Source organism: Chiloscyllium plagiosum, unplaced genomic scaffold (assembly GCF_037043375.1).
Source record: "Chiloscyllium plagiosum isolate Xiang-an unplaced genomic scaffold, Cpla_swu_hap1 HiC_scaffold_51, whole genome shotgun sequence".
NCBI classification, from domain to species: domain Eukaryota; kingdom Metazoa; phylum Chordata; class Chondrichthyes; order Orectolobiformes; family Hemiscylliidae; genus Chiloscyllium; species Chiloscyllium plagiosum.
This window is the reverse complement of record NW_028270189.1, coordinates 32,797,042-32,869,130: the sequence shown is the minus strand read 5'-3', so window position 1 is coordinate 32,869,130 and position 72,089 is coordinate 32,797,042.

The following is a 72,089-nucleotide window of genomic DNA, read 5'->3' as shown; positions in this document are numbered from 1 at the left end:
CCTCAGATAGTGCTCCCTCAATACCTCAGAAAGTGCTCCATCAATACCTCAGATAGTTCTCCCTCAGTACCTCAGAAAGTGCTTCCTCAATACCTCAGAAAGTGCTTCCTCAATGCCTCAGAAAGTGCTCCCTCAATACCTCAGATAATGCTCCCGCAATACCTCAGAAAATGCTTCCTCAATACCTCAGAAAGTGCTTCCTTATTTACCTCAGATAGTGCTCCCTCAATACCTCAGAAAGTGCTCCCACAATACTTCAGAAAGTGGTCCCTCAGTACGTCAGATAGTTCTCCCTCAATACCTCTGAAAGTGCTCCCTCAGTACCTCAGAGAGTGTTCCCTCAGTACCTCAGAAAGTGCTCCCTCAATACCTCAAAAAGTTCCCCATCAATACCTCAGATAGTTCTCCATCAGTACCTCTGATAGTGCTTCCTCAGTACGTCAGAGAGTGCTTCCTCAATACCTCAGAAAGTGCTTCCTCAATACCTCAGAAAGTGCTCACTCAGTACCTCAGATAGTACTCCCTCAATACCTCAGAAAGTGCTTCCTCAATACCTCAGAGAGTGTTCCCTCAGTACCACAGAAAGTGCTCCCTCAATACCTCAGAAAGTGCTCCATCAATACCTCAGAGAGTGCCCCCTCAATATCTCTGAACATGCTCCCGAAATACCTCAGATATTTTTCCCTCGATACCTCGGATAGTGCTCCCTCAACACCTCTGAGAGTGCTCCCTCAATACCTCAGATAGTTCTCCCTCAATGCCTCAGATAGTGCTCCCTCAATACCTCAGATAGTTCTCCCTCAATACCTCAGATAGTGCTCCCCCAAAACATCAGATAGCTCTCCCTCAATACCTCAGGTAGTGCTCCCTCAATACCTCAGATAGTTCTCCCTCAATACCTCTGAAAATGTTCCCGCCGTACATCAGAAAGTGCTCCCTCAATAACTCAGAAAGTGCTACCTCAGGACCTCAGAAAGTGCTCCCTCAGTACCTCAGATAGTACTCCCTCAATACCTCAGAATCTGTTCCCTCATTAACTCAGATAGTTCTCCCTCAATACCTCTGATAGATTTCCCTCAGTACCTCTGAAAGTGCTCCCTCAATACCTCTGATAGTTCTCCCTCAATACCTCTGAAAGTGCTCCCTTTATACCTCATAAAGTGTCCGCCCAGTACCTCAGAAAGTGCTCCCTCAATACGGCTGAAAGTGCTCCCTCATTACCTCAGAACGTGCTCACTCAGTACCTCAGAAAGTGCTCCATCTATACCTCAAAAAGTGCTGCCTCAGTACCTCAGCAAGTGCTTCCTCAATACCTCAGAAAGTGCTTCCACAAAACCTCAGAAAGTGCTTCCTCAATACCTCAGGAAGTGCTCACTCAGTACCTCAGATAGTACTCCCTCAATACCTCAGAAAGTGCTTCCTCAATACCTCAGAAAGTGCTTCCTCAATACCTCAGAAAGTGCTCACTCAGTACCTCAGACAGTGCTCCCTCAATACCTCCGAAAGTGCTCCCTCAATACCTCAGAAAGTGCTTCCTCAATATCTCAGATAGTGCTCCCACAATACCTCAGAAAGTGCTCCCTCAAAACCTCAGAAAGTGCTTCCTCAATACCTCAGATAGTGCTCTCTCAATACCTCAGAAAGTGCTCCTCCAAAACTTCAGAAAGTGGTCCCTCAGTACCTCAGATAGTTCTCGCTCAGTACCTCCGAAAGTGCTCCCTCAATACCTCAGAAAGTGCTTCCTCAATACCTCAGAAAGTGCTCCATCAATATCTCAGATAGTTCTCCCTCAGTACCTGAGGCGGCCTGGTGGCACAGTGGTTAGCACTGCTGCCTCACAGCGCCAGAGACCCGGGTTCAATTACTTCCTTGGGCGACTGAATGTGTGGAGTTTGCACATTCTCCCCGTGTCTGCGTGGGTTTGCTCCGGGTGCTCCGGTTTCCTCCCACAGTCCAAAAAATGTGCAGGTCAGGTGAATTGGCCACGCTAAATTGCCCTCGTGTTAGGTGCAGGGGTAAATGTAGGGGAATGGGTCTGGGTGGGTTGCGCTTCAGCGGGTCGGTGTGGACTTGTTGGGCCGAAGGGCCTGTTTCCACACTGTAAGTAATCTAACCTCAGAGAGTGCTCACTCAATACCTCAGAAATTGCTCCCTCAATAACTCAGAAAGTGCTCGCTCAATACCTCAGATAGTTCTCCCTCAGTACCACAGACAGTGCTTCTTCAACACTTCAGAAAGTGCTCCCTCAATTCCTCAGATATTTCTCCCTCAGTACCTCAGAGTGTGTTCCCTGAATACATCAGAAAGTGTTCCCTCAGTACCTCAGATAGTTCTCCCTCAATACCTCAGAAAGTGCTCCCTCAGTATCTCAGATATTTCTGCCTCAGCACCACAGATAGTGCTCCCTCAGTACCTCAGATAGTCTCACTCAATACTTCAGAAAGTGGTCCCGCAGTACGTCAGATCGTTCTCGCTCAGTACCACAGATAGATTTCCCTCAGTACCACAGAAAGTGCTTCCTTAATACCTCAGAAAGTGCTCCCTCAGTACCTCAGATAGTGCTCCCTCAATACCACAGATATTGCTCCCTCAATACCTTAGATAACGCTCCCTCAATACCTCAGAAAGTGCTCACTCAATACCTCAGATAGTTCTCCCTCAGTACCTCAGAGAGTTTTTCCTCAGTACCTCAGAAAGTGCTCCCTCAATTCCTCAGATAGCTCTCCCTCAGTACCTCAGTGTGTGCTCCCTGAATACCTCAGAAAGTGCTCCCTCAGTACCTCAGATAGTTCTCCTTCAGTACCTCAGATAGTCCTCCCTCAATACCTCAGAAAGTGCTCCCTCAGTACCACAGATATTTCTCCCTGAGTACCTCAGATAGTGCTCCCTCTGTACATCAGATAGTGCTCCCTCAGTACCTCAGAAAGTGCTCCCTCAATACTTCAGAAAGTGGTCCCGCAGTACATCAGATACCACAGTACCACAGTACCACAGATAGATTTCCCTCAGTACCACAGAAAGCGCTTCCTCAATACCTCAGATAGTTCTCCCTCAGTACCTCAGTGAGTGCTTCCTCAATAGCTCAGAAAGTGCACCCTCAGTACCACAGATACATTTCCCTCAGTACCACAGAAAGTGATTCCTCAATACCTCAGATAGTTCTCCCTCAGTACCTCAGTGAGTGCTTCCTCAATACCTCAGAAAGTGCTCCCTCAGTACCTCAGATAGTGCTCCCTCAATCCCTCAGAAATTGCTCCCTCAGTCCCTTAGAAAGTGCTTCCTCAATACCTCAGAAGGTGCTTCCTCAATACCTCAGAAAGTGCTTCCTCAATACCTCAGAAAGTGCTCCCTCAATACCTCAGATAATGCTCCCTCAGTACCTCAGAAAGTGGTCGCTCAATACCTCACATAGTTCTCCCTCAGTACCTCAGAGAGTGCTTCCTCAATACCTCAGAAAGTGCTCCCTCAATTCCACAGATATTTCTCACTCAGTACCTCAGAGTGTGCTTCCTCAATACCTCAGAAAGTGCTCCCTCAGTACCACAGATATTTCTCCCTCAGAACCTAAGATAGTTCTCCCTCAGTACCTCAGAAATTGCTCCCTTAATAATCAGAAAGTGCTCCCTCAATACCACTGAAAGTGCACCCTAAGGACCTAAGATAGTTCTCCCTCAATACCTCAGATAGTTCTCCCTCAAATCCGCCGAAAGTGCTCCCTCAATACCTCAGATAGTTCTCCCTCAATACCTCAGATACTGCTCCCTCAATACCTCAGATAGTGCTCCCTCAATACCTCTGAAAGCGCTCCCGCAGTACCTCAGATAGTACTCCCTCAGAACCTCAGATAGTCCTTCCTCAGTACGTCAGAACGTGCTCCCTCAATACCTCAGAAAGAGCTCCCTCAGTACCTCAGATAGTTCTCCCTCAGTACCTCAGATAGTTCTCCCTAAGTACCTCAGAGTTGCTTCCTCAATACCTCAGAACTTGTTCCCTCAGTACCTCATTTAGTGCTCCCTCAATACCGTAGAAAGTGTTCCCACAGTACCACAGAAAGTGCTTCCTCAATACCTCAGAAAGTGCTCCATCAATACCTCAGATAGTTCTCCCTCAGTACCTCATAGACTGCGTCCTCAATACCTCAGAAAGTGCTCACTCAGTTCCTCAGACAGTGCTCCCACAATACTCCGAAAGTGCTCCCTCAATACCTCAGAAAGTGCTTCCTCAATATCTCAGATAGTGCTCCCTCAATACCTCAGAAAGTGCTTCCTCAATACCTCAGAAAGTGCTTCCGCAATACCTGAGAAAGTGCTCACTCAGTACCTCAGACTGAGCTTCCTCAATACCTCCGAAAGTGCTCACCCAAAACTTCAGAAAGTGGTCCCTCAGTACCTCTGATAGTTCTCCCTCAGTACCTCAGATAGTACTCCCTCAGAACCTCAGATAGTGCTTCCTCAGTACGTTAGAAAGTGCTCCCTCAATACCTCAGAAACTGCTAACTCAGTACCTCAGGTAGTTCTCCCTCAGTACCTCAGATAGTTCTCGCTCAGTACCTCAGAAAGTGCTCCCTCGGTACCTCAGATAGTGCTCCCTCAGTACCTCAGATAGTTTTCCCTCAGTACCTCAGATAGTGCTCCCTCAATACCTCAGAAATTGCTCCCTCAATACCTCAGAAAGTGCTCCCTCAATACCTCAGATAATGCTCCCTCAATACCTCAGAAAGTGCTTCCTCAATACCTCAGAAAGTGCTCTCTCAATACCTCAGATAACGCTCTCTCAATACCTCAGAAATTGCTCGTTCAATACCTCAGATAGTTCTCCCTTAGTACCTCAGAGAGTGCTTCCTCAATACCTCAGAAAGTGATCCCTCAATTCCTCAGATAGTTCTCCCTCAGTACCTCAGAGTGTGCTCCCTGAATACCTCAGAAAGTGCTCCCTCAGTACCTCAGATAGTTCTCCCTCAGTACCTCAGAGAGTGCTCCCTCAATACCTCTGAAAGTGCACCCTAAATACCTAAGATAGTTCTCCCTCAATACCTCTGAAAGTGCTCCCTCAATACCTCTGAAAGCGCTGCCGCAGTACCTCAGATAGTACTCCATCAGGACCTCAAAAAATTCTTCCTCATTACGTCAGAAATTGCTCCCTCAATATCTCAGAAACTGCTCCCTCAATACCTCAGATAGTGCTCCCTCAATACCTCTGAAAGCGCTCCCGCAGTACCTCAGATAGTACTCCCTCAGAACCTCAGATCGTCCTTCCTCAGTACGTCAGAACGTGCTCCCTCAATACCTCAGAAAGAGCTCCCTCAGTACCTCAGATAGTTCTCCCTAAGTACCTCAGAGAGTGCTTCCTCAATACCGCAGAACTTGTTCCCTCAGTACCTCAGATAGTGCTCCCTCAATACCTCAGAAAGTGCTCCCTCAGTACCACAGAAAGTGCTTCCTCAATACCTCAAATTGTACAATCAATACCTCAAATAGTTCTCCCTCAGTACCTCAGAGACTGCTTCCTCAATACCTCAGAAAGTGCTCACTCAGTACCTCAGATAGTACTCCCTCAATTCCTCAGAAAGTGCTCGCTAAATACCTCTGATAGTTCTCCCTCAGTACCACAGAGAGTGCTTCCTCAATACTTCAGGAAGTGCTCCCTCAATTCCTCAGATAGTTCTCCCTCAGAACCTCAGAGTGTGCTCACTGAATACCTCAGAAAGTGCTCCCTCAGTACCTCAGATAGTTCTCCCTCAATACCTCAGATAGTGCTCCCTCAATACCTCTGAAAGTGCTCCCTCAGTACCTCTGATAGTTCTCCCTCAGTACCTCAGATAGTTTTCCCTAAGTACCTCAGAAAGTGCTCACTCAGTACCTCAGACAGTGCTTCCTCAATACCTCCGAAAGTGCTCCCTCAATACCACAGAAAGTGTTTCCTCCATACCTCAGATAATGCTCCCTCAATACCTCAGATAGTTCTCCCTCAGTACCTCAGATAGGTACCTCAGTACCTCAGAAAGTACTCCCTCAGTACCTCAGAAAGTGCTCCATAAATACCTCAGATAGTGACCCCTCAATACCTCTGAATTTGCTCCATAAATACCTCAGATAGTTCTCCTTCAATAACTCAGATAGTGCTCCCTCAATACCTCTGAAAGTGCTCCCTCAATACCTCAGATAGTTCTCCCTCAATACCTCTGAACATGCTCCCGCAATACCTCAAAAAGTGCTCCCTCAATACCTCAGAAGGTGCTCCCTCAGTACCTCAGATAGAACTCCGCTCAGTACCTCAGAATTTGCTCCCTCAGTACCTCAGATAGTTCTCCCTCAGTACCTCAGAAAATGCTCCCTCAATACCTCAGAAAGTGCTCCCTCAGTACCTCAGATAAGTCTCCCTCAGTACCTCAGAAAGTGCTCCCTCAATACCTCAGAATGTGCTCCATCAAAACCTCAGATCGTTCTCCCTCAATACCTCAGAGAGTGCTTAATCAATTCCTCAGGTAGTTCTCCCTCAGTACCTCAGAAAGTGCTCCCTCAATACCTCAGAATGTGCTCCATCAAAACCTCAGATCGTTCTCCCTCAATACGTCAGAGAGTGCTCAATCAATTCCTCAGGTAGTTCTCCCTCAGTACCTCAGAAAGTGCTCCCTCAATACTTCAGAAAGTGGTCACTCAGTACCTCAAATATTTCTCCCTCAATACCTCAGGTAGTGCTCCCTCAATACCTCTGATAGTGCTTCCTCAGTACCTCAGAATGTGCTCCCTCAATACCTCAGCAAGAGCTCCATCAATACCTCTGATAGTTCTCCCTCAATACCTCTGAAAGTGCTCTCTTAATTCCTCAGAAAATGTGCCCTCAGTATCTCAGAAAGTGCTCCCCCAATATCTCAGAAAGTGCTCCATCAATACCTCTCAAAATGCTCCCTAAATACCTCAGATAGTTCTCCCTCAATGCCTCAGATAGTCCTCCCTCAATACCTCAGATAGTTCTCCCTCAATACCTCAGATCGTTCTCCCTCAATACCTCAGATAGTTCTCCCTCAATACCTCAGATAGTTCTCCCTCAATACCTCAGATAGTGCTCCCTCAATACCTCAGATAGTTCTCCCTCAATACCTCTGAAAGCGCTGCCGCAGTACCTCAGATAGTACTCCATCAGAACCTCGAAAAATTCTTCCTCATTACGTCAGAAATTGCTCCCTCAGTACCTCAGAAACTGCTCCCTCAGTACCTCAGATATTTCTCCCTCAGTGCCTCAGATATTACTCCCTCAATGCCTCAGATAGTGCTCCCTTAATACCTCAGAATGTGTTCCCTCAGTACCACAGATAGTTCTCCCTCAGTACCTCAGATAGTTCTCCCTAAGTACCTCAGAGAGTGCTTCCTCAATACCGCAGAACTTGTTCCCTCAGTACCTCAGATAGTGCTCCCTCAATACCTCAGAAAGTGCTCCCTCAGTACCACAGAAAGTGCTTCCTCAATACCTCAAATTGTACAATCAATACCTCAAATAGTTCTCCCTCAGTACCTCAGAGACTGCTTCCTCAATACCTCAGAAAGTGCTCACTCAGTACCTCAGATAGTACTCCCTCAATTCCTCAGAAAGTGCTCGCTAAATACCTCTGATAGTTCTCCCTCAGTACCACAGAGAGTGCTTCCTCAATACTTCAGGAAGTGCTCCCTCAATTCCTCAGATAGTTCTCCCTCAGAACCTCAGAGTGTGCTCCCTGAATACCTCAGAAAGTGCTCCCTCAGTACCTCCGATAGTTCTCCCTCAATACCTCAGATAGTGCTCCCTCAATACCTCTGAAAGTGCTCCTTCTGTACCTCAGATAGTTCTCCCTCAGTACCTCAGATAGTTCTCCCTAAGTACCTCAGAAAGTGCTCACTCAGTACCTCAGACAGTGCTCCCTCAATACCTCCGAAAGTGCTCCCTCAATACCTCAGATAGTTCTCCCTCAGTACCTCAGATAGTGCTCCCACAGTACCTCAGAAAGTGCTCTCTCAGTACGTAAGATAGTTCTCCCTCAGTACCTCAGAAAGTGCTCCCTCAATACTTCAGAAAGTGGTACCTCTGTACCTCAGATAGTTCTCCCTCAGTACCTCAGATAATGCTCCCTCAATACCTCAGAAAGTGTTCCCTCAATACCTCTGATAGTTCTCCCTCAATACCTCTGAACATGCTCCCGCAATACCTCAAAAGGTGCTCCCTCAATACCTCAGAAGGTGCTCCCTCAGTACCTCAGATAGAACTCCGCTCAGTACCTCAGAAATTGCTCCCTCAGTACCTCAGATAGTTCTCCCTCAGTACCTCAGGAAATGCTCCCTCAATACCTCAGAAAGTGCTCCCTCAGTACCTCAGATAAGTCTCCCTCAGTACCTCAGAAAGTGCTCCCTCAATACCTCAGAATGTGCTCCATCAAAACCTCAGATCGTTCTCCCTCAATACCTCAGAGAGTGCTTAATAAATTCCTCAGGTAGTTCTCCCTGAGTACCTCAGAAAGTTCTCCCTCAATACTTCAGAAAGTGGTCACTCAGTACCTCAAATATTTCTCCCTCAATACCTCAGGTAGTGCTCCCTCAATACCTCAGATAGTGCTTCCTCAGTACCTCAGAATGTGCTCGCTCAATACCTCAGCAAGAGCTCCATCAATACCTCTGATAGTTCTCCCTCAATACCTCTGAAAGTGCTCTCTTAATACCTCAGAAAATGTGCCCTCAGTATCTCAGAAAGTGCTCCCTCAATATCTCAGAAAGTGCTCCATCAATACCTCTCAAAATGCTCCCTAAATACCTAAGATAGTTCTCCCTCAATACCTCAGCAAGTGCTCCATTAACACCTCTGATAGTTTTCCCTCAATACCTCTGAAGGTGCTCTCTTAATACCTCAGAAAGGGTCCCCTCAGTATCTCAGAAAGTGCTCCCTCAATACCTCAGAGAGTGCTCCCTCAATACCTCTGAAAGTGATGCCTAAATACCTAAGATAATTCTCCCTCAATACCTCAGATAGGTCTCCCTCAAAACCTCTGAAGGTGCTCCCTCAATGCCTCAGATAGTTCTCCCTCAATGCCTCAGATAGTGCTCTCTCAATACCTCAGATAGTTCTCCCTCAATACCTCCGAAAGTGCTGCCTCAATACCTCAGATAGTTCTCCCTCAATACCTCAGAAAGTTCTCCCTCAATACGTCAGAGAGTGCTCCCTCAATACCTCAGATAGTTCTCCCTCAATACCTCTGAAAGCGTTCCCGCAGTACCTCAGATAGTACTCCCTCAGAACCTCAGATAGTGCTTCCTCAGTACGTCAGAAAGTGCTCCCTCAATACCTCAGAAAGTGCTCCCTCAGTACCTCAGATAGTTCTCCCTCAGTACCTCAGATAGTTCTCCCTCAGTACCTCAGAAAGTGCTCTCTCAATACCTCAGCAAGTGCACCCTCAGTACCTCAGATATTACTCCCTCAATGCCACAGATAGTGCTCCCTAAAGTCCTCAGAAAGTGTTCCCTCAGTTCCTCAGATAGTTCTCCCTCAGTACCTAAGATAGTTCTCCATAAGTACCTCAGAGTTTCTTCCTCAATACTTCAGAACTTGTTCCCTCAGTACTTCAGATAGTGCTCCCTCAATAGCTCAGAATGTGCTCCATCAATACCTCAGATATTTCTCCCTCAGTACCTCAGAGACTGCTTCCTCAATACTTCAGAAAGTGCTCCCTCAGTCCCTCAGATAGTGCTCCCTCAATACCTCAGATAGTTCTCCCTCAATACCTCTGAAAGCGCTCCCGCAGTACCTCAGAAAGTGCTCCCTCAGTACCTCAGATAGTACACCCTCAGAACCTCAGATAGTGCTTCCTCAGTACGTCAGAAAGTGCTCCATCAATACCTCAGAAAGTGCTCCTTTAATACCTCATAAAGTGCTTCCTCAATCCCTCAGATTGTGTTCCCTCAATACCTCAGAAAGTGCTTCCTCAATACCTCAGAAAGTGTTCCCTTAGTACCTCAGATAGTGCTCCCTCAAACCTCAGAAAGTGCTCCATCAATACCTCAGATAGTTCTCCCTCAGTACCTCAGAGTGTGCTTCCTTAATACCTCAGAACTTGCTCCCTCTATACTTCAGAAAGTGCTCCTCAGTACCTCAGAAAGTGCTTCCTCCACACCTCAGAAAATGCTTCCTCAATACTTCAGAAAGTGCTCCCTCAGTATCTCAGACAGTGCTCGCTCAAAACCTCAGAAAGTGCTCCCTCGATACCTCAGAAAGTGCTCCCCCAGTACCTCAGACAGTGCTCGCTCAAAACCTCAGAAAGTGCTCCCTCTGTACCTCAGATAGTTCTCCCTCAGTACCTCAGATAGTGATCCATCAGTACCTCAGATAGTGCTTCCTCAGTACCTCAGAAGGTGACCCCTCAATACCTCAGAAAGTGCTCCCTCAATACCTCAGATAGTTCTCACTCAATACCTCTGAAAGTGTTCCCTCAATACCTCTGATAGTTCTCCCTCAATACCTCTGAAAGTGTTCCCTCAGTACCTCAGAAAGTGCTCCCTCAATACCTCAGAAAGTGCTCCATCAATACCTCAGAAAGTGCTCCATTAATACCTCAGAGAGTGCTCCCTTAATACCTCTGAACGTGCTCCCTAAATACCTCAGATAGTTTTCCCTCAATACCTCGGATAGTGCTCCCTCAAAACATCTGAAAGTGCTCCCTCAATACCTCAGATAGGTCTCATTCAATGCCTCAGATAGTGCTCCCTCAATACCTCAGATAGTGCTCCCTCACTACCTCAGATAGTGCTCCCACAATACCTCTGATAGTTCTCCATCAATACCTCTGAAAGTGCTCCCGCAGTACCTCAGAAAGTGCTCCCTCAGTACCTCAGAAAGTGCTCCCTCAGTATCTTACATAGTTCTCCCTCAATACCTCAAAAACCGCTCCCTCAGTACCTCAGATAGTTCTCCCTCAGTACCTCAGAGAGTGCTCCCACAGTACCTCAGAAAGTGCTCTCTCAGTACGTAAGATAGTTCTCCCTCAATACCTCAGAAAGTGCTCCCTCAATACTTCAGAAAGTGGTACCTCTGTACCTCAGATAGTTCTCCTTCAGTACCTCAGATAATGCTCCCTCAATACCGCAGAAAGTGTTCCCTCAATACCTCTGATAGTTCTCCCTCAATACCTCTGAAAGTGCTCCCTTAATACCTCAGAACGTGTCCCCTCAGTACCTCAGAAAGTGCTCCCTCAATACCTCAGAAAGTGTTCCCTCAGTACCTCAGAACTTGCTCCCTCAGTACCTCAGATAGTGCTCCCTCAATACCTCAGAAGGTGCACGCTCAGTACCTCAGCAAGTGCATCCTCAATACCTCAGAAAGTGCTTCTTCAATACCTCAGATAGTGCTCCCTCAATACCTCAGAAAGTGCTTCCTCAATACCTCAGAAAGTGCTTCCTCAATACTTCAGAAAGTGCTCCCTCGGTACCTCAGATAGTGCTCCCTCAGTACCTCAGATAGTGCTCCCTCAATACCTCAGAAAGTGCTTCCTCAATACCTCAGAGTGTGCTTCCTCAATACCTCAGAAAGTGCTCGCTCAATACCTCAGATCGTTTTCCCTCAGTACCACAGAAAGTGCTTCCTCAATACCTCAGAAATTGCTCACTGAGTACATCAGAAAGTGCTCCCTCAATACCTCAGAAAGTGCTTCCTCAATTCCTCAGAAAGTGCTCCCTCAATTCCTCAGATAGTTCTTTCCCGGTACTTCAGAGGCTACCGCAATGCCTCAGATAGTGCTCCCTCAATACCTCAGAAAGTGCTTCGTCAATACCTCAGATAGTTCTCCCTCAGTTCCTCAGATAGTTTTCCCTCAGTACCACTGAAAGTGCTTCCTCAATACCTCAGAAAGTGCTCGCTCAAGACCTCAGATAGTTCCCCCTCAGTCCCTCAGAGAGTGCTTCCTCAATACTTCAGAAAGTGCTCCCTCAATTCCTCAGATAGTTCTCCCTCAGTACCTCAGAAAGTGCTTCCTCAGTACCTCAGATACTTCTCCCTCAGTACCTCAGAAAGTGCTTCCTCAATACCTCAGAATGTGCTTCCTCAATACCTCAGAAAGTGCCCCCTCAATACCTCAGATAATGCTCCCTCAATACCTCAGAAAGTGCTCGCTCAATACCTCAGATAGTTTTCCCTCACTACCTCAGAAAGTGCTTCCTCAATTCCACAGAAAGTGGTCCCTGAGTACCTCAGATAGTTCTCCCTCAGTACCTCAGATAGTTCTCCCTCAGTACCTCAGAAAGTGCTCCCTCAATACTTCAGAAAGTGGTCCCTCAGTACCTCAGAAAGTGCTCCCTCAATACCTCAGAAAGTGCTCCCTCAATACCTCAGATATTTGTCCCTCAATACCTCTAAAAGTGCTCCCTCAATACCTCAGAAAGTGCTCCCTCAGTGCCTCAGATACTGCTCCCTCAATGCCTCAGATAGTGCTCCCTCAATACCTCAGAAAGTGCTCCCTCATTACCTCAGACTGTTCTCCCTCAGTACCTCAGATATTTTTCCCTCAGTAACTCAGAACGTGCTCCCTCAATACCTCAGAATGTGCTCCATCAAAACCTCAGATCGTTCTCCCTCAATATCTCAGAGAGTGCATCCTCAATAAGTCAGAAAGTGCTACATCAATACCTCAGAAAGGGCTCCCTGAATACCTCAGAAAGTGCTCCCTCAATACTTCAGAAAGTGGTCCCTCAGTACCTCAGATAGTGATCCCTCAGGACCTCAGAAAGTGCTTCCTCAATACCTCAGAAAGTGCTTCGTCAATACCTCAGATAGTGCTCCCTCAATACCTCAGAAAGTGCTCCCTCAGTACCTCAGATAGTTCTCTCTCAGTACCTCAGAAAATGTTCCTCAATAACTCAGAAATTGCTCCCTCAGTACCTCAGATAGTTCTCCCTCAGTACCTCAGATAGTGCTCCCTCAATACCTCAGAAAGTGCTCCCAAAGAACGTCAGGTATTTCTCCCTCAGTACCTCAGATAGTGCTCCTTCAGTACTTCAGAAAGTGCTCCCTCAATACCTCAGAAAGTGTTCCCTCAGTACCTAAGATAGTTCTCCCTCAGTACCTCAGAAAGTGCTCCCTCAATACTTCAGAAAGTGGTCCCTGAGTACCTCAGATAGTTCTCCCTCAGTACCTCAGATAGTTCACCCTCAGTACCTCAGAAAGTGCTCCCTCAATACTTCAGAAAGTGCTCCCTCAGTACCTCAGAAAGTGCTCCCTCAATACCTCAGAAAGTGCTCCCTCAATACCTCAGATAGTTGTCCCTCAATACCTCCGAAATTGCTCCCTCAATACCTCAGAAAGTGATTCCTCAGTACCTCAGAAAGTGCTCCCTCAATACCTCAGAAAATGCTCCATCAATACCTCAGATAGTTCTCCCTCAGTACCTCAGATAGTGCTTCCTCAGTACTTCAGAAAGTGCTCCCTGAGTAGCTCAGATGGTGCTCCCTCAGTACCTCAGAAAGTGGTCCCCCAGTACCTCAGAAAGTGCTCCCTCAATACCTCAGATAGTTGTCCCTCAATACATCTGAAAGTGCTCCAAAAGAACGTCAGATATTTCTCCCTCAGTACCTCAGATAGTGCTCCCTCAGTACTTCAGAAAGTGCTCCCTCAATACCTCAGAAAGTGCTCGCTCAATACCTCAGATAGTTTTCCCTCACTACCTCAGAAAGTGCTTCCTCAATTCCTCAGAAAGTGGTCCCTGAGTACCTCAGATAGTTCTCCCTCAGTACCTCAGATAGTTCTCCCTCAGTACCTCAGAAAGTGCTCCCTCAATACTTCAGAAAGTGGTCCCTCAGTACCTCAGATAGTGCTCCCTCAGTACCTCAGAAAGTGCTCCCTCAATACCTCAGAAAGTGCTCCCTCAATACCTCAGATATTTGTCCCTCAATACCTCTAAAAGTGCTCCCTCAATACCTCAGAAAGTGCTCCCTCAGTGCCTCAGATACTGCTCCCTCAATGCCTCAGATAGTGCTCCCTCAATACCTCAGAAAGTGCTCCCTCATTACCTCAGACTGTTCTCCCTCAGTAACTCAGATATTTTTCCCTCAGTAACTCAGAACGTGCTCCCTCAATACCTCAGAATGTGCTCCATCAAAACCTCAGATCGTTCTCCCTCAATATCTCAGAGAGTGCATCCTCAATAAGTCAGAAAGTGCTACATCAATACCTCAGAAAGGGCTCCCTGAATACCTCAGAAAGTGCTCCCTCAATACTTCAGAAAGTGGTCCCTCAGTACCTCAGATAGTGATCCCTCAGGACCTCAGAAAGTGCTTCCTCAATACCTCAGAAAGTGCTTCGTCAATACCTCAGATAGTGCTCCCTCAATACCTCAGAAAGTGCTCCCTCAGTACCTCAGATAGTTCTCTCTCAGTACCTCAGAAAATGTTCCTCAATAACTCAGAAATTGCTCCCTCAGTACCTCAGATAGTTCTCCCTCAGTACCTCAGATAGTGCTCCCTCAATACCTCAGAAAGTGCTCCCAAAGAACGTCAGGTATTTCTCCCTCAGTACCTCAGATAGTGCTCCTTCAGTACTTCAGAAAGTGCTCCCTCAATACCTCAGAAGGTGCTCCCTCAATACTTCAGAAAGTGGTCCCTGAGTACCTCAGATAGTTCTCCCTCAGTACCTCAGATAGTTCACCCTCAGTACCTCAGAAAGTGCTCCCTCAATACTTCAGAAAGTGCTCCCTCAGTACCTCAGAAAGTGCTCCCTCAATACCTCAGAAAGTGCTCCCTCAATACCTCAGATAGTTGTCCCTCAATACCTCCGAAATTGCTCCCTCAATACCTCAGAAAGTGATTCCTCAGTACCTCAGAAAGTGCTCCCTCAATACCTCAGAAAATGCTCCATCAATACCTCAGATAGTTCTCCCTCAGTACCTCAGATAGTGCTTCCTCAGTACTTCAGAAAGTGCTCCCTGAGTAGCTCAGATGGTGCTCCCTCAGTACCTCAGAAAGTGGTCCCCCAGTACCTCAGAAAGTGCTCCCTCAATACCTCAGATAGTTGTCCCTCAATACCTCTGAAAGTGCTCCCAAAGAACGTCAGATATTTCTCCCTCAGTACCTCAGATAGTGCTCCCTCAGTACTTCAGAAAGTGCTCCCTCAATACCTCAGCAAGTGTTCCCTCAGTACCTCAGATAGTTCTCCCTCAGTACCTCAGAAAGTGCTCCCTCAATACTTCAGAAAGTGGTCCCTGAGTACCTCAGATAGTTCTCCCTCAGTACCTCAGATAGTTCTCCCTCAATACCTCAGAAAGTGCTCCCTCAATACATCAGATAGTTGTCCCTCAATACCTCAGAAAGTGATACCTCAGTACCTCAGAAAATGCTCCGTCAATACCTCAGAAAATGCTCCATCAATACCTCAGATAATTCTCCCTCAGTACCTCAGATAGTGCTTCCTCGGTACTTCAGAAAGTGCTCCCTCAGTACCGCAGATAGTGCTCCCTCAGTACCTCAGAAAGTGCTCCCTCAATACCTCAGAAAGTGCTCCCTCAATACCTCAGATAGTTGTCCCTCAATACCTCTGAAAGTGCTCCCAAAGAACGTCAGATATTTCTTCCTCAGTACCTCAGATAGTGCTCCCTCAGTACTTCAGAAAGTGCTCCCTCAATACCTCAGCAAGTGTTCCCTCAGTACCTAAGATAGTTCTCCCTCAGTACCTCAGAAAGTGCTCCCTCAATACTTCAGAATGTGGTCCCTCTGTACCTCAAATAGTGCTCCCTCAAGACCTCAGAAAGTGCTCCCTCAATACCTCAGAACGTGCTCCCTCAATACCTCAGAAAGTGATACCTCAGTACCTCAGAAAGTGCTCCCTCAATACCTCAGAAAGTGCTCCCTCAATACCTCAGATACTTGTCCCTCAATAACTCTGAAAGTGCTCCCTCAATACCTCAGAAAGTGATACCTCAGTACCTCAGAAAGTGCTCCCACAATACCTCAGAAAGTGTTCTCTCAGTACCTAAGATAGTTCTCCCTTAGTACCTCAGAAAGTTCTCCCTCAATACTTCAGATAGTGCTCCCTCAATACCTCTGAAAGTGCCCCCTAAATACCCCAGATAGTTCTCCCTTAATAACTCAGATAGTGCTCCCTCAATACCTCTGAAAGTGCTCCCTCAATACCTCAGATAGTTGTCCCTCAATACCTCTGAAAGTGCTCCCTCAATACCTCAGAAAGTGATACCTCAGTACCTCAGAAAATGCTCCCTCAATACCTTAGAAAATGCTCCATCAATACTTCAGATAGTTCTCCCTTAGTACCTCAGAAAGTTCTCCCTCAATACTTCAGATAGTGCTCCCTCAATACCTCTGAAAGTGCACCCTAAATACCCCAGATAGTTCTCCCTTAATAACTCAGATAGTGCTCCCTCAATACCTCTGGAAGTGCTCCCTCAATACCTCAGATAGTTGTCCCTCAATACCTCTGAAAGTGCTCCCTCAATACCTCAGAAAGTGATACCTCAGTACCTCAGAAAATGCTCCCTCAATACCTTAGAAAATGCTCCATCAATACTTCAGATAGTTCTCCCTCAGTACCTCAGATAGTGCTCCCTCAGTACCTCAGAAAGTGCTTCCTCGGTACTTCAGAAAGTGCTCCCTCAGTACCTCAGATAGTGCTCCCTCAATACCTCAGATAGTTGTCCCTCAATACCTCAGAATGTGCTCCCTCACTACCTCAGATATTTCTCCCTCAATACCTCAGTTCTCCCTTAATACCTCAGAAAGTGCTCCCTCAATACCTCAGATAGTGCTCCCTCAATACCTCAGAAAGTGCTCCCTCAGTACCTCAGAAAGTGCTCCCTCAGTACCTCAGATAGTTCTCCCTCAGTACCTGATAGTTCTCCCTCAATATCTCAGATAGTTTTCCCTCAGTACCTCAGAAGGTGCTCCCTCAGTACCTCAGATAGTTCTCCCTCAATACCTCAGTTCTCCCTCAGTACCTCAGAAAGTGCTCCCTCAATACCTCAGATTGTGCTCCCTCAATACTTCAGAAAGTGATCCCTCAATACTTCAGGTAGTGCTCCCTCAGTACCTAAGAAAGTGCTCCCTCAGTACCTCAGAAAGTGCTCCCTCAGTACCTCTGATAGTGCTCCCTCAATACCCCAGATAGTGCTCCCTCAATACCTCAGAAATTGCTCCCTCAATACTTCAGATAGTGCTCCCTCAGTACCTAAGAAAGTGCTCCCTCAGTACCTCAGAAAGTGCTCCCTCAGTACCTCAGAAAGTGCTCCCTCAATACTTCAGATAGTGCTCCCTCAATACCTCAAAAAGTGCTCCCTCAATACCTCAGAAAGTGCTCCCTCAATAACTCAGCAAGTGCTCCCTCAATGCCGAAGAATTAATCACTTTGTTGTGTTTAACCCCAAAAGTCCCTCAGACAGTAGCTCCCCAAAACATTCTCATCCTCAACACTTCAGGACTCAGGGCTCAGCGCAGCTCCCCCCTCAGACTGTGTTCAAACCCCTTCAGACTGTGAGGTCCCACATCCACCCCTGTCCAAGATTGGAGCCCAGGTCCCCAGAACGTTACTTGTCTCTCTGGATTAATTTTAGAATTCCTACAGTGTAGAAGCAAGCCATTCCGTCCTTTGGCTGCACACTGTTTGTCTGAACAGCATCCCACCCAGACTCACATCCTCGACTCTATCCCTTTCATGCTGCATTTCCCATGGCATCTTTGGGCGGTGGGATGAAACTGGATCACCCTGAGGGAACCCGCACAGATACAGAGAGAATGGGTAAATTCCACACAGACAGTCACCGGGAGTTAGAATCAAACCACTGAGGCACCGTGCTGTCCTCTCTCCTTGGATGCCATCTCATCTAACATTTTACTAAGCAGTCTCCCATGTGAAACCTTCTCATCTGTCTCCATGGTCATCCCTTCAAAAGCTCTATCAAGTTGGACACATCATTTCCACAAACAAAGCCAAGCTGACCATTCCTAATCAATTCTTGCTTTTCCAAATGCATGTAAGTTGTCTCTCAGAATGCCCTCCAACACCTTACCCACCACTGCCATCAGGCTCACAGCTCCATAGTTCAATGGCTGTTCCTTGCAGCCTTACTTCAATAATGGCCCATCATTAGTCACCCTCCAGTCTTCAGGCACCTCACCCGTTGTCACTGATCGGTCCATCTGACAAGGCCATCTCCATCCTTCTGTAACCTAAGGCTATCCTCCTCAGTATTTATCACCCAACCAATCTTCATATCATTCATGAACCCAATGATTAACTCTCCACCATTCAAATCTAAATCTTTTCTATCAACCACATCAGCAAGACCCCAACAGTGAGACATGAACAGACAGAGATTTCTAACTGGGCCATCACTGTCTGCTTCCTGCCACTCAGCATTCTGCGCCAAATTCCTTGGATCTTGAGTTTTTATGTTCACTATCAGTTTCCAGTATGGGTCCTGATAAAAGCCTTACTGACCTCCAAGCAGGCGACAGGAGTGTATTGCCCTTATTTACACACCTGGTCACCTCCTTAAAAAGTGCACTCCCATTGGTCAGACCTGACCTCCCCTTAACACAACCATTCTGACTGTTCTTCATGAACTCCAGTCCCTGTAAATGCTGATTAATTCTATCTCCCAAAATTGCTTCCAACAGACGTCCCACCCACGATATTAGCCTGACTGGCCTGTAGCTGCCTGGTATATCCCATGTTCCTACTTGAATAACAGAACCACATGGTCAGTCCGACGGCACCTCTCCTGTGGCCAGAGGGGATTTGAAAATGTTTGCAAGTGTCCCTGCTACTTCCTCCATCACCTCGTTCGGTAAACGGAGATACATTTCCACTGTCTTTGGAGATTTATTGGGCTGTAAGAAGGCCAGACCACTCAGAACCACCTCTCTCCCTATATATGCCAATACATTTAATTGTATCGCAGAGCATCTCCACGATTTCATACCGTCCCTGTCCCAATGAGCATTGACACAATGCATCCATTCACTGTAGCCTGTGGGTCCGTGCACACATTCTCACTGTGTTCCACAACCGACTCTTTCTCTCATTATCAATTCACCCTTAATGTCACTGTAAAGTCCTGTCAGATTTTTATTTTCTCTCTTAGCACTCCTCGCTCCCAGACAAATAGCCTGCAATACGATTTGGAGGAGTGTGGGATGTCATTCTGGATGTGGATTAGCATTGGGAAGCTCAGAAATAAGGAACACACGACTGTGCTGAGTATGGGGCAGTAGGATTCATTTGGGATGAGCACAAGGAAGCAGATCGGCTGCAAAGGGACTTGGATATGATGCAGAGCTGGGCTGAGGAGTGGCAGATGGAGTTCTATCCTGCCAAGTGTGAGGTTGTCCATTTTGGAAAGACAAATAAGAATGCGGAATACAGGGTTAACGGTAGGGTTCTTAGTAAGGTGGAGGAACAGAGGGATCTTGGGGTCTATGTTCATAGATCTTTGAAAGTTGCCACTCAGGTGGATAGAGCTTGTAAGAAGGCCTATGGTGTATTTGTGTTCATTAGCAGAGGGATTGAATTCAAGAGTCGTGAAGTGATGTTACAGCTGTGCAGGACTTTGGTTAGGCCACATTTGGAGTACTGTGTGCAGTTCTGGTCGCCTCACTTTAGGAAAGATGTGGAAGCTTTGGAGAGGGTGCAGAGAAGATTTACCAGGATGTTGCCTGGATTGGAGAATAGGTCGTACGAGGATACGTTGAGAGTGCTAGGCCTTTTCTAGTTGGAACGGCGAAGGATGAGGGGTGACTTGATAGAGGTTTATAAGATGATCAGAGGAATGGATAGAGTACACAGTCAGAAACTTTTTCCCCAGGTACAACAGAGTGTTACAAGGGGACATAAATTTAAGGTGAAGGGTGGAAGGTAAAGGGGAGATGTCAGGGGTGGGTTCTTTACCCAGAGTGTTGGGGGCATGGAATGCGCTGCCTGTGGGAGTGGTAGAGTCAGAATCTTTGGTGACCTTTAAGCGGCAATTGGATAGGTACATGGATGGGTGCTTAAGCTAGGACAAATGTTCGGCACAACATCGTGGGCCGAAGGGCCTGTTCTGTGCTGTATTGTTCTATGTTCTATGTTCTATATCCTCTGACAGTGCAACGCTCCCTCAGTACTGACCCTCTGACAGTGCAGCACTCCCTCAGTACTGACCCTCTGACAGTGCAGCGCTCCCTCAGTACTGACCCTCTGACAGTGCAGCAATCCCTCAGTACTGACCCTCTGACAGTGCAGCGCTCCCTCAGTACTGACCCTCTGACAGTGCAGCGCTCCCTCAGGACTGACCCTCTGACAATGCAGCTCTCCCTCAACACTGCTCCTTTGACCCTGCCGCACACTCTCAGAAATGACGCTCTGACACAACAGCTTTCCCTCAGTACTGACCCTCCAACTCTGCAGCACTCTCTTTGTCCTGACATTTCCACAGTGCAGCATTCCCTCAGTACTGACACACATACAGTGTGGCATCCCCTCAGTACTGACCCTCCGATAATGTGGCACTCCCTCAATACAGGTGCTCTTACAATGCAGCACTCCCTCGGTACTGACCCTCCGATAACGTGGCATTTTCTCAGTACCAACACTCCGGCAGAGCAGAACTCCCTCAGTACTGACAATCTGACAGTGCGGCACTGCCTCATTCCTGCACTTCTGATAGTCCAGCAATGCCTCAGTACTGACCCTTTGGCAGTGCAGCACTCCCTCAGTACTGACCCTTTGGCAGTGCAGCACTCCCTCAGTACTGACCATCTGACTGTGCAGCTCTCCCTCAGTACTGACCCTCTGACAGTACAGCTCTCCCTCAGTACTGACCCTCTGGCAGTGCAGCACTCCCTCAGTACTGACCCTCTGACAGTGCAGCACTCCCTCAGTACTGACCCTCTGAAACAACACTCCCTCAGAACTAACACACTGACCGTGTAGCTCTCCCTCAGTAATGACCCTTTGAGTGTGCATCACTCTCTCAGTACTGACCCTCTGGCAATGCAGCAATCACTCAGTACAGACTGTCCGACAGATAGCATGGAACTCCCTCAGTACTGACCCCTCACAGCGTGGTGATCCCTCACTACTCATCCCCTCAGAGTGCGTTGCTCCCTCAGTTCTAACCCTTTCACAGTGCAGCGCTCCCTCAGTAGTAACCCTCTCACAGTGCGACACTCTGACAGCATGGTGATCCATTAGTACTGACCCTCAGAGAGTGCGCACTTTATCATTACTGACCTTCTCCCTGCACAGCAATCCCTCCATCCTGACGTTCTGACAATGCAGCACTCCCCCCACACTGACCCTCTGACAATGCTGCACTCTCTCTATACTAATCCTCTGACAATGCTGCATTCCCTCCACACTGACCCTCTGACAATGCTGCACTCTCTCTATACTAAACCTCTGACAATGCTGCACTCCCTGCACACTGACCCTCTGACAATGCTGCACTCCCTCCACACTGATCCTCTGACAATGCTGCTCTCCCTCCACACTGACCCTCTGACAATGCTTCACTACCTCCACACTGACCATCTGATAATGCTGCACTCCCTCCACACTGACCCTCTGACAATGCTGCACTCTCTCCACACTGACCCTCTGACAATGCTGTACTCCCTCCACACTGACCCTCTGACAATGCTGCACTCCCTCCACTCTGACCCTCTGACAATGCTGCACACACTCCACACTGATACTCTGACAATGCTTCACTCCCTCCACACTGATCCTCTGACAATGCTGTACTCCCTCCACACTGACCCTCTGACAATGCAGCACTACCTCCACACTGACCCTCTGACAATGCTGTACACCCTCCACACTGACCGTCTGACAATGCTGCACTCCCTCCACACTGACCCTCTGACAATGCTGCACTCCCTCCACACTGACCCTCTGACAATTCTGCACTCCCGCCACACTGACCCTCTGACAATGCTGCACTCCCTCCACACTGACCCTCTGACAATGCTGCACTACCTCCATCCTGACGTTCTGACAATGCAGCATTCCCTCCACACTGACCCTTTGACAATGCTGCACTCTCTTCAAACTGACCCTCTGACAATGCTGCACTCCCTCCATCCTGACGTTCTGACAATGCAGCATTCCCTCCACACTGACCCTCTGACAATGCTTTACTCCCTCCACACTGACCCTCTGACAGTGCTGCACTCCCTCCATCCTGACGTTCTGACAATGCGGCATTCCCTCCACACTGACCCTCTGACAATGCAGCACTCCCTCCACACTGACCCTCTGACAATGCAGCACTACCTCCACACTGACCCTCTGACAATGCAGCACTCCCTCCAAACTGACCCTCTGACAATGCAGCACTCCCTCCACACTGACCCTCTGACAATGCTGCAATCCCTCCACACTGACCCTCTGACAATGCAGCACTACCTCCACACTGACCCTCTGACAATGCTGCACTCTCTCTATACTAATCCTCTGACAATGCTGCACTCCCTCCACACTGACCCTCTGACAATGCTGCACTCTCTCTATACTAATCCTCTGACAATGCTGCACTACCTCCACACTGACCCTCTGACAATGCTGCACTCTCTCTATACTAATCCTCTGACAATGCTGCACTCCCTGCACACTGACCCTCTGACAATGCTGCCCTCCCTCCACACTGACCCTCTGACAATGCAGCACTACCTCCACACTGACCCTCTGACAATGCTGCACTCCCTCTAGACTGACCCTCTGACAATGCTGCACTCTCTCTATACTAATCCACTGACAATACTGCACTCCCTGCACACTGACCCTCTGACAATGCTGCACTCCCTCCAGACTGACCCTCTGACAATGCTGCACTCTCTTTATACTAATCCACTGACAATACTGCACTCCCTGCACACTGACCCTCTGACAATGCTGCACTCCATCCACACTGACCCTCTGACAATGCAGCACTACCTCCACACTGACCCTCTGACAATGCTGCACTCCCTCCACACTGACCCTCTGACAATGCTGCACTCTCTCTATACTAATCCTCTGACAATGCTGCACTCCCTCCACACTGATCCTCTGAAAGTGATGCGCTCCCTCATCACTGACTCTCTGGCAGAGTGGAGGTGCCCCTATACTGACCCTCCGACAGTGTTTCCCAATCTCAGGACAAATCCTCTGACAGTACAACACTCCATCACAACTGACACTCTGACAGGACAGCACTGCCTCAGTACTGACTCATTGACAGTGTAGCACTCCCTCAGTACTGACCCATTGACAGTGTATCACTCCCTCAGTACTGACCCTCTGCGTCGGTCCTGCACGTCTGACCGTCCAGCAGTGCCTTCGTACTGTCTATCTGACAGTGTAGCATTCTCTCTGTACTAACCCTCTGTCAGTGCTGCACTCTCTCTGTACTAACCCTCTGACAGTGCAGCACTCCCTCAGTACTGACCCTCTGACAGTGCAGCACTCCCTCAGTACTGATCCTCTGAAAGGGCAGCACTCCCTCAGTACTGACCCTCTGACAGTGCAGCACTCCCTCAGTACTGATCCTCTGACAGTGCTGCACTCCCTCAGTACTGACCCTCTGACAATGCAGCACTCCCTTAGTACTGACCCTCTGGCAGTGCAGCATTCCCTCAGTACTGACCCTCTGACAGTGCAGCACTCCCTCAGTACTGACCGTCTGACAGTGCAGCACTCCCTCAGTACTGACCCCTCACAGCGTGGTGATCCCTCACTACTCATCCCCTCAGAGTGCGTTGCTCCCTCAGTTCTAACCCTTTCACAGTGCAGCGCTCCCTCAGTAGTAACCCTCTCACAGTGCGACACTCTGACAGCATGGTGATCCATTAGTACTGACCCTCAGAGAGTGCGCACTTTATCATTCCTGACCTTCTCCCTGCACAGTAATCCCTCCATCCTGACGTTCTGACAATGCAGCACTCCCCCCAAACTGACCCTCTGACAATGCTTCCCTCCCTCCACACTGATCCTGTGACAATGTTGTACTCCCTCCACACTGACCCTCTGACAATGCAGCACTGCCTCCACACTGACCCTCTGACAATGCTGCACTCTCTCCACACTGACCCTCGGACAATGCAGCCCTACCTCCACACTGACCCTCTGACAATGCTGCACTCCCTCCACTCTGACCCTCTGACAATGCTGCACTCACTCCACACTGATACTCTGACAATGCTTCACTCCCTCCACACTGATCCTCTGACAATGCTGTACTCCCTCCACACTGACACTCTGACAATGCAGCACTACCTCCACACTTAACATCTGACAATGCTGTACACCCTCCACACTGACCGTCTGACAATGCTGCACTCCCTCCACACTGACCCTCTGACAATGCTGCACTCCCTCCACACTGACCCTCTGACAATTCTGCACTCCCGCCACACTAACCCTCTGACAATGCGGCACTCCCTCCACACTGACCCTCTGACAGTGCAGCACTACCTCCATCCTGACGTTCTGACAATGCAGCATTCCCTCCACACTGACCCTTTGACAATGCTGCACTCTCTTCACACTGACCCTCTGACAATGCTGCACTCCCTCCATCCTGACGTTCTGACAATGCAGCATTCCCTCCACACTGACCCTCTGACAATGCTTTACTCCCTCCACACTGACCCTCTGACAATGCTGCACTCCCTCCATCCTGACGTTCTGACAATGCAGCATTCCCTCCACACTGACCCTCTGACAATGCAGCACTACCTCCACACTGATCCTCTGACAATGCAGCACTCCCTCCACACTGACCCTCTGACAATGCAGCACTACCTCCACACTGACCCTCTGACAATGCAGCACTCCCTCCAAACTGACCCTCTGACAATGCAGCACTCCCTCCACACTGACCCTCTGACAATGCTGCAATCCCTCCACACTGACCCTCTGACAATGCAGCACTGCCTCCACACTGACCCTCTGACAATGCTGCACTCTCTCCACACTAACCCTCTGACAATGCAGCCCTACCTCCACACTGACCCTCTGACAATGCTGCACTCCCTCCACTCTGACCCTCTGACAATGCTGCACTCACTCCACACTGATACTCTGACAATGCTTCACTCCCTCCACACTGATCCTCTGACAATGCTGTACTCCCTCCACACTGACCCTCTGACAATGCAGCACTACCTCCACACTTAACATCTGACAATGCTGTACACCCTCCACACTGACCGTCTGACAATGCTGCACTCCCTCCACACTGACCCTCTGACAATGCTGCACTCCCTCCACACTGACCCTCTGACAATTCTGCACTCCCGCCACACTAACCCTCTGACAATGCGGCACTCCCTCCACACTGACCCTCTGACAGTGCAGCACTATCTCCATCCTGACGTTCTGACAATGCAGCATTCCCTCCACACTGACCCTTTGACAATGCTGCACTCTCTTCACACTGACCCTCTGACAATGCTGCACTCCCTCCATCCTGACGTTCTGACAATGCAGCATTCCCTCCACACTGACCCTCTGACAATGCTTTACTCCCTCCACACTGACCCTCTGACAATGCTGCACTCCCTCCATCCTGACGTTCTGACAATGCAGCATTCCCTCCACACTGACCCTCTGACAATGCAGCACTACCTCCACACTGATCCTCTGACAATGCAGCAGTCCCTCCACACTGACCCTCTGACAATGCAGCACTACCTCCACACTGACCCTCTGACAATGCAGCACTCCCTCCAAACTGACCCTCTGACAATGCAGCACTCCCTCCACACTGACCCTCTGACAATGCTGCAATCCCTCCACACTGACCCTCTGACAATGCAGCACTGCCTCCACACTGACCCTCTGACAATGCTGCACTCTCTCTATTCTAATCCTCTGACAATGCTGCACTCCCTCCACACTGACCCTCTGACAATGCTGCACTCTCTCTATACTAATCCTCTGACAATGCTGCACTCCCTCCACACTGACCCTCTGACAATGCTGCACTCTCTCGATACTAATCCTCTGACAATGCTGCACTCCCTGCACACTGACCCTCTGACAATGCTGCACTCCCTCCACACTGACCCTCTGACAATGCAGCACTACCTCCACACTGACCCTCTGACAATGCTGCACTCCCTCCAGACTGACCCTCTGACAATGCTGCACTCTCTCTATACTAATCCACTGACAATGCTGCACTCCCTGCACACTGACCCTCTGACAATGCTGCACTCCATCCACACTGACCCTCTGACAATGCAGCACTACCTCCACACTGACCCTCTGACAATGCTGCACTCCCTCCACACTGACCCTCTGACAATGCTGCACTCTCTCTATACTAATCCTCTGACAATGCTGCACTCCCTCCACACTGATCCTCTGAAAGTGATGCGCACCCTCAGTACTGACTCTCTGGCAGAGTGGAGGTGCCCCTATACTGACCCTCCGACAGTGTGGCCCAATCTCAGGACAAATCCTCTGACAGTACAACACTCCATCACAACTGACACTCTGACAGTACAGCACTGCCTCAGTACTGACTCATTGACAGTGTAGCACTCCCTCAGTACTGACCCATTGACAGTGTATCACTCCCTCAGTACTGACCCTCTGCGTCGGTCCTGCACGTCTGACCGTCCAGCAGTGCCTTAGTACTGTCTATCTGACAGTGTAGCATTCTCTCTGTACTAACCCTCTGTCAGTGCTGCACTCTCTCTGTACTAACCCTCTGACAGTGCAGCACTCCCTCAGTACTGACACTCTGGCAGTGCAGCACTCCCTCAGTACTGATCCTCTGAAAGGGCAGCACTACCTCAGTACTGACCCTCTGACAGTGCAGCACTCCCTCAGTACTGATCCTCGGACAGTGCTGCACTCCCTCAGTACTGACCCTCTGACAATGCAGCACTCCCTCAGTACTGACCCTCTGGCAGTGCAGCATTCCCACAGTACTGACCCTCTGACAGTGCAGCACTCCCTCAGTACTGACCGTCTGACAGTGCATCCTCCCTCAGTACTGATCCTCTAACAGTGCAGCACTCCCTTAGTAGTGACCAACTGACATTGCAGCACCCGCTCGGTACTGACCCTCTGGCAGTGCAGCACTCCCTCAGTACTGACCCTCTGAGAGTGCAGCACTCCCTCAGCACTGACACTCTGACAGTCCAGCACTCCCTCAGTACAAACCTTCTGGCAGTGCAGCATTCCCTCAGTACTGACCCTCTGACAGTGCAGCAATCCCTCAGTACAGACCCTCTGAGAGTGCAGCACTCCCTCAGTACTGACCCTCTGACAGTGCAGCACTCCCTCAGCACTGACCCTCTGGCAGTGCAGCACTCCCTCAGCACTGACCCTCTGACAGTGCAGCTCTCCCTCAGTACTCACCATCTGACAGTGCAGCACTCCCTCAGTACTGACCCTCTGACAGTGCAGCACTCCCTCAGTACTGACCCTCTGGCAGTGCAGCACTCCCTCAGTACTGACCCTCTGACAGTGCAGCACTCCCTCAGGACTGACCCTCTGACAGTGCAGCACTCCCTCAGTACTGACCCTCTGACAGTGCAGCACTCCCTCAGCACTGACCCTCTGACAGTGCAGCACTCCCTCAGTACTGACCCTCTGGCAGTGCGGCACTCCCTCAGTACTGACCATCTGACAGTGCAGCTCTCCCTCAGTACTGACCCTCTGACAGTGCTGCACTCCCTCAGTACTGACCTTCGGACAGTGCAGCACTCCCTCAGTACTGACACTCTGGCAGTGCAGCATTCCCGCAGTACTGACATTCTGACAGTGCAGCACTCCCTCAGTACTGACCCTCTGACAGTGCAGCACTACCTCAGTACTGACCCTCTGACAGTACAGCTCTCTCTCAGTACTGATCCTCTGACAGTGCAGCACTCCCTCAGTACTGACCCTCTGACAGTGCAGCCCTCTCTCAGTACTGACCATCTGACAGTACAGCTTTCCCTCAGTACTGACCCTCTGGCAGTGCAGCACTCCCTCAGTACTGATCCTCTGACAGTGCAGCACTCCCTCAGCACTGACCCTCAGACCGTGCAGCACTCCCTCAGTACTGACCCTCTGACAGTGCAGCACTCCCTCAGTACTGACCCTCTGACAGTGCAGCACTCCCTCAGCACTGACCCTCTGACAGTGCAGCTCTCCCTCAGTACTCACCAAGTGACAGTGCAGCACTCCCTCAGTACTGATCCTCTGACAGTGCAGCACTCCCTCAGTACTGACCCTCTGGCAGTGCAGCACTCCCTCAGTACTGACCATCTGACAGTGCAGCACCCCCTCAGTACTGACCCTCTGACAGTGCAGCACTCCCTCAGTACTGACCCTCTGACAGTGCAGCACTCCGTCAGCACTGACCATCTGTCAGTGCAGCACTCCCTCAGTACTGACCCTCTGGCAGTGCGGCACTCCCTCAGTACTGACCATCTGACAGTTCAGCTCTCCATCAGTACTGACACTCTGACGGTGCAGCACTCTCTCAGTACTGACCCTCTGACAGTGCAGCAGTCCCTCAGTACTGACCATCTGACAGTGCAGCACTCCCTCAGTACTGACCCTCTGACAGTGCAGCACTCCCTCAGTACTGATCCTCTGACAGTGCAGCTTTCCCTCAGTACTGACCATCTGACAGTGCAGCACTCCCTCAGTACTGACCCTCTGACAGTGCAGCACTCCCTCAGTACTGACCCTCTGACAGTGCAGCACTCCCTCAGTACTGACCATCTGACTGTGCAGCTCTCCCTCATTACTGACCCTCTGACAGTACAGCTCTCCCTCAGTACTCACCCTCTGACAGTGCAGCACTCCCTCAGTACTGACCATCTGACAGTGCAGCATTCCCTCAGTACTGACCATCTGACAGTACAGCACTCCCTCAGTACTGACCCTCTGACAGTGCAGCTCTCCCTCAGTACTGACCATCTGACAGTGCAGCACTCTCTCAGTACTGACCCTCTGACAGTGCAGCACTCCCTCAGTACTGACCATCTGACAGTGCAGCACTACCTCAGTACTGACACTCTGACAGTGCAGCACTCCCTCAGTACTGACCCTCTGACAGTGCAGCACTCCCTCAGTACTGACCCCTCACAGCGTGGTGATCCCTCACTACTCATCCCCTCAGAGTGCGTTGTTCCCTCAGTTCTAACCCTTTCACAGTGCTGCGCTCCCTCAGTAGTAACCCTCTCACAGTGCGACACTCTGACAGCATGGTGATCCATTAGTACTGACCCTCAGAGAGTGCGCACTTTATCATTACTGACCTTCTCCCTGCACAGCAATCCCTCCATCCTGACGTTCTGACAATGCAGCACTCCCCCCAAACTGACCCTCTGACAATGCTGCACTCCCTCCTCACTGACCCTCTGACAATGCTTCCCTCCCTCCACACTGATCCTGTGACAATGTTGTACTCCCTCCACGCTGACCCTCTGACAATGCAGCACTACCTCCACACTGACCCTCTGAAAATGCTGCACTCTCTCCACACTGACCCTCGGACAATGCAGCCCTACCTCCACACTGACCCTCTGACAATGCTGCACTCCCTCCACTCTGACCCTCTGACAATGCTGCACTCACTCCACACTGATACTCTGACAATGCTTCACTCCCTCCACACTGATCCTCTGACAATGCTGTACTCCCTCCACACTGACCCTCTGACAATGCAGCACTACCTCCACACTTACCATCTGACAATGCTGTACACCTTCCACACTGACCGTCTGACAATGCTGCACTCCCTCCACACTGACCCTCTGACAATGCTGCACTCCCTCCACACTGACCCTTTGACAATTCTGCACTCCCGCCACACTAACCCTCTGACAATGCTGCACTCCCTCCACACTGACCCTCTGACAGTGCAGCACTACCTCCATCCTGACGTTCTGACAATGCAGCATTCCCTCCACACTGACCCTTTGACAATGCTGCACTCTCTTCACACTGACCCTCTGACAATGCTGCACTTCCTCCATCCTGACGTTCTGACAATGCAGCATTCCCTCCACACTGACCCTCTGACAATGCTTTACTCCCTCCACACTGACCCTCTGACAATGCTGCACTCCCTCCATCCTGACGTTCTGACAATGCAGCATTCCCTCCACACTGACCCTCTGACAATGCAGCACTACCTCCACACTGATCCTCTGACAATGCAGCACTCCCTCCACACTGACCCTCTGACAATGCAGCACTACCTCCACACTGACCCTCTGACAATGCAGCACTCCCTCCAAACTGACCCTCTGACAATGCAGCACTCCCTCCACACTGACCCTCTGACAATGCTGCAATCCCTCCACACTGACCCTCTGACAATGCAGCACTACCTCCACACTGACCCTCTGACAATGCTGCACTCTCTCTATACTAATCCTCTGACAATGCTGCACTCCCTCCACACTGACCCTCTGACAATGCTGCACTCTCTCTATACTAATCCTCTGACAATGCTGCACTCCCTCCACACTGACCCTCTGACAATGCTGCACTTTCTCGATACTAATCCTCTGACAATGCTGCACTCCCTGCACACTGACCCTCTGACAATGCTGCCCTCCCTCCACACTGACCCTCTGACAATGCAGCACTACCTCCACACTGACCCTCTGACAATGCTGCACTCCCTCCAGACTGACCCTCTGACAATGCTGCACTCTCTCTATACTAATCCACTGACAATGCTGCACTCCCTGCACACTGACCCTCTGACAATGCTGCACTCCATCCACACTGACCCTCTGACAATGCAGCACTACCTCCACACTGACCCTCTGACAATGCTGCACTCCCTCCACACTGACCCTCTGACAATGCTGCACTCTCTCTATACTAATCCTCTGACAATGCTGCACTCCCTCCACACTGATCCTCTGAAAGTGATGCGCTCCCTCAGTACTGACTCTCTGGCAGAGTGGAGGTGCCCCTATACGGACCCTCCGACAGTGTGGCCCAATCTCAGGACAAATCCTCTGACAGTACAACACTCCATCACAACTGACACTCTGACAGTACAGCACTGCCTCAGTACTGACTCATTGACAGTGTAGCACTCCCTCAGTACTCACCCATTGACAGTGTATCACTCCCTCAGTACTGACCCTCTGCGTCGGTCCTGCACGTCTGACCGTCCAGCAGTGCCTTAGTACTGTCTATCTGACAGTGTAGCATACTCTCTGTACTAACCCTCTGTCAGTGCTGCACTCTCTCTGTACTAACCCTCTGACAGTGCAGCACTCCCTCAGTACTGACACTCTGGCAGTGCAGCACTCCCTCAGTACTGATCCTCTGAAAGGGCAGCACTCCCTCAGTACTGACCCTCTGACAGTGCAGCACTCCCTCAGTACTGATCCTCGGACAGTGCTGCACTCCCTCAGTACTGACCCTCTGACAATGCAGCACTCCCTCAGTACTGACCCTCTGGCAGTGCAGCATTCCCACAGTACTGACCCTCTGACAGTGCAGCACTCCCTCAGTACTGACCGTCTGACAGTGCAGCACTCCCTCAGTACTGATCCTCTAACAGTGCAGCACTCCCTTAGTAGTGACCATCTGACATTGCAGCACCCGCTCGGTACTGACCCTCTGACAGTGCAGCACTCCCTCAGTACTGACCCTCTGACAGTGCAGCACTCCCTCAGCACTGACCCTCTGACAGTCCAGCACTCCCTCAGTACAAACCCTCTGGCAGTGCAGCATTCCCTCAGTACTGACCCTCTGACAGTGCAGCACTCCCTCAGTACTGACCCTCTGACAGTGCAGCACTCCCTCAGCACTGACCCTCTGGCAGTGCAGCACTCCCTCAGCACTGACCCTCTGACAGTGCAGCTCTCCCTCAGTACTCACCATCTGACAGTGCAGCACTCCCTCAGTACTGACCCTCTGACAGTGCAGCTCTCCCTCAGTACTGACCATCTGACAGTGCAGCACTCCCTCAGTACTGACCCTCTGACAGTGCAGCACTCCCTCAGTACTGATCCTCTGACAGTGCAGCTTTCCCTCAGTACTGACCATCTGACAGTGCAGCACTCCCTCAGTACTGACCCTCTGACAGTGCAGCACTCCCTCAGTACTGACCCTCTGACAGTGCAGCACTCCCTCAGTACTGACCATCTGACTGTGCAGCTCTCCCTCATTACTGACCCTCTGACAGTACAGCTCTCCCTCAGTACTCACCCTCTGGCAGTGCAGCACTCCCTCAGTACTGACCCTCTGACAGTGCAGCACTCCCTCAGCACTGACCCTCGGACAGTGCAGCACACCCTCAGTACTGACCCTCTGACAGTGCAGCACTCCCTCAGTACTGACCATCTGACAGTGCAGCATTCCCTCAGTACTGACCATCTGACAGTACAGCACTCCCTCAGTACTGACCCTCTGACAGTGCAGCTCTCCCTCAGTACTGACCATCTGACAGTGCAGCACTCTCTCAGTACTGACCCTCTGACAGTGCAGCACTCCCTCAGTACTGACCATCTGACAGTGCAGCACTACCTCAGTACTGACACTCTGACAGTGCAGCACTCCCTCAGTACTGACCCTCTGACAGTGCAGCACTCCCTCAGTACTGACCCCTCACAGCGTGGTGATCCCTCACTACTCATCCCCTCAGAGTGCGTTGTTCCCTCAGTTCTAACCCTTTCACAGTGCAGCGCTCCCTCAGTAGTAACCCTCTCACAGTGCGACACTCTGACAGCATGGTGATCCATTAGTACTGACCCTCAGAGAGTGCGCACTTTATCATTACTGACCTTCTCCCTGCACAGCAATCCCTCCATCCTGACGTTCTGACAATGCAGCACTCCCCCCAAACTGACCCTCTGACAATGCTGCACTCCCTCCTCACTGACCCTCTGACAATGCTTCCCTCCCTCCACACTGATCCTGTGACAATGTTGTACTCCCTCCACGCTGACCCTCTGACAATGCAGCACTACCTCCACACTGACCCTCTGAAAATGCTGCACTCTCTCCACACTGACCCTCGGACAATGCAGCCCTACCTCCACACTGACCCTCTGACAATGCTGCACTCCCTCCACTCTGACCCTCTGACAATGCTGCACTCACTCCACACTGATACTCCGACAATGCTTCACTCCCTCCACACTGATCCTCTGACAATGCTGTACTCCCTCCACACTGACCCTCTGACAATGCAGCACTACCTCCACACTTACCATCTGACAATGCTGTACACCTTCCACACTGACCGTCTGACAATGCTGCACTCCCTCCACACTGACCCTCTGACAATGCTGCACTCCCTCCACACTGACCCTTTGACAATTCTGCACTCCCGCCACACTAACCCTCTGACAATGCTGCACTCCCTCCACACTGACCCTCTGACAGTGCAGCACTACCTCCATCCTGACGTTCTGACAATGCAGCATTCCCTCCACACTGACCGTTTGACAATGCTGCACTCTCTTCACACTTACCCTCTGACAATGCTGCACTTCCTCCATCCTGACGTTCTGACAATGCAGCATTCCCTCCACACTGACCCTCTGACAATGCTTTACTCCCTCCACACTGACCCTCTGACAATGCTGCACTCCCTCCATCCTGACGTTCTGACAATGCAGCATTCCCTCCACACTGACCCTCTGACAATGCAGCACTACCTCCACACTAATCCTCTGACAATGCAGCACTCCCTCCACACTGACCCTCTGACAATGCAGCACTACCTCCACACTGACCCTCTGACAATGCAGCACTCCCTCCAAACTGACCCTCTGACAATGCAGCACTCCCTCCACACTGACCCTCTGACAATGCTGCAATCCCTCCACACTGACCCTCTGACAATGCAGCACTACCTCCACACTGACCCTCTGACAATGCTGCACTCTCTCTATACTAATCCTCTGACAATGCTGCACTCCCTCCACACTGACCCTCTGACAATGCTGCACTCTCTCTATACTAATCCTCTGACAATGCTGCACTCCCTCCACACTGACCCTCTGACAATGCTGCACTCTCTCGATACTAATCCTCTGACAATGCTGCACTCCCTGCACACTGACCCTCTGACAATGCTGCCCTCCCTCCACACTGACCCTCTGACAATGCAGCACTACCTCCACACTGACCCTCTGACAATGCTGCACTCCCTCCAGACTGACCCTCTGACAATGCTGCACTCTCTCTATACTAATCCACTGACAATGCTGCACTCCCTGCACATTGACCCTCTGACAATGCTGCACTCCATCCACACTGACCCTCTGACAATGCAGCACTACCTCCACACTGACCCTCTGACAATGCTGCACTCCCTCCACACTGACCCTCTGACAATGCTGCACTCTCTCTATACTAATCCTCTGACAATGCTGCACTCCCTCCACACTGATCCTCTGAAAGTGATGCGCTCCCTCAGTACTGACTCTCTGGCAGAGTGGAGGTGCCCCTATACGGACCCTCCGACAGTGTGGCCCAATCTCAGGACAAATCCTCTGACAGTACAACACTCCATCACAACTGACACTCTGACAGTACAGCACTGCCTCAGTACTGACTCATTGACAGTGTAGCACTCCCTCAGTACTCACCCATTGACAGTGTATCACTCCCTCAGTACTGACCCTCTGCGTCGGTCCTGCACGTCTGACCGTCCAGCAGTGCCTTAGTACTGTCTATCTGACAGTGTAGCATACTCTCTGTACTAACCCTCTGTCAGTGCTGCACTCTCTCTGTACTAACCCTCTGACAGTGCAGCACTCCCTCAGTACTGACACTCTGGCAGTGCAGCACTCCCTCAGTACTGATCCTCTGAAAGGGCAGCACTCCCTCAGTACTGACCCTCTGACAGTGCAGCACTCCCTCAGTACTGATCCTCGGACAGTGCTGCACTCCCTCAGTACTGACCCTCTGACAATGCAGCACTCCCTCAGTACTGACCCTCTGGCAGTGCAGCATTCCCACAGTACTGACCCTCTGACAGTGCAGCACTCCCTCAGTACTGACCGTCTGACAGTGCAGCACTCCCTCAGTACTGATCCTCTAACAGTGCAGCACTCCCTTAGTAGTGACCATCTGACATTGCAGCACCCGCTCGGTACTGACCCTCTGACAGTGCAGCACTCCCTCAGTACTGACCCTCTGACAGTGCAGCACTCCCTCAGCACTGACCCTCTGACAGTCCAGCACTCCCTCAGTACAAACCCTCTGGCAGTGCAGCATTCCCTCAGTACTGACCCTCTGACAGTGCAGCACTCCCTCAGTACTGACCCTCTGACAGTGCAGCACTCCCTCAGCACTGACCCTCTGGCAGTGCAGCACTCCCTCAGCACTGACCCTCTGACAGTGCAGCTCTCCCTCAGTACTCACCATCTGACAGTGCAGCACTCCCTCAGTACTGACCCTCTGACAGTGCAGCTCTCCCTCAGTACTGACCATCTGACAGTGCAGCACTCCCTCAGTACTGACCCTCTGACAGTGCAGCACTCCCTCAGTACTGATCCTCTGACAGTGCAGCTTTCCCTCAGTACTGACCATCTGACAGTGCAGCACTCCCTCAGTACTGACCCTCTGACAGTGCAGCACTCCCTCAGTACTGACCCTCTGACAGTGCAGCACTCCCTCAGTACTGACCATCTGACTGTGCAGCTCTCCCTCATTACTGACCCTCTGACAGTACAGCTCTCCCTCAGTACTCACCCTCTGGCAGTGCAGCACTCCCTCAGTACTGACCCTCTGACAGTGCAGCACTCCCTCAGCACTGACCCTCGGACAGTGCAGCACACCCTCAGTACTGACCCTCTGACAGTGCAGCACTCCCTCAGTACTGACCCTCTGACAGTGCAGCATTCCCTCAGGACTGACCATCTGACAGTACAGCACTCCCTCAGTACTGACCCTCTGACAGTGCAGCTCTCCCTCAGTACTGACCATCTGACAGTGCAGCACTCTCTCAGTACTGACCCTCTGACAGTGCAGCACTCCCTCAGTACTGACCATCTGACAGTGCAGCACTACCTCAGTACTGACACTCTGACAGTGCAGCACTCCCTCAGTACTGACCCTCTGACAGTGCAGCACTCCCTCAGTACTGACCCCTCACAGCGTGGTGATCCCTCACTACTCATCCCCTCAGAGTGCGTTGTTCCCTCAGTTCTAACCCTTTCACAGTGCTGCGCTCCCTCAGTAGTAACCCTCTCACAGTGCGACACTCTGACAGCATGGTGATCCATTAGTACTGACCCTCAGAGAGTGCGCACTTTATCATTACTGACCTTCTCCCTGCACAGCAATCCCTCCATCCTGACGTTCTGACAATGCAGCACTCCCCCCAAACTGACCCTCTGACAATGCTGCACTCCCTCCTCACTGACCCTCTGACAATGCTTCCCTCCCTCCACACTGATCCTGTGACAATGTTGTACTCCCTCCACGCTGACCCTCTGACAATGCAGCACTACCTCCACACTGACCCTCTGAAAATGCTGCACTCTCTCCACACTGACCCTCGGACAATGCAGCCCTACCTCCACACTGACCCTCTGACAATGCTGCACTCCCTCCACTCTGACCCTCTGACAATGCTGCACTCACTCCACACTGATACTCTGACAATGCTTCACTCCCTCCACACTGATCCTCTGACAATGCTGTACTCCCTCCACACTGACCCTCTGACAATGCAGCACTACCTCCACACTTACCATCTGACAATGCTGTACACCTTCCACACTGACCGTCTGACAATGCTGCACTCCCTCCACACTGACCCTCTGACAATGCTGCACTCCCTCCACACTGACCCTTTGACAATTCTGCACTCCCGCCACACTAACCCTCTGACAATGCTGCACTCCCTCCACACTGACCCTCTGACAGTGCAGCACTACCTCCATCCTGACGTTCTGACAATGCAGCATTCCCTCCACACTGACCCTTTGACAATGCTGCACTCTCTTCACACTGACCCTCTGACAATGCTGCACTTCCTCCATCCTGACGTTCTGACAATGCAGCATTCCCTCCACACTGACCCTCTGACAATGCTTTACTCCCTCCACACTGACCCTCTGACAATGCTGCACTCCCTCCATCCTGACGTTCTGACAATGCAGCATTCCCTCCACACTGACCCTCTGACAATGCAGCACTACCTCCACACTGACCCTCTGACAATGCAGCACTCCCTCCAAACTGACCCTCTGACAATGCAGCACTCCCTCCACACTGACCCTCTGACAATGCTGCAATCCCTCCACACTGACCCTCTGACAATGCAGCACTACCTCCACACTGACCCTCTGACAATGCTGCACTCTCTCTATACTAATCCTCTGACAATGCTGCACTCCCTCCACACTGACCCTCTGACAATGCTGCACTCTCTCTATACTAATCCTCTGACAATGCTGCACTCCCTCCACACTGACCCTCTGACAATGCTGCACTCTCTCTATACTAATCCTCTGACAATGCTGCACTCCCTGCACACTGACCCTCTGACAATGCTGCACTCCCTCCACACTGACCCTCTGACAATGCAGCACTACCTCCACACTGACCCTCTGACAATGCTGCACTCCCTCCAGACTGACCCTCTGACAATGCTGCACTCTCTCTATACTAATCCACTGACAATGCTGCACTCCCTGCACACTGACTCTCTGACAATGCTGCACTCCATCCACACTGACCCTCTGACAATGCAGCACTACCTCCACACTGACCCTCTGACAATGCTGCACTCCCTCCACACTGACCCTCTGACAATGCTGCACTCTCTCTATACTAATCCTCTGACAATGCTGCACTCCCTCCACACTGATCCCCTGAAAGTGATGCGCTCCCTCAGTACTGACTCTCTGGCAGAGTGGAGGTGCCCCTATACGGACCCTCCGACAGTGTGGCCCAATCTCAGGACAAATCCTCTGACAGTACAACACTCCATCACAACTGACACTCTGACAGTACAGCACTGCCTCAGTACTGACTCATTGACAGTGTAGCACTCCCTCAGTACTCACCCATTGACAGTGTATCACTCCCTCAGTACTGACCCTCTGCGTCGGTCCTGCACGTCTGACCGTCCAGCAGTGCCTTAGTACTGTCTATCTGACAGTGTAGCATTCTCTCTGTCCTAACCCTCTGTCAGTGCTGCACTCTCTCTGTACTAACCCTCTGACAGTGCAGCACTCCCTCAGTACTGACACTCTGGCAGTGCAGCACTCCCTCAGTACTGATCCTCTGAAAGGGCAGCACTCCCTCAGTACTGACCCTCTGACAGTGCAGCACTCCCTCAGTACTGATCCTCGGACAGTGCTGCACTCCCTCAGTACTGACCCTCTGACAATGCAGCACTCCCTCAGTACTGACCCTCTGGCAGTGCAGCATTCCCACAGTACTGACCCTCTGACAGTGCAGCACTCCCTCAGTACTGACCGTCTGACAGTGCAGCACTCCCTCAGTACTGATCCTCTAACAGTGCAGCACTCCCTTAGTAGTGACCATCTGACATTGCAGCACCCGCTCGGTACTGACCCTCTGACAGTGCAGCACTCCCTCAGTACTGACCCTCTGACAGTGCAGCACTCCCTCAGCACTGACCCTCTGACAGTCCAGCACTCCCTCAGTACAAACCCTCTGGCAGTGCAGCATTCCCTCAGTACTGACCCTCTGACAGTGCAGCACTCCCTCAGTACTGACCCTCTGACAGTGCAGCACTCCCTCAGCACTGACCCTCTGGCAGTGCAGCTCTCCCTCAGTACTCACCATCTGACAGTGCAGCACTCCCTCAGTACTGACCCTCTGACAGTGCAGCACTCCCTCAGCACTGACCCTCTGACAGTGCAGCTCTCCCTCAGTACTCACCATCTGACAGTGCAGCACTCCCTCAGTACTGACCCTCTGACAGTGCAGCTCTCCCTCAGTACTGACCCTCAGGCAGTGCAGCACTCCCTCAGTACTGACCCTCTGACAGTACAGCACTCCCTCAGGACTGACCCTCTGACAGTGCAGCACTCCCTCAGTACTGACCCTCTGACAGTGCAGCACTCCCTCAGCACTGACCCTCTGACAGTGCAGCACTCCCTCAGTACTGACCCTTGGCAATGCGGCACTCCCTCAGTACTGACCATCTGACATTGCAGCTCTCCCTCAATACTGACCCTCTGACAGTGCTGCACTCCCTCAGTACTGACCTTCGGACAGTGCAGCACTCCCTCAGTACTGACACTCTGGCAGTGCAGCATTCCCTCAGTACTGACACTCTGACAGTGCAGCACTCCCTCAGTACTGACCCTCTGACAGTGCAGCACTACCTCAGTACTGACCCTCTGACAGTAAAGCTCTCCCTCAGTACTGATCCTCTGACAGTGCAGCACTCCCACAGTACTGACCCTCTGACAGTGCAGCGCTCCCTCAGTACTGACCATCTGACAGTACAGCACTCCCTCAGTACTGACCCTCTGGCAGTGCAGCACTCCCTCAGTACTGATCCTCTGACAGTGCAGCACTCCCTCAGCACTGACCCTCAGACCGTGCAGCACTCCCTCAGTACTGACCCTCTGACAGTGCAGCACTCCCTCAGTACTGACCCTCTGACAGTGCAGCACTCCCTCAGCACTGACCCTCTGACAGTGCAGCTCTCTCTCAGTACTCACCATCTGACAGTGCAGCACTCACTCAGTACTGATCCTCTGACAGTGCAGCACTCCCTCAGTACTGACCCTCTGGCAGTGCAGCACTCCCTCAGTACTGACCATCTGACAGTGCTGCACTCCCTCAGTACTGACCCTCTGACAGTGCAGCACTCCCTCAGTACTGACCCTCTGACAGTGCAGCACTCCCTCAGCACTGACCATCTGACAGTGCAGCACTCCCTCAGTACTGACCCTCTGGCAGTGCGGCACTACCTCAGTACTGACCATCTGACAGTGCAGCTCTCGATCAGTACTGACCCTCTGACAGTGCAGCACTCTCTCAGTACTGACCCTCTGACAGTGCAGCACTCCCTCAGTACTGACCATCTGACAGTGCAGCACTCCCTCAGTACTGACCCTCTGACAGTGCAGCACTCCCTCAGTACTGACCATCTGACAGTGCAGCACTCTCTCAGTACTGACCCTCTGACAGTGCAGCACTCCCTCAGTACTGACCCTCTGACAGTGCAGTTTTCACTCAGTACTGACCATCTGACAGTGCAGCACTCCCTCAGTACTGACCCTCTGACAGTGCAGCACTCCCTCAGTACTGACCCTCTGACAGTGCAGCACTCCCTCAGTACTGACCATCTGACTGTGCAGCTCTCCCTCATTACTGACCCTCTGACAGTACAGCTCTCCCTCAGTATTCACCCTCTGGCAGTGCAGCACTCCCTCAGTACGGACCCTCTGACAGTGCAGCACTCCCTCAGTACAGACCCTCTGACAGTGCAGCACTCCCTCAGCACTGACCCTCGGACAGTGCAGCACACCCTCAGTACTGACCCTCTGACAGTGCAGCACTCCCTCAGTACTGACCCTCTGACAGTGCAGCATTCCCTCAGTACTGACCATCTGACAGTACAGCACTCCCTCAGTACTGACCCTCTGGAAGTGCAGCAATCCCTCAGTACTGACCTCTGACAGTGCAGCACTCCCTCAGTACTGACCATCGGACAGTGCAGCATCACCTCAGTACTGACCCTTTGACAGTACAGCTCTCCCTCAGTACTGACCCTCTGTCAGTGCAGCATTCCCGCATTACTGACCCTCTGACAGAGCAGCACTCCCTCAGTACTGACCCTCTGACAGTGCAGCATTCCCTCAGTACTGACCATCTGACAGTACAGCACTCCCTCAGTACTGACCCTCTGACAGTGCAGCTCTCCCTCAGTACTGACCATCTGACAGTGCAGCACTCTCTCAGTACTGACCCTCTGACAGTGCAGCACTCCCTCAGTACTGACCATCTGACAGTGCAGCACTACCTCAGTACTGACACTCTGACAGTGCAGCACTCTCTCAGTACTGACCCTCTGACAGTGCGGCACTCCCTCAGTACTGACCATCTGACAGTGCAGCACTCTCTCAGTACTGACCCTCTGACAGTGCAGCACACCCTCTGTATTGACCCTCTGACAGTGCAGCCTTCCCTCAGTACTGACCCTCTGACAGTGCAGCACTCCCTCAGTACTGACCCTCTGACAGTGCAGAACTCCCTCAGTACTGACCCGCAGACAGTGCAGCACTCCCAGTACTGATCATCTGACTGTGCAGCTCTCCCTCAGTACTGACCCTCTGACAGTACAGCACTCCCTCAGTACTGACCCTCTGGCAGTGCAGCACTCCCTCATTACTGACCCTCTGACAGTACATCACTCCCTCAGTACTGACCCTCGGACAGTGCAGCACTCCCTCAGTACTGACCCTCTGACAGTGCAGCTTTCCCTCATTACTGACCCTCTGACAGTACAGCATTCTCTCAGTACTGACCCTCTGACAGTACAGCACTCCCTCAGTGCTGACCCTATGACAGTGCAGCTCTCCCTCAGTACTGACACTCTGACGGCGCAGCACTCCCTCAGTACTGAACCTCTGACAGTGCAGCACTCCCTCAGTACTGACCATCTGACAGTGCAGCACTCTCTCAGTACTGACCCTCTGACAGTGCAGCACTCCCTCAGGACTGACCCTCTGGCAGTGCATCATTCCCACAGTACTGACCCTCTGATAGTGCAGCACTCCCTCAGCACTGACCCACTGACAGTGCAGCTCTCCCTCAGTACTGACCCTCTGAGAGTGCAGCACTCCCTCAGAACTGACCCTCAGACAGTGCAGCACGCCATCAGCACTGACCCTCTGACTGTGCAGCTCTCCCTCAGTACTGACCATCTGACAGTGCAGCACTCCCTCAGTACTGACCCTCTGGAAGTGCAGCTTTCCCACAGTACTGACCCTCTGACAGTGCAGCACTCCCTCAGTACTGGCCCTCTGACAGTGCAGCACTCCCTCAGTACTGACCCTCTGATAGTGCAGCACTCCCTCTGTACTGACCATCTGACAGTGCAGCACTCCCTCATTACTGACCCTCTGACAGTACAGCACTCCCTCAGTGCTGACCCTCTGACAGTGCAGCTCTCCCTCAGTACTGACACTCTGACAGCGCAGCACTCCCTCAGTACTGAACCTCTGACAGTGCAGCACCCGCTCGGTACTGACCCTCTGACAGTGAAGCACTCCCTCAGTACTGACCATCTGACAGTGCAGCTCTCCCTCAGCACTGACCCTCTGACAGTGCAGCTCTCCCTCAGTACTGACCCTCTGACAGTGCAGCACTCCCTCAGCACTGACCCTCAGACCGTGCAGCACTCCCTCAGTACTGACCCTCTGACAGTGCAGCACTCCCTCAGTACTGACCCTCTGACAGTGCAGCACTCCCTCAGCACTGACCCTCTGACAGTGCAGCTCTCCCTCAGTACTCACCATCTGACAGTGCAGCACTCCCTCAGTACTGATCCTCTGACAGTGCAGCACTCCCTCAGTACTGACCCACTGGCAGTGCAGCACTCCCTCAGTACTGATCATCTGACAGTGCAGCAATCCCTCAGTACTGACCCTCTGACAGTGCAGCACTCCCTCAGTACTGACCCTCTGACAGTGCAGCACTCCCTCAGCACTGACCATCTGACAGTGCAGGACTCCCTCAGTACTGACCCTCTGGCAGTGCGGCACTCCCTCAGTACTGACCATCTGACAGTGCAGCTCTCCATCAGTACTGACCCTCTGACAGTGTTGCACTCCCTCAGTACTGACCCTCGGACAGTGCAGCTCTCCCTCCGTACTGACCCTCTGGCAGTGCAGCATTCCCTCAGTACTGACCCTCTGACAGTGCAGCACTCCCTCAGTACTGAACCTCTGACAGTACAGCTCTCCCTCAGTACTGACCCTCTGACAGTGCAGCACTCCCTCAGTACTGACCCTCGGACAGTGCAGCACCAGCTCGGTACTGACCCTCTGACAGTGAAGCTCTCCCTCAGTACTGACCATCTGACAGTGCAGCTCTCCCTCAGCACTGACCCTCTGACAGTGCAGGACTCCCTCAGTTCTGACCCTCTGACAGTGCAGCACTCCCTCAGCACTGACCATCAGACCGTGCAGCACTCCCTCAGTACTGACCCTCTGACAGTGCAGCACTCCCTCAGTACTGACCCTCTGACAGTGCAGCACTCCCTCAGCACTGACCCTCTGACAGTGCAGCTCTCCCTCAGTACTCACCGTCTGACAGTGCAGCACTCCCTCAGTACTGACCCTCTGACAGTGCAGCACTCCCTCAGTACTGACCCTCTGGCAGTGCAGCACTCCCTCAGTACTGACCCTCTGACAGTGCAGCACTCCCTCAGTACTGACCCTCTGACAGTGCAGCACTCCCACAGTACTGACCCTCTGACAGTGCAGCACTCCCTCAGCACTTACCCTCTGACAGTGCAGCAATCCCTCAGTACTGATCCTCTGGCAGTGCAGCACTCCCTCAGCACTGACCCTCTGACAGTGCAGCCCTCCCTCAGTACTGATCCTCTAACAGTGCAGCACTCCCTCAGTACTGACCCTCTGACAGTGCAGCACCCGCTCGGTACTGACCATGTGACAGTGCAGCACTCCCTCAGTAACGATCCTCTGACAGTGCAGCCCACCCTTAGAACTGACCCGCTGACAGTGCAGCATTCCCTCAGTACTGACCCTCTGACAGTGCAGCACTCCCTCAGCACTGACCCTCTGACATTGCAGCACTCCCTCAGCACTGACCCTCTGACAGTGCAGCTATCCCTCAGTACTCATCATCTGACAGTGCAGCACTCCCTCAGTACTGACCCTCTGACAGTGCAGCTCTCCCTCAGTACTGATCCTCTGGCAGTGCAGCACTCCCTCAGTACTGACCCTCTGACAGTGCAGCACTCCCTCAGTACTGACCCTCTGACAATGCATCACTCCCTCAGTACTGACCCTCTGACAGTGCAGCACTCCCTCAGCACAGACCCTCTGACAGTGCAGCAATCCCTCAGTACTGACCCTCTGACAGTGTTGCACTCCCTCAGTACTGACCCTCTGACAGTGCAGCTCTCCCTCAGTACTGACCCTCTGGCACTGCAGCATTCCCTCAGTACTGACCCTCTGACAGTGCAGCACTCCCTCAGTACTGACCCTCTGACAGTGCGGCACTACCTCAGTACTGACCCTCTGACAGTACAGCTCTCCCTCAGTACTGACCCTCTGACAGTGCAGCACTCCCTCAGTACTGACCATCTGACAGTGCAGCACTCCCTCAGTACTGACCCTCTGACAGTGCAGCACTCCCTCAGTACTGACCCTCTGGCAGTGCAGCATTCCCACAGTACTGACCCTCTGACAATGCAGCACTCCCTCAGCACTGACCCTCTGACAGTGCAGCACTCCCTCAGTACTGACCCTCTGAGAGTGCAGGACTCCCTCAGCACTGACCCTCTGACAGTGCAGCACGCCCTCAGCACTGACCCTCTGACAGTGCAGGTCTCCCTCAGTACTGACCATCTGACAGTGCAGCACTCCCTCAGTACTGACCCTCTGACAGTGCAGCACTCCCTCAGTACTGACCTTCTGGCAGTGCAGCATTCCCACAGTACTGACCCTCTGACAGTGCAGCACTCCCTCAGTACTGACCCTCTGACAGTGCAGCTCTCCCTCTGTACTGACCCTCTGACAGTGCAGCACTCCCTCAGTACTGACCCTCTGACAGTGCGGCACTACCTCAGTACTGACCCTCTGACAGTACAGCTCTCCCTCAGTACTGACCCTCTGACAGTGCAGCACTCCCTCAGTACTGACCATCTGACAGTGCAGCACTCCCTCAGTACTGACCCTCTGACAGTGCAGCACTCCCTCAGTACTGACCCTCTGTCAGTGCAGCATTCCCACAGTACTGACCCTCTGACAATGCAGCACTCCCTCAGCACTGACCCTCTGACAGTGCAGCACTCCCTCAGTACTGATCCTCTGAGAGTGCAGCACTCCCTCAGCACTGACCCTCTGACAGTGCAGCACGCCCTCAGCACTGACCCTCTGACAGTGCAGCTCTCCCTCAGTACTGACCATCTGACAGTGCAGCACTCCCTCAGTACTGACCCTCTGACAGTGCAGCACTCCCTCAGTACTGACCTTCTGGCAGTGCAGCATTCCCACAGTACTGACCCTCTGACAGTGCAGCACTCCCTCAGTACTGACCCTCTGACAGTGCAGCACTCCCTCTGTTCTGACCCTCTGACAGTGCAGCACTCCCTCAGCACTGACCATCTGACAGTGCAGCACTCCCTCAGTACTGACCCTCTGGCAGTGCGGCACTCCCTCAGTACTGACCATCTGACAGTGCAGCTCTCCCTCAGTACTGACCCTCTGACAGTGTTGCACTCCCTCAGTACTGACCCTCTGACAGTGCAGCTCTCCCTCAGTACTGACCCTCTGGCAGTGCAGCATTCCCTCAGTACTGACCCTCTGACAGTGCAGCACTCCCTCAGTACTGACCCTCTGACAGTGCGGCACTACCTCAGTACTGACCCTCTGACAGTGCAGCACTCCCTCAGTACTGACCCTCTGGCAGTGCAGCAGTCCCACAGTACTGACCCTCTGACAGTGCAGCACTCCCTCAGTACTGACACTCTGACAGTGCAGCACTCCCTCAGTACTGACCCTCTGGCAGTGCAGCATTCCCACAGTACTGACCCTCTGACAGTGCAGCACTCCCTCAGCACTGACCCTCTGACAGTGCAGCACTCCCTCAGTACTGACCCTCTGAGAGTGCAGCACTCCCTCAGAACTGACCCTCTGACAGTGCAGCACGCCCTCAGCACTGACCCTCTGGCAGTGCAGCATTCCCACAGTTCTGAACCTCTGACAATGCAGCACTCCCTCAGCACTGACCCTCTGTCAGTGCAGCACTCCCTCAGTACTGACCCTCTGAGAGTGCAGCACTCCCTCAGCACTGACCCTCTGACAGTGCAGCACGCCCTCAGCACTGACCCTCTGACAGTGCAGCTCTCCTTCAGTACTGACCATCTGACAGTGCAGCACTCCCTCAGTACTGACCCTCTGACAGTGCAGCACTCCCTCAGTACTGACCCTCTGGCAGTGCAGCATTCCCTCAGTACTGACCCTCTGACAGTGCAGCACTCCCTCAGTACTGACCCTCTGACCGTGCAGCTACACCTCAGTACTGACCCTCTGACAGTACAGCTCTCCCTCAGTACTGACCCTCTGACAGTGCAGCACTCCCTCAGTACTGACCATCTGACAGTGCAGCTCTCCCTCAGTACTGACCCTCTGACAGTGTTGCACTCCCTCAGTACTGACCCTCTGACAGTGCAGCACTCCCTCAGTACTGACCATCTGACAGTGCAGCACTACATCAGTACTGACCCTCTGACAGTGCAGCACTCCCTCAGTACAGACCCTCTGGCAGTGCAGCATTCCCACAGTAATGACCCTCTGACAGTGCAGCACTCCCTCAGTACTGACCCTCTGACAGTGCAGCACTCCCTCAGTACTGACCCTCTGGCAGTGCAGCATTCCCACAGTACTGACCCTCTGACAATGCAGCACTCCCTCAGCACTGACCCTCTGACAGTGCAGCACTCCCTCAGTACTGACCCTCTGAGAGTGCAGCACTCCCTCAGCACTGACCCTCTGACAGTGCAGCACTCCCTCAGCACTGACCCTCTGACAGTGCAGCTCTCCCTCAGTACTGAACCTCTGACAGTGCAGCACTCCCTCAGTACTGACCCTCTGGCAGTGCAGCATTCCCTCAGTACTGACCCTCTGACAGTGCAGCACTCCCTCAGTACTGACCCTCTGACCGTGCAGCTACACCTCAGTACTGACCCTCTGACAGTACAGCTCTCCCTCAGTCCTGACCCTCTGACAGTGCAGCACTCCCTCAGTACTGACCATCTGACAGTGCAGCTCTCCCTCAGTACTGACCCTCTGACAGTGTTGCACTCCCTCAGTACTGACCCTCGGACAGTGCAGCTCTCGCTCAGTACTGACCCTCTGGCAGTGCAGCATTCCCTCAGTACTGACCCTCTGACAGTGCAGCACTCCCTCAGTACTGACCATCTGACAGTGCAGCACTACCTCAGTACTGACCCTCTGACAGTGCAGCACTCCCTCAGCACTAACCCTCTGACAGTGCAGCACGCCCTCAGCACTGACCCTCTGACAGTGCAGCTCTCCCTCAGTACTGACCATCTGACAGTGCAGCACTCCCTCAGTACTGACTATCTGACAGTGCAGCTCTCCCTCAGTACTGACCCTCTGACGGTGCAGCACTCCCTCAGTACTGACCATCTGACAGTGCAGCACTACCTCAGTACTGAACCTCTGACAGTGCAGCACTCCCTCAGTACTGACCCTCTGGCAGTGCGGCACTCCCTCAGTACTGACCATCTGACAGTGCAGCTCTCCCTCAGTACTGACCCTCTGACAGTGTTGCACTCCCTCAGTACTGACCCTCGGACAGTGCAGCTCTCCCTCAGTACTGGCCCTCTGGCAGTGCAGCATTCCCTCAGTACTGACCCTCTGACAGTGCAGATCTCCCTCAGTACTCACAATCTGACAGTGCAGCATTCCCTCAGTACTGACCCTCTGACAGTGCAGCACTCCCTCAGTACTGACCCTCTGGCAGTGTAGCACTCCCTCAGTACTGACCCTCTGACAGTGCAGCACTCCCTCAGTACTGACCCTCTGACAGTGCAGCACTCCCTCAGTTCTGACCCTCTGACAGTGCAGCACTCCCTCAGCACAGACCCGCTGACAGTGCAGCAATCCCTCAGTACTGATCCTCTGGCAGTGCAGCACTCCCGCAGTACTGACCCTCTGACAGTGCAGCACTACCTCAGTACTGATCCTCTAACAGTGCAGCACTCCCTCAGTACTGACCCTCTGACAGTGCAGCACCCGCTCGGTACTGACCATGTGACAGTGCAGCACTCCCTCAGTAACGATCCTCTGACAGTGCAGCTCTCCCTCAGTACTGATCCTCTAACAGTGCAGCACTCCCTCAGTACTGACCCTCTGACAGTGCAGCACTCCCTCAGCACTGACCCTCGGACAGTGCAGCACACCCTCAGTACTGACCCTCTGACAGTGCAGCACTCCCTCAGTACTGACCCTCTGACAGTGCAGCATTCCCTCAGTACTGACCATCTGACAGTACAGCACTCCCTCAGTACTGACCCTCTGGAAGTGCAGCAATCCCTCAGTACTGACCTCTGACAGTGCAGCACTCCCTCAGTACTGACCATCGGACAGTGCAGCACCACCTCAGTACTGACCCTTTGACAGTACAGCTCTCCCTCAGTACTGACCCTCTGTCAGTGCAGCATTCCCGCATTACTGACCCTCTGACAGAGCAGCACTCCCTCAGTACTGACCCTCTGACAGTGCAGCATTCCCTCAGTACTGACCATCTGACAGTACAGCACTCCCTCAGTACTGACCCTCTGACAGTGCAGCTCTCCCTCAGTACTGACCATCTGACAGTGCAGCACTCTCTCAGTACTGACCCTCTGACAGTGCAGCACTCCCTCAGTACTGACCATCTGACAGTGCAGCACTACCTCAGTACTGACACTCTGACAGTGCAGCACTCTCTCAGTACTGACCCTCTGACAGTGCGGCACTCCCTCAGTACTGACCATCTGACAGTGCAGCACTCTCTCAGTACTGACCCTCTGACAGTGCAGCACACCCTCTGTATTGACCCTCTGACAGTGCAGCCTTCCCTCAGTACTGACCCTCTGACAGTGCAGCACTCCCTCAGTACTGACCCTCTGACAGTGCAGAACTCCCTCAGTACTGACCCGCAGACAGTGCAGCACTCCCAGTACTGATCATCTGACTGTGCAGCTCTCCCTCAGTACTGACCCTCTGACAGTACAGCACTCCCTCAGTACTGACCCTCTGGCAGTGCAGCACTCCCTCATTACTGACCCTCTGACAGTACATCACTCCCTCAGTACTGACCCTCGGACAGTGCAGCACTCCCTCAGTACTGACCCTCTGACAGTGCAGCTTTCCCTCATTACTGACCCTCTGACAGTACAGCATTCTCTCAGTACTGACCCTCTGACAGTACAGCACTCCCTCAGTGCTGACCCTATGACAGTGCAGCTCTCCCTCAGTACTGACACTCTGACGGCGCAGCACTCCCTCAGTACTGAACCTCTGACAGTGCAGCACTCCCTCAGTACTGACCATCTGACAGTGCAGCACTCTCTCAGTACTGACCCTCAGACAGTGCAGCACTCCCTCAGGACTGACCCTCTGGCAGTGCATCATTCCCACAGTACTGACCCTCTGATAGTGCAGCACTCCCTCAGCACTGACCCACTGACAGTGCAGCTCTCCCTCAGTACTGACCCTCTGAGAGTGCAGCACTCCCTCAGAACTGACCCTCAGACAGTGCAGCACGCCATCAGCACTGACCCTCTGACTGTGCAGCTCTCCCTCAGTACTGACCATCTGACAGTGCAGCACTCCCTCAGTACTGACCCTCTGGAAGTGCAGCTTTCCGACAGTACTGACCCTCTGACAGTGCAGCACTCCCTCAGTACTGGCCCTCTGACAGTGCAGCACTCCCTCAGTACTGACCCTCTGATAGTGCAGCACTCCCTCTGTACTGACCATCTGACAGTGCAGCACTCCCTCATTACTGACCCTCTGACAGTACAGCACTCCCTCAGTGCTGACCCTCTGACAGTGCAGCTCTCCCTCAGTACTGACACTCTGACAGCGCAGCACTCCCTCAGTACTGAACCTCTGACAGTGCAGCACCCGCTCGGTACTGACCCTCTGACAGTGAAGCACTCCCTCAGTACTGACCATCTGACAGTGCAGCTCTCCCTCAGCACTGACCCTCTGACAGTGCAGCTCTCCCTCAGTACTGACCCTCTGACAGTGCAGCACTCCCTCAGCACTGACCCTCAGACCGTGCAGCACTCCCTCAGTACTGACCCTCTGACAGTGCAGCACTCCCTCAGTACTGACCCTCTGACAGTGCAGCACTCCCTCAGCACTGACCCTCTGACAGTGCAGCTCTCCCTCAGTACTCACCATCTGACAGTGCAGCACTCCCTCAGTACTGATCCTCTGACAGTGCAGCACTCCCTCAGTACTGACCCACTGGCAGTGCAGCACTCCCTCAGTACTGATCATCTGACAGTGCAGCAATCCCTCAGTACTGACCCTCTGACAGTGCAGCACTCCCTCAGTACTGACCCTCTGACAGTGCAGCACTCCCTCAGCACTGACCATCTGACAGTGCAGGACTCCCTCAGTACTGACCCTCTGGCAGTGCGGCACTCCCTCAGTACTGACCATCTGACAGTGCAGCTCTCCATCAGTACTGACCCTCTGACAGTGTTGCACTCCCTCAGTACTGACCCTCGGACAGTGCAGCTCTCCCTCCGTACTGACCCTCTGGCAGTGCAGCATTCCCTCAGTACTGACCCTCTGACAGTGCAGCACTCCCTCAGTACTGAACCTCTGACAGTACAGCTCTCCCTCAGTACTGACCCTCTGACAGTGCAGCACTCCCTCAGTACTGACCCTCGGACAGTGCAGCACCAGCTCGGTACTGACCCTCTGACAGTGAAGCTCTCCCTCAGTACTGACCATCTGACAGTGCAGCTCTCCCTCAGCACTGACCCTCTGACAGTGCAGGACTCCCTCAGTTCTGACCCTCTGACAGTGCAGCACTCCCTCAGCACTGACCATCAGACCGTGCAGCACTCCCTCAGTACTGACCCTCTGACAGTGCAGCACTCCCTCAGTACTGACCCTCTGACAGTGCAGCACTCCCTCAGCACTGACCCTCTGACAGTGCAGCTCTCCCTCAGTACTCACCGTCTGACAGTGCAGCACTCCCTCAGTACTGACCCTCTGACAGTGCAGCACTCCCTCAGTACTGACCCTCTGGCAGTGCAGCACTCCCTCAGTACTGACCCTCTGACAGTGCAGCACTCCCTCAGTACTGACCCTCTGACAGTGCAGCACTCCCACAGTACTGACCCTCTGACAGTGCAGCACTCCCTCAGCACTTACCCTCTGACAGTGCAGCAATCACTCAGTACTGATCCTCTGGCAGTGCAGCACTCCCTCAGCACTGACCCTCTGACAGTGCAGCCCTCCCTCAGTACTGATCCTCTAACAGTGCAGCACTCCCTCAGTACTGACCCTCTGACAGTGCAGCACCCGCTCGGTACTGACCATGTGACAGTGCAGCACTCCCTCAGTAACGATCCTCTGACAGTGCAGCCCACCCTTAGAACTGACCCGCTGACAGTGCAGCATTCCCTCAGTACTGACCCTCTGACAGTGCAGCACTCCCTCAGCACTGACCCTCTGACATTGCAGCACTCCCTCAGCACTGACCCTCTGACAGTGCAGCTATCCCTCAGTACTCATCATCTGACAGTGCAGCACTCCCTCAGTACTGACCCTCTGACAGTGCAGCTCTCCCTCAGTACTGATCCTCTGGCAGTGCAGCACTCCCTCAGTACTGACCCTCTGACAGTGCAGCACTCCCTCAGTACTGACCCTCTGACAATGCATCACTCCCTCAGTACTGACCCTCTGACAGTGCAGCACTCCCTCAGCACAGACCCTCTGACAGTGCAGCAATCCCTCAGTACTGACCCTCTGACAGTGTTGCACTCCCTCAGTACTGACCCTCTGACAGTGCAGCTCTCCCTCAGTACTGACCCTCTGGCACTGCAGCATTCCCTCAGTACTGACCCTCTGACAGTGCAGCACTCCCTCAGTACTGACCCTCTGACAGTGCGGCACTACCTCAGTACTGACCCTCTGACAGTACAGCTCTCCCTCAGTACTGACCCTCTGACAGTGCAGCACTCCCTCAGTACTGACCATCTGACAGTGCAGCACTCCCTCAGTACTGACCCTCTGACAGTGCAGCACTCCCTCAGTACTGACCCTCTGGCAGTGCAGCATTCCCACAGTACTGACCCTCTGACAATGCAGCACTCCCTCAGCACTGACCCTCTGACAGTGCAGCACTCCCTCAGTACTGACCCTCTGAGAGTGCAGGACTCCCTCAGCACTGACCCTCTGACAGTGCAGCACGCCCTCAGCACTGACCCTCTGACAGTGCAGGTCTCCCTCAGTACTGACCATCTGACAGTGCAGCACTCCCTCAGTACTGACCCTCTGACAGTGCAGCACTCCCTCAGTACTGACATTCTGGCAGTGCAGCATTCCCACAGTACTGACCCTCTGACAGTGCAGCACTCCCTCAGTACTGACCCTCTGACAGTGCAGCTCTCCCTCTGTACTGACCCTCTGACAGTGCAGCACTCCCTCAGTACTGACCCTCTGACAGTGCGGCACTACCTCAGTACTGACCCTCTGACAGTACAGCTCTCCCTCAGTACTGACCCTCTGACAGTGCAGCACTCCCTCAGTACTGACCATCTGACAGTGCAGCACTCCCTCAGTACTGACCCTCTGACAGTGCAGCACTCCCTCAGTACTGACCCTCTGTCAGTGCAGCATTCCCACAGTACTGACCCTCTGACAATGCAGCACTCCCTCAGCACTGACCCTCTGACAGTGCAGCACTCCCTCAGTACTGATCCTCTGAGAGTGCAGCACTCCCTCAGCACTGACCCTCTGACAGTGCAGCACGCCCTCAGCACTGACCCTCTGACAGTGCAGCTCTCCCTCAGTACTGACCATCTGACAGTGCAGCACTCCCTCAGTACTGACCCTCTGACAGTGCAGCACTCCCTCAGTACTGACCTTCTGGCAGTGCAGCATTCCCACAGTACTGACCCTCTGACAGTGCAGCACTCCCTCAGTACTGACCCTCTGACAGTGCAGCACTCCCTCTGTTCTGACCCTCTGACAGTGCAGCACTCCCTCAGCACTGACCATCTGACAGTGCAGCACTCCCTCAGTACTGACCCTCTGGCAGTGCGGCACTCCCTCAGTACTGACCATCTGACAGTGCAGCTCTCCCTCAGTACTGACCCTCTGACAGTGTTGCACTCCCTCAGTACTGACCCTCTGACAGTGCAGCTCTCCCTCAGTACTGACCCTCTGGCAGTGCAGCATTCCCTCAGTACTGACCCTCTGACAGTGCAGCACTCCCTCAGTACTGACCCTCTGACAGTGCGGCACTACCTCAGTACTGACCCTCTGACAGTACAGCTCTCCCTCAGTTCTGACCCACTGACAGTGCAGCACTCCCTCAGTACTGACCATCTGACAGTGCTGCTCTCCCTCAGTACTGACCCTCTGGCAGTGTTGCACTCCCTCAGTACTGACCCTCGGACAGTGCAGCTCTCCCTCAGTACTGACCCTCTGGCAGTGCAGCATTCCCTCAGTACTGACCCTCTGACAGTGCAGCACTCCCTCAGTACTGACCATCTGACAGTGCAGCACTACCTCAGTACTGACCCTATGACAGTGCAGCACTCCCTCAGTACTGACCCTCTGGCAGTGCAGCAGTCCCACAGTACTGACCCTCTGACAGTGCAGCACTCCCTCAGTACTGACACTCTGACAGTGCAGCACTCCCTCAGTACTGACCCTCTGGCAGTGCAGCATTCCCACAGTACTGACCCTCTGACAGTGCAGCACTCCCTCAGCACTGACCCTCTGACAGTGCAGCACTCCCTCAGTACTGACCCTCTGAGAGTGCAGCACTCCCTCAGAACTGACCCTCTGACAGTGCAGCACGCCCTCAGCACTGACCCTCTGGCAGTGCAGCATTCCCACAGTTCTGAACCTCTGACAATGCAGCACTCCCTCAGCACTGACCCTCTGTCAGTGCAGCACTCCCTCAGTACAGACCCTCTGAGAGTGCAGCACTCCCTCAGCACTGACCCTCTGACAGTGCAGCACGCCCTCAGCACTGACCCTCTGACAGTGCAGCTCTCCTTCAGTACTGACCATCTGACAGTGCAGCACTCCCTCAGTACTGACCCTCTGACAGTGCAGCACTCCCTCAGTACTGACCCTCTGGCAGTGCAGCATTCCCTCAGTACTGACCCTCTGACAGTGCAGCACTCCCTCAGTACTGACCCTCTGACCGTGCAGCTACACCTCAGTACTGACCCTCTGACAGTACAGCTCTCCCTCAGTACTGACCCTCTGACAGTGCAGCACTCCCTCAGTACTGACCATCTGACAGTGCAGCTCTCCCTCAGTACTGACCCTCTGACAGTGTTGCACTCCCTCAGTACTGACCCTCTGACAGTGCAGCACTCCCTCAGTACTGACCCTCTGACAGTGCAGCACTCCCTCAGTACTGACCCTCTGGCAGTGCAGCATTCCCTCAGTACTGACCCTCTGACAGTGCAGCACTCCCTCAGTACTGACCCTCTGACCGTGCAGCTACACCTCAGTACTGACCCTCTGACAGTACAGCTCTCCCTCAGTCCTGACCCTCTGACAGTGCAGCACTCCCTCAGTACTGACCATCTGACAGTGCAGCTCTCCCTCAGTACTGACCCTCTGACAGTGTTGCACTCCCTCAGTACTGACCCTCGGACAGTGCAGCTCTCGCTCAGTACAGACCCTCTGGCAGTGCAGCATTCCCACAGTAATGACCCTCTGACAGTGCAGCACTCCCTCAGTACTGACCCTCTGACAGTGCAGCACTCCCTCAGTACTGACCCTCTGGCAGTGCAGCATTCCCACAGTACTGACCCTCTGACAATGCAGCACTCCCTCAGCACTGACCCTCTGACAGTGCAGCACTCCCTCAGCACTGACCCTCTGACAGTGCAGCTCTCCCTCAGTACTGAACCTCTGACAGTGCAGCACTCCCTCAGTACTGACCCTCTGACAGTGCAGCACTCCCTCAGTACTGACCCTCTGGCAGTGCAGCATTCCCTCAGTACTGACCCTCTGACAGTGCAGCACTCCCTCAGTACTGACCCTCTGACCGTGCAGCTACACCTCAGTACTGACCCTCTGACAGTACAGCTCTCCCTCAGTCCTGACCCTCTGACAGTGCAGCACTCCCTCAGTACTGACCATCTGACAGTGCAGCTCTCCCTCAGTACTGACCCTCTGACAGTGTTGCACTCCCTCAGTACTGACCCTCGGACAGTGCAGCTCTCGCTCAGTACTGACCCTCTGGCAGTGCAGCATTCCCTCAGTACTGACCCTCTGACAGTGCAGCACTCCCTCAGTACTGACCATCTGACAGTGCAGCACTACCTCAGTACTGACCCTCTGACAGTGCAGCACTCCCTCAGCACTAACCCTCTGACAGTGCAGCACGCCCTCAGCACTGACCCTCTGACAGTGCAGCTCTCCCTCAGTACTGACCATCTGACAGTGCAGCACTCCCTCAGTACTGACTATCTGACAGTGCAGCTCTCCCTCAGTACTGACCCTCTGACGGTGCAGCACTCCCTCAGTACTGACCATCTGACAGTGCAGCACTACCTCAGTACTGAACCTCTGACAGTGCAGCACTCCCTCAGTACTGACCCTCTGGCAGTGCGGCACTCCCTCAGTACTGACCATCTGACAGTGCAGCTCTCCCTCAGTACTGACCCTCTGACAGTGTTGCACTCCCTCAGTACTGACCCTCGGACAGTGCAGCTCTCCCTCAGTACTGGCCCTCTGGCAGTGCAGCATTCCCTCAGTACTGACCCTCTGACAGTGCAGCACTCCCTCAGTACTGACCCTCTGACAGTGCAGCTCTCCCTCAGTACTCACCATCTGACAGTGCAGCTCTCCCTCAGTACTGACCATCTGACAGTGCCGCACTCCCTCAGTGCTGACCCTCTGACAGTGCAGCACTCCCTCAGTACTGACCCTCTGGCAGTGCAGCATTCCCACAGTACTGACCCTCTGACAATGCAGCACTCCCTCAGCACTGACCCTCTGACAGTGCAGATCTCCCTCAGTACTCACAATCTGACAGTGCAGCATTCCCTCAGTACTGACCCTCTGACAGTGCAGCACTCCCTCAGTACTGACCCTCTGGCAGTGTAGCACTCCCTCAGTACTGACCCTCTGACAGTGCAGCACTCCCTCAGTACTGACCCTCTGACAGTGCAGCACTCCCTCAGTTCTGACCCTCTGACAGTGCAGCACTCCCTCAGCACAGACCCGCTGACAGTGCAGCAATCCCTCAGTACTGATCCTCTGGCAGTGCAGCACTCCCGCAGTACTGACCCTCTGACAGTGCAGCACTACCTCAGTACTGATCCTCTAACAGTGCAGCACTCCCTCAGTACTGACCCTCTGACAGTGCAGCACCCGCTCGGTACTGACCATGTGACAGTGCAGCACTCCCTCAGTAACGATCCTCTGACAGTGCAGCTCTCCCTCAGTTCTGATCCTCTAACAGTGCAGCACTCCCTCAGTACTGACCCTCTGACAGTGCAGCACCCGCTCCGTACTGACCCTCTGACAGTGCAGCACTCCCTCAGTACTGACCATCTGACAGTGCAGCTCTCCCTCAGTACTGACCCTCTGACAGTGTTGCACTCCCTCAGTACTGACCCTCGGACAGTGCAGCTCTCGCTCAGTACTGACCCTCTGGCAGTGCAGCATTCCCTCAGTACTGACCCTCTGACAGTGCAGCACTCCCTCAGTACTGACCATCTGACAGTGCAGCACTACCTCAGTACTGACCCTCTGACAGTGCAGCACTCCCTCAGCACTAACCCTCTGACAGTGCAGCATTCCCTCAGTACTGACCCTCTGACAGTGCAGCACTCCCTCAGTACTGACCCTCTGACCGTGCAGCTACACCTCAGTACTGACCCTCTGACAGTACAGCTCTCCCTCAGTCCTGACCCTCTGACAGTGCAGCACTCCCTCAGTACTGACCATCTGACAGTGCAGCTCTCCCTCAGTACTGACCCTCTGACAGTGTTGCACTCCCTCAGTACTGACCCTCGGACAGTGCAGCTCTCGCTCAGTACTGACCCTCTGGCAGTGCAGCATTCCCTCAGTACTGACCCTCTGACAGTGCAGCACTCCCTCAGTACTGACCATCTGACAGTGCAGCACTACCTCAGTACTGACCCTCTGACAGTGCAGCACTCCCTCAGCACTAACCCTCTGACAGTGCAGCACGCCCTCAGCACTGACCCTCTGACAGTGCAGCTCTCCCTCAGTACTGACCATCTGACAGTGCAGCACTCCCTCAGTACTGACTATCTGACAGTGCAGCTCTCCCTCAGTACTGACCCTCTGACGGTGCAGCACTCCCTCAGTACTGACCATCTGAAAGTGCAGCACTACCTCAGTACTGAACCTCTGACAGTGCAGCACTCCCTCAGTACTGACCCTCTGGCAGTGCGGCACTCCCTCAGTACTGACCATCTGACAGTGCAGCTCTCCCTCAGTACTGACCCTCTGACAGTGTTGCACTCCCTCAGTACTGACCCTCGGACAGTGCAGCTCTCCCTCAGTACTGGCCCTCTGGCAGTGCAGCATTCCCTCAGTACTGACCCTCTGACAGTGCAGCACTCCCTCAGTACTGACCCTCTGACAGTGCAGCTCTCCCTCAGTACTCACCATCTGACAGTGCAGCTCTCCCTCAGTACTGACCATCTGACAGTGCCGCACTCCCTCAGTGCTGACCCTCTGACAGTGCAGCACTCCCTCAGTACTGACCCTCTGGCAGTGCAGCCTTCCCACAGTACTGACCCTCTGACAATGCAGCACTCCCTCAGCACTGACCCTCTGACAGTGCAGATCTCCCTCAGTACTCACAATCTGACAGTGCAGCATTCCCTCAGTACTGACCCTCTGACAGTGCAGCACTCCCTCAGTACTGACCCTCTGGCAGTGTAGCACTCCCTCAGTACTGACCCTCTGACAGTGCAGCACTCCCTCAGTACTGACCCTCTGACAGTGCAGCACTCCCTCAGTTCTGACCCTCTGACAGTGCAGCACTCCCTCAGCACAGACCCGCTGACAGTGCAGCAATCCCTCAGTACTGATCCTCTGGCACTGCAGCACTCCCGCAGTACTGACCCTCTGACAGTGCAGCACTACCTCAGTACTGATCCTCTAACAGTGCAGCACTCCCTCAGTACTGACCCTCTGACAGTGCAGCACCCGCTCGGTACTGACCATGTGACAGTGCAGCACTCCCTCAGTAACGATCCTCTGACAGTGCAGCTCTCCCTCAGTTCTGATCCTCTAACAGTGCAGCACTCCCTCAGTACTGACCCTCTGACAGTGCAGCACCCGCTCCGTACTGACCCTCTGACAGTGCAGCACTCCCTCAGTACTGACCATCTGACAGTGCAGCTCTCCCTCAGTTCTGATCCTCTAACAGTGCAGCACTCCCTCAGTACTGACCCTCTGACAGTGCAGCACCCGCTCCGTACTGACCCTCTGACAGTGCAGCACTCCCTCAGTACTGACCATCTGACAGTGCAGCACTCCCTCAGTACTGACCATCTGACAGTGCAGCTCTCCCTCAGTACTGACCCTCTGACAGTGTTGCACTCCCTCAGTACTGACCCTCGGACAGTGCAGCTCTCGCTCAGTACTGACCCTCTGGCAGTGCAGCATTCCCTCAGTACTGACCCTCTGACAGTGCAGCACTCCCTCAGTACTGACCATCTGACAGTGCAGCACTACCTCAGTACTGACCCTCTGACAGTGCAGCACTCCCTCAGCACTAACCCTCTGACAGTGCAGCACGCCCTCAGCACTGACCCTCTGACAGTGCAGCTCTCCCTCAGTACTGACCATCTGACAGTGCAGCACTCCCTCAGTACTGACTATCTGACAGTGCAGCTCTCCCTCAGTACTGACCCTCTGACGGTGCAGCACTCCCTCAGTACTGACCATCTGACAGTGCAGCACTACCTCAGTACTGAACCTCTGACAGTGCAGCACTCCCTCAGTACTGACCCTCTGGCAGTGCGGCACTCCCTCAGTACTGACCATCTGACAGTGCAGCTCTCCCTCAGTACTGACCCTCTGACAGTGTTGCACTCCCTCAGTACTGACCCTCGGACAGTGCAGCTCTCCCTCAGTACTGGCCCTCTGGCAGTGCAGCATTCCCTCAGTACTGACCCTCTGACAGTGCAGCACTCCCTCAGTACTGACCCTCTGACAGTGCAGCTCTCCCTCAGTACTCACCATCTGACAGTGCAGCTCTCCCTCAGGACTGACCATCTGACAGTGCCGCACTCCCTCAGTGCTGACCCTCTGACAGTGCAGCACTCCCTCAGTACTGACCCTCTGGCAGTGCAGCATTCCCACAGTACTGACCCTCTGACAATGCAGCACTCCCTCAGCACTGACCCTCTGACAGTGCAGATCTCCCTCAGTACTCACAATCTGACAGTGCAGCATTCCCTCAGTACTGACCCTCTGACAGTGCAGCACTCCCTCAGTACTGACCCTCTGGCAGTGTAGCACTCCCTCAGTACTGACCCTCTGACAGTGCAGCACTCCCTCAGTACTGACCCTCTGACAGTGCAGCACTCCCTCAGTTCTGACCCTCTGACAGTGCAGCACTCCCTCAGCACAGACCCGCTGACAGTGCAGCAATCCCTCAGTACTGATCCTCTGGCAGTGCAGCACTCCCGCAGTACTGACCCTCTGACAGTGCAGCACTACCTCAGTACTGATCCTCTAACAGTGCAGCACTCCCTCAGTACTGACCCTCTGACAGTGCAGCACCCGCTCGGTACTGACCATGTGACAGTGCAGCACTCCCTCAGTAACGATCCTCTGACAGTGCAGCTCTCCCTCAGTACTGATCCTCTAACAGTGCAGCACTCCCTCAGTACTGACCCTCTGACAGTGCAGCACCCGCTCCGTACTGACCCTGTGACAGTGCAGCACTCCCTCAGTAACGATCCTCTGACAGTGCAGCACTCCCTCAGTACTGACCTTCTGACAGTGCAGCTCTCCCTCAGTACTGACCCTCTGGCAGTGCAGCTCTCCCTCAGTACTGACCCTCTGACAGTGCAGCACTCCCTCAGTACTGACACTCTGACAGTGCAGCTCACCCTCAGTACTGACCCTCTGACAGTGCAGCACTCCCTCAGTACTGATCCTCTAACAGTGCAGCACTCCCTCAGTACTGACCCTCTGACAGTGCAGCACCCGCAAGGTACTGACCCTGTGACAGTGCAGCACTCCCTCAGTAACGATCCTCTGACAGTGCAGCTCTCCCTCAGTACTGACCCGCTGACAGTGCAGCATTCCCTCAGTACTGACCCTCTGACAGTGCAGCACTCCCTCAGCACTGACCTTCTGACAGTGCAGCACTCCCTCAGTACTGACCCTCTGACAGTGCAGCACTCCCTCAGCACTGACCCTCTGACAGTGCAGCAAACCCTCAGCACTGATCCTCTGACAGTGCAGCTCTCCCTCAGTACTGACCATCTGACAGTGCAGCACTCCCTCAGTACTGACCCTCTGACAGTGCAGCACTCCCTCAGTACTGACCCTCTGGCAGTGCAGCATTCCCACAGTACAGACCCTCTGACAGTGCAGCACTCCCTCAGCACTGACCCTCTGACAGTGCAGCACTCCCTCAGTACTGACCCTCTGAGAGTGCAGCACTCCCTCAGAACAGACCCTCTGACAGTGTAGCACGCCCTCAGCACTGACCCTCTGACATGCAGCTCTCCCTCAGTACTGACCATCTGACAGTGCAGCACTCCCTCAGTACTGACCCTCTGACAGTGCAGCACTCCCTCAGTACTGACCCTCTGGCAGTGCAGCATTCCCACAGTACTGACCCTCTGAAAGTGCAGCACTCCCTCAGTACTGGCCCTCTGACAGTGCAGCATTCCCTCAGTACCGAACCTCTGACAGTGCAGCACTCCATCAGTACTGACCCTCTGACAGTGCAGCACTCCCTCAGCACTGACCATCTGACAGTGCAGCACTCCCTCAGTACTGACCCTCTGGCAGTGCGGCACTCCCTCAGTACTGACCATCTGACAGTGCAGCTCTCCGTCAGTACTGACCCTCTGACAGTGTTGCACTCCCTCAGTACTGACCCTCGGACAGTGCTGCTCTCCCTCAGTACTGACCCTCTGGCAGTGCAGCATTCCCTCAGTACTGACCCTCTGACTTTGCAGCACTCCCTCAGTACTGACCCTCTTACAGTGCAGCACTACCTCAGTACTGACCCTCTGACAGTACAGCTCTCCCTCAGTACTGACCCTCTGACAGTGCAGCACTCCCTCAGTACTGACCCTCTGACAGTGCAGCACTCCCTCAGTACTGACCCTCTGGCAGTGCAGCTCTCCCTCAGTACTGACCCTCTGACAGTGAAGCTCTCCCTCAGTACTGACCATCTGACAGTGCAGCTCTCCCTCAGCACTGACCCTCTGACAGTGCAGCACTCCCTCAGTACTGACCCTCTGACAGTGCAGCACTCCCTCAGCACTGACCTTCTGACAGTGCAGCACTCCCTCAGTACTGACCCTCTGGCAGTGCAGCTCTCCCTCAGTACTGACCCTCTGACAGTGCAGCACTCCCTCAGTTCTGACACTCTGACAGTGCAGCTCACCCTCAGTACTGACCCTCTGACAGTGCAGCACTCCCTCAGTACTGATCCTCTAACAGTGCAGCACTCCCTCAGTACTGACCCTCTGACAGTGCAGCACCCGCTCGGTACTGACCCTGTGACAGAGCAGCACTCCCTCAGTAACGATCCTCTGACAGTGCAGCTCTCCCTCAGTACTGACCCGCTGACAGTGCAGCATTCCCTCAATACTGACCCTCTGACAGTGCAGCACTCCCTCAGCACTGACCCTCTGACAGTGCAGCACTCCCTCAGTACTGACCCTCTGACAGTGCAGCACTCCCTCATCACTGACCCTCTGACAGTGCAGCACTCCCTCAGCACTGACCCTCTGACAGTGCAGCTCTCCCTCAGTACTGACCATCTGACAGTGCAGCACTCCCTCAGTACTGACCCTCTGACAGTGCAGCACTCCCTCAGTACTGACCCTCTGGCAGTGCAGCATTCCCACAGTACTGACCCTCTGACAGTGCAGCACTCCCTCAGCACTGACCCTCTGACAGTGCAGCACTTCCTCAGTACTGACCCTCTGAGAGTGCAGCACTCCCTCAGAACTGACCCTCTGACAGTGTAGCACGCCCTCAGCACTGACCCTCTGACAGTGCAGCTCTCCCTGAGTACTGACCATCTGACAGTGCAGCACTCCCTCAGTACTGACCCTCTGACAGTGCAGCACTCCCTCAGTACTGACCCTCTGGCAGTGCAGCATTCACACAGTACTGACCCTCTGACAGTGCAGCACTCCCACAGTACTGAACCTCTGACAGTGCAGCATTCCCTCAGTACCTAACCTCTGACAGTGCAGCACTCCCTCAGTACTGACCCGCTGACAGTGCAGCATTCCCTCAATACTGACCCTCTGACAGTGCAGCACTCCCTCAGCACTGACCCTCTGACAGTGCAGCACTCCCTCAGTACTGACCCTCTGACAGTGCAGCACTCCCTCAGCACTGACCATCTGACAGTGCAGCACTCCCTCAGTACTGACCCTCTGGCAGTGCGGCACTGCCAAAGTACTGACAATCTTACAGTGCAGCTCTCCCTCAGTACTGACCCTCTGACAGTGTAGCACTCCCTCAGTACTGACCCTGGGACAGTGCTGCTCTCCCTCAGTACTGACCCTCTGGCAGTGCAGCATTCCCTCAGTACTGACCCTCTGACAGTGCAGCACTCCCTCAGTACTGACCCTCTGACAGTGCAGCTCTACCTCAGTACTGACCATCTGACAGTACAGCTCTCCCTCAGTACTGACCCTCTGACAGTGCAGCACTCCCTCAGTACTGACCCTCTGACAGTGCAGCACTCCCTCAGTACTGACCCTCTGGCAGTGCAGCTCTCCCTCAGTACTGACCCTCTGACAGTGAAGCTCTCCCTCAGTACTGACCATCTGACAGTGCAGCTCTCCCTCAGCACTGACCCTCTGACAGTGCAGCACTCCCTCAGTACTGACCCTCTGACAGTGCAGCACTCCCTCAGCACTGACCTTCTGACAGTGCAGCACTCCCTCAGTACTGACCCTCTGGCAGTGCAGCTCTCCCTCAGTACTGACCCTCTGACAGTGAAGCTCTCCCTCAGTACTGACCATCTGACAGTGCAGCTCTCCCTCAGCACTGACCCTCTGACAGTGCAGCACTCCCTCAGTACTGACCCTCTGACAGTGCAGCACTCCCTCAGCACTGACCTTCTGACAGTGCAGCACTCCCTCAGTACTGACCCTCTGGCAGTGCAGCTCTCCCTCAGTACTGACCCTCTGACAGTGCAGCACTCCCTCAGTTCTGACACTCTGACAGTGCAGCTCACCCTCAGTACTGACCCTCTGACAGTGCAGCACTCCCTCAGTACTGATCCTCTAACAGTGCAGCACTCCCTCAGTACTGACCCTCTGACAGTGCAGCACCCGCTCGGTACTGACCCTGTGACAGAGCAGCACTCCCTCAGTAACGATCCTCTGACAGTGCAGCTCTCCCTCAGTACTGACCCGCTGACAGTGCAGCATTCCCTCAATACTGACCCTCTGACAGTGCAGCACTCCCTCAGCACTGACCCTCTGACAGTGCAGCACTCCCTCAGTACTGACCCTCTGACAGTGCAGCACTCCCTCAGCACTGACCCTCTGACAGTGCAGCACTCCCTCAGCACTGACCCTCTGACAGTGCAGCTCTCCCTCAGTACTGACCATCTGACAGTGCAGCACTCCCTCAGTACTGACCCTCTGACAGTGCAGCACTCCCTCAGTACTGACCCTCTGGCAGTGCAGCATTCCCACAGTACTGACCCTCTGACAGTGCAGCACTCCCTCAGCACTGACCCTCTGACAGTGCAGCACTTCCTCAGTACTGACCCTCTGAGAGTGCAGCACTCCCTCAGAACTGACCCTCTGACAGTGTAGCACGCCCTCAGCACTGACCCTCTGACAGTGCAGCTCTCCCTGAGTACTGACCATCTGACAGTGCAGCACTCCCTCAGTACTGACCCTCTGACAGTGCAGCACTCCCTCAGTACTGACCCTCTGGCAGTGCAGCATTCACACAGTACTGACCCTCTGACAGTGCAGCACTCCCACAGTACTGAACCTCTGACAGTGCAGCATTCCCTCAGTACCGAACCTCTGACAGTGCAGCACTCCCTCAGTACTGACCCGCTGACAGTGCAGCATTCCCTCAATACTGACCCTCTGACAGTGCAGCACTCCCTCAGCACTGACCCTCTGACAGTGCAGCACTCCCTCAGTACTGACCCTCTGACAGTGCAGCACTCCCTCAGCACTGACCATCTGACAGTGCAGCACTCCCTCAGTACTGACCCTCTGGCAGTGCGGCACTGCCAAAGTACTGACAATCTGACAGTGCAGCTCTCCCTCAGTACTGACCCTCTGACAGTGTAGCACTCCCTCAGTACTGACCCTGGGACAGTGCTGCTCTCCCTCAGTACTGACCCTCTGGCAGTGCAGCATTCCCTCAGTACTGACCCTCTGACAGTGCAGCACTCCCTCAGTACTGACCCTCTGACAGTGCAGCTCTACCTCAGTACTGACCATCTGACAGTACAGCTCTCCCTCAGTACTGACCCTCTGACAGTGCAGCACTCCCTCAGTACTGACCCTCTGACAGTGCAGCACTCCCTCAGTACTGACCCTCTGGCAGTGCAGCTCTCCCTCAGTACTGACCCTCTGACAGTGAAGCTCTCCCTCAGTACTGACCATCTGACAGTGCAGCTCTCCCTCAGCACTGACCCTCTGACAGTGCAGCACTCCCTCAGTACTGACCCTCTGACAGTGCAGCACTCCCTCAGCACTGACCTTCTGACAGTGCAGCACTCCCTCAGTACTGACCCTCTGGCAGTGCAGCTCTCCCTCAGTACTGACCCTCTGACAGTGCAGCACTCCCTCAGTACTGACACTCTGACAGTGCAGCTCACCCTCAGTACTGACCCTCTGACAGTGCAGCACTCCCTCAGTACTGATCCTCTAACAGTGCAGCACTCCCTCAGTACTGACCCTCTGACAGTGCAGCACCCGCTCGGTACTGACCCTGTGACAGTGCAGCACTCCCTCAGTAACGATCCTCTGACAGTGCAGCTCTCCATCAGTACTGACCCGCTGACAGTGCAGCATTCCCTCAGTACTGACCCTCCGACAGTGCAGCACTCCCTCAGCACTGACCCTCTGACAGTGCAGCACTCCCTCAGTACTGACCCTCTGACAGTGCAGCACTCCCTCAGCACTGACCCTCTGACAGTGCAGCACTCCCTCAGCACTGACCCTCTGACAGTGCAACTCTCCCTCAGTACTGACCATCTCACAGTGCAGCACTCCCTCAGTACTGACCCTCTGACAGTGCAGCACTCCCTCAGTACTGACCCTCTGGCAGTGCAGCATTCCCACAGTACTGACCCTCTGACAGTGCAGCACTCCCTCAGCACTGACCCTCTGACAGTGCAGCACTCCCTCAGTACTGACCCTCTGAGAGTGCAGCACTCCCTCAGAACTGACCCTCTGACAGTGTAGCACGCCCTCAGCACTGACCCTCTGACAGTGCAGCTCTCCCTCAGTACTGACCATCTGACAGCGCAGCACTCCCTCAGTACTGACCCTCTGACAGTGCAGCACTCCCTCAGTACTGACCCTCTGGCAGTGCAGCACTCACTCAGTACTGACCCTCTGACAGTGCAGCACTCCCTCAGCACTGACCCTCTGACAGTGCAGCACTCCCTCAGTACTGACCCTCTGACAGTGCAGCACCCGCTCGCTACTGACCCTGTGACAGTGCAGCACTCCCTCAGTAACGATCCTCTGACAGTGCAGCTCTCCCTCAGTACTGACCCGCTGACAGTGCAGCATTCCCTCAGTACTGACCCTCTGACAGTGCAGCACTCCCTCAGCACTGACCCTCTGACAGTGCAGCACTCCCTCAGTACTGACCCTCTGACAGTGCAGCACTCCCTCAGCACTGACCCTCTGACAGTGCAGCACTCCCTCAGCACTGACCCTCTGACAGTGCAACTCTCCCTCAGTACTGACCATCTCACAGTGCAGCACTGCCTCAGTACTGACCCTCTGACAGTGCAGCACTCCCTCAGTACTGACCCTCTGTCAGTGCAGCATTCCCACAGTACTGACCCTCTGACAGTGCAGCACTCCCTCAGCACTGACCCTCTGACAGTGCAGCACTCCCTCAGTACTGACCCTCTGAGTGTGCAGCACTCCCTCAGAACTGACCCTCTGACAGTGTAGCACGCCCTCAGCACTGACCCTCTGACAGTGCAGCTCTCCCTCAGTACTGACCATCTGACAGCGCAGCACTCCCTCAGTACTGACCCTCTGACAGTGCAGCACTCCCTCAGTACTGACCCTCTGGCAGTGCAGCATTCCCACAGTACTGACCCTCTGACAGTGCAGCACTCACTCAGCACTGACCCTCTGACAGTGCAGCACTCCCTCAGTACTGACCCTCTGACAGTGCAGCACCCGCTCGCTACTGACCCTGTGACAGTGCAGCACTCCCTCAGTAACGATCCTCTGACAGTGCAGCTCTCCCTCAGTACTGACCCGCTGACAGTGCAGCATTCCCTCAGTACTGACCCTCTGACAGTGCAGCACTCCCTCAGCACTGACCCTCTGACAGTGCAGCACTCCCTCAGTACTGACCCTCTGACAGTGCAGCACTCCCTCAGCACTGACCCTCTGACAGTGCAGCACTCCCTCAGCACTGACCCTCTGACAGTGCAACTCTCCCTCAGTACTGACCATCTCACAGTGCAGCACTGCCTCAGTACTGACCCTCTGACAGTGCAGCACTCCCTCAGTACTGACCCTCTGTCAGTGCAGCATTCCCACAGTACTGACCCTCTGACAGTGCAGCACTCCCTCAGCACTGACCCTCTGACAGTGCAGCACTCCCTCAGTACTGACCCTCTGAGTGTGCAGCACTCCCTCAGAACTGACCCTCTGACAGTGTAGCACGCCCTCAGCACTGACCCTCTGACAGTGCAGCTCTCCCTCAGTACTGACCATCTGACAGCGCAGCACTCCCTCAGTACTGACCCTCTGACAGTGCAGCACTCCCTCAGTACTGACCCTCTGGCAGTGCAGCATTCCCACAGTACTGACCCTCTGACAGTGCAGCACTCACTCAGTACTGACCCTCTGACAGTGCAGCACTCCCTCAGCACTGACCCTCTGACAGTGCAGCACTCCCTTAGCACTGACCCTCTGACAGTGCAGCTCTCCCTCAGTACTGACCATCTGACAGTGCAGCACTCCCTCAGTACTGACCCTCTGACAGTGCAGCACTCCCTCAGTCCTGACCCTCTGGCAGTGCAGCATTCCCACAGTACTGACCCTCTGACAATGCAGCACTCCCTCAGCACTGACCCTCTGACAGTGCAGCACTCCCTCAGTACTGACCCTCTGAGAGTGCAGCACTCCCTCAGCACTGACCCTCTGACAGTGCAGCACGCCCTCAGCACTGACCCTCTGACAGTGCAGCTCTCCCTCAGTACTGACCATCTGACAGTGCAGCACTCCCTCAGTACTGACCCTCTGACAGTGCAGCACTCCCTCAGTACTGACCCTCTGGCAGTGCAGCATTCCCACAGTACTGACCCTCTGACAGTGCAGCCCTCCCTCAGTACTGACCCTCTGACCGTGCAGCACTCCCTCAGTACTGACCCTCTGACAGTGCAGCACTCCCTCAGTACTGACCCTCTGACAGTGCAGCACTCCCTCAGCACTGACCATCTGACAGTGCAGCACTCCCTCAGTACTGACCCTCCGGCAGTGCGGCACTCCCTCAGTACTGACCATCTGACAGTGCAGCCCTCCCTCAGTACTGACCCTCTGACAGTGTTGCACTCCCTCAGTACTGACCCTCGGACAGTGCAGTTCTCCCTCAGTACTGACCCTCTGGCAGTGCAGCATTCCCTCAGTACTGACCATCTGACAGTGCAGCACTCCCTCAGTACTGACCCTCTGACAGTGCAGCACTACCTCAGTACTGACCCTCTGACAGTACAGCTCTCCCTCAGTACTGACCCTCTGACAGTGCAGCACTCCCTCAGTACTGACCCTCTGACAGTGCAGCACCCGCTCGCTACTGACCCTCTGACAGTGAAGCTCTCCCTCAGTACTGACCATCTGACAGTGCAGCTCTCCCTCAGCACTGACCCTCTGACAGTGCAGCACTCCCTCAGTACTGAACCTCTGACAGTGCAGCATTCCCTCAGCACTGACGCTCAGACCGTGCAGCACTCCCTCAGTACTGACCCTCTGACAGTGCAGCACTCCCTCAGTACTGACCCTCTGACAGTGCAGCACTCCCTCAGTACTGACGCTCAGACCGTGCAGCACTCCCTCAGTACTGACCCTCTGACAGTGCAGCACTCCCTCAGTACTGACCATCTGACAGTGCAGCTATCCCTCAGTACTGACCCTCTGACAGTGCTGCACTCCCTCTGTACTGACCCTTGGACAGTGCAGCTCTCCCTCAGTACTGACCCTCTGACAGTGCAGCACTCCCTCAGTACTGACCCTCTGACAGTGCAGCACTCCCTCAGTACTGACCTTCTGACAGTGCAGCACTCCCTCAGTACTGACCCTCTGACAGTGCAGCACTCTCTCTATACTAATCGTCTGACAATGCAGCACTTCCTCCACACTGACCCTCTGACAATGCAGCACTACCTCCACACTGACCCTCTGACAATGCTGCACTCCCTCCACACTGACCTCTGACAATGCAGCACTACCTCCATACTAACCCTCTGACAATGCTGCACTCCCTCCTCACTGACCCTCTGACAATGCAGCACTCCCTCCACACTGACCCTCTGACAATGCTGCACTCCCTCCACACTGACCTCTGACAATGCAGCACTACCTCCATACTAACCCTCTGACAATGCTGCACTCCCTCCACACTGACTCTCTGACAATGCTGCACTCCCTCCACACTGATACTCTGACAATGCAGCACTCCCTCCACACTGACCCTCTGACAATGCTGCACTCCCTCCATACTGACCCTCTGACAATGCAGCACTACCTCCAGACTGACCCTCTGACAATGCTGCACTCCCTCCACACTGACCCTCTGACAATGCTGCACTCTCTCTATACTAATCCTCTGTCAATGCTGCACTCCCTCCACACTGACTCTCTGACAATGCTGCACTCCCTCCACACTGATCCTCTGATCGTGATGCGCTCCCTCAGTACTGTCTCTCTGGCCGAGTGGAGGTGGCCCTATACTGACCCTGCGACAGTGTGGCCCAATCTCAGGACAAATCCTCTGACAGTACAACACTCCATCACAACTGACACTCTGACAGTACAGCGCTGCCTCAGTACTGACTCATTGACAGTGTTGTACTCCCTCAGTACTGACCCATTGACAGTGTATCACTCCCTCAGTACTGACCCTCTGCCTCGGTCCTGCACGTCTGACCGTCCAGCAGTGCCTTAGTACTGTCTATCTGACAGTGTAGCATTCTCTCTGTACTAACCCTCTGTCAGTGCTGCACTCTCTCTGTACTAACCATCTGACAGTGCAGCACTCCCTCAGTACTGACCCTCTGACAGTGCAGCACTCCCTCAGTACTGACCATCTGACAGTGCAGCAATCCCTCAGTCCTGATCCTCTGATGGTGCAGCACTCCCTCAGTACTGACCCTCTGACATTGCAGCACTCCCTCAGTACTGACCATCTGACAGTGCAGCACTCCCTCAGTACTGACCATCTGACAGTGCAGTACTCCCTCAGTACTGACCCTCTGACAGTGCAGCACTCCCTCAGTACTGACCCTCCGACAGTGCAGCACTCCCTCAGTACTGACCCTCTGACAGTGCAGCACTCCCTCAGTACTGACCCTCTGACAATGCAGCACTCCCTCAGTACTGACCATCTGACAGTGCAGCACGCCCTCAGTACTGACCATCTGACAGCGCAGCACTCCCTCAGCACTGACCCTCTGACAGTGCAGCACTCCCTCAGTACTGACCCTCTGACAATGCAGCACTCTCTCAGTACTGACCCTCTGACAAGGCAGCACTCCCTCAGTACTGACCCTCTTTTCTTCTATTTCATAGAGTCTTGTGGAAATTTGGAGACATAGGGTTTGCAGATTCTGAGGAAGCATGAGAGAGACTCACAAACCAAACCCTGTCTGAAAATCTCTGCAATAGACTGTTCAGAGGGACTGAGTCACAGAGGTGCACAGCTTGGAACCAGCCCCTCCTGTCCAACTCGTCCATACCAACCAGATATTCTCATCTGATTTCATTCCATTAGCTAGCACTTGGCTGACATCCCTCTAAACCCTTCCTATTCACATACTTATCCTGATGCCTTTTAAATATCACAATTGTACCAGCCCCCATCACTTCCTCTGGCAGCTACCTGCATGCCCTTGAATAAGTGCTCAAACATTCATACTGTCGATACCATACTCTAATAAACACCAACCTACGATGTTAGGGAGGGAGCTCCAGGATTTTGACCTGAACCATGTAAAGAGCTCTCTTACTGGAGTGCCCTTTTAAAGTTGGGAAGTTATTATAGACCAGGAGGATCCGAGAGCTGCTGTCTTGTCAGAGAGAGAGGCCTGGAGGGTCACACACCTCAGGTGAGGGGCGAGGTTGAGAAGCTGGGACCTTCATGGTAATTTCAGACATGATAGAGATTGAGCCAACAATGTTGGCATCACGAACCTGTTAGCTGTGGGAAGTGACCCTCCTTTGTAGCAGAGGGATTCAATCCCTTTAATAGAGCCAGCTTGAGAATTCAACCCTAAAACCAATCTGTACGGACGCGCTGGAGACCTGAAACATCAATACAGAGATTGCTGAAGAAACTCAGCATGTCCGGCAACATCCCTGAAGGGAGAGGGAGAAAGAGACAGAGAGAGAGTTCACCTTTCAATCAAGTGATTTCTGCAGGAAGGTTCCATCAGAACAGACCGTTTTGAGGAAGGGTCACTTGAAATGCGAATTGTTCCTCTCTCTCTTCATTGTTGCTACCTGCTGAATTCTGCTGAATTTCCCCACCACCTTCTGGATCAGTGGTGCTGGAAGAGCACAGCAATTCAGGCAGCATCCGAGGACAGGCAAAATCGACGTTTCGGGCAAAAGGCATTCATCAGGAATAAAGACAGAGAGCCTGAAGCATGGAGATTTTTTCCCCACCATCTGTTTGCTTGAGAATTTGACATGATCCAAGCGTCACTGAGTCATTCAGTGTGTGTTCAATGCCCTGAGGCTGCTTCTGCTGTAAGTTGACAAACAGGTTTAAGGCTTTGTAAGGTATTGTATTCGGAGGGCGGGGTACATGGGAGAACAGATACAGAGCACAGGCACTTCACAAAGATCCTTCTCAATGTAACTTTGTGATGTTCATTCAGCAGGAATAGCTCAGACCTAACATTTCAGTTTATCAGCCAAGGGGAGGATATATGTCATTGCAAAGACTTGTTGTAAAGACTGAACAGAACCGAACTTCAGAGAATATGTTTGTACGTAAAGTTTTGTCGTGAATAAAGTATCTTTTTGAAATTGATATAAATATTTTTTCGAGGGGGACCAAGCATCTTGAGCTTGTGGAGGCATTGCCCTTGTCCCTTTCTTAAATAAACGCTAGACAAGGTTTATTTAGCGTACTCCCCGGATACAGACATCAAACGGTCATCAACAGGGAGGAGATGGTGGGATGGTCACGGGGGCTCAGTGTTGCCTCATCCCACCACGGTTCGATTCCAGCCTCGGGCGACTCTCTGTGTGGAGTTGGCACATTCTCCCCGTGTCAGCCACCGGGTGCTTCAGTTCCCACCCACTGTCCAAAGATGTGCAGGTTGGGTGGGTTAGTCAGATGAAATGAAGGGATCCAGGGACAGAGAAGGTGGGTGGGATGCTCTGCCGAGGGTCAGTGTGAACCTGATAGGCCGAATGGCCTGCTTCCACGTTCTATGATCAATCCAGAGACTCAAATAATGTTCTGTGCCCTGGGCTCCAATCTTAGGGGTGGCTGTGGGTCATCACAGTGAGAACAGGTTTGGGAATGAACACGGTCCAAGGG